The sequence below is a fragment of the Cervus elaphus genome, chromosome X (assembly GCF_910594005.1).
Source record: "Cervus elaphus chromosome X, mCerEla1.1, whole genome shotgun sequence".
In the NCBI taxonomy this organism is placed as follows: Eukaryota; Metazoa; Chordata; class Mammalia; order Artiodactyla; family Cervidae; genus Cervus; species Cervus elaphus.
The window spans coordinates 2317817-2388654 of NC_057848.1; positions in this window are offsets into that span (position 1 = coordinate 2317817).

The window sequence follows — 70838 nt, forward strand, 5'->3', positions numbered from 1 at the left end:
GAACCTGGGGTATATTCTCGAGTTACGACGGGGATGGCCCTTCCACCCACGTGTGTGTTCAGCCATGTCAGGACTCTTGCCTAGTTGCGAGACACAACTCGGGATTCTCCTCGAGGCTTGGCAGGGCAATTGGGACGCCTCTCCAGCTGAGGCGGGAGACCAAGGGTCCCTTTCCACGTGCCACAGGAATCCTGGGACTCCTATAAAGTTTCACGAGGAGTCAGGCATCGTCTCCTTTGGAGGCACTGATCTCCGCATACCTCTGGAGTTTTCAAAGGATGTGAGGCCTCCGGTCGCGATGAGGTGGGGAACTAGGTCTTTCTCTGTGGTCTCCACAGGGGATTCAGACATCCTTTCATCTTGGGAGATGAAAGACGAGCCTGCATTCAAGTCACTGCAGGGATATCCAGCCTTATTTCGCGTCAGGGCATCGCGGTGTCCATTCCACTTGAGGCCGCAAACTCAGGGTCCCTCTCACATACCTAGAGCTGAGAGAAGCCTCCTCTTGAGGTGCTTGTGGTAAGGTGGTATTCCTCTGGAGTCGAAACCAGGGACTAACCTCTCATCTCGAGTTGATTTTTGGTCCACGGAGCTCTTTCGTGTTGCTACAGTGACCTCAGGATCCCTCTAGCCTTGAAACAGTGTTCTTGGGGTTTCTCTGGAGTGCCATCAAGGAAATCAAGGCTCCTTTCATGTGTGATGTGCAACACGGAATTGCTCTGCACGCAGTGCAGGGGAATCGGGCCTCATCTCGCGGCGAGGGGGAAGTCTCATGGTTTTTCTCGAGTTGCGGCGGAACCTGGGGTATATTCTCGAGTTACGACGGGGATGGCCCTTCCACCCACGTGTTTCTTCAGCGACGTCAAGATTCCTGCCTAGTTGCGAGGGACAACTCTGGATTCTCCTCGAGGCTTGGCAGGGCAATTGGGACGCCTCTCCAGCTGAGGCGGGAGACCAAGTGTCCCTTTCCAAGTGCCACAGGAATCCTGGGACTCCTATCAAGTTTCACGAGGAGTCAGGCATCGTCTCCTTTGGAGGCACTGATCTCCGCGTACCTCTGGAGTTTTCAAAGGATGTGAGGCTATCGGTCGCGATGAGGTGGGGAACTAAGTCTTTCTCTGTGCTTTCCACAGGGGATTCAGACATCCTTTCGTCCTGGGAGATGCAAGACGAGCCTGCATTGAAGTCACTGCAGGGATATCCGGCCTTATTTCGAGTCAGGGCATCGCGGTGTCCATTCCACTTGAGGCCGCAAACTCAGGGTCCCTCTCACATACCTAGAGCTGAGAGAAGCCTCCTCTTGAGGTGCTTGTGGTAAGGTGGTATTCCTCTGGAGACGAATCCAGGGACTAACCTCTCTTTTCGAGTTGATTTTTGGTCCACAGAGTTCTTTCGTTTTGCTACAGTGACCTCAGGATCCCTCTAGCCTTGAAACAGTGTTCTTGGGGTTTCTCTGGAGTGCCATCAAGGAAATCAAGGCTCCTTTCATGTGTGATGTGCAAGACGGAATTGCTCTGCACGCAGTACAGGGGAATCGGGCCTCATCTCGCATCGAGGGGGAAGTCTCATGGTTTTTCTCGAGTTGCGGCGGGAACCTGGGGTATATTCTCGAGTTACGACGGGGATGGCCCTTCCACCCACGTGTTTGTTCAGCCACGTCAGGACTCCTGCCTAGTTGCGAGGGACAACTCGGGATTCTCCTCGAGGCTTGGCAGGGCAATTGGAACGCCTCTCCAGCTGAGGCGGGAGACCAAGGGTCCCTTTCCACGTGCCACAGGAATCCTGGGACTCCTATCAAGTTTCACGAGGAGTCAGGCATCGTCTCCTTTGGAGGCACTGATCTCCGCGTACCTCTGGAGTTTTCAAAGGATGTGAGGCCTCCGGTCGCGATGAGGTGGGGAACTAGGTCTTTCTCTGTGGTCTCCACAGGGGATTCAGACATCCTTTCGTCTTGGGAGATGCAAGACGAGCCTGCATTCAAGTCACTGCAGGGATATCCGGCCTTATTTCGAGTCAGGGCATCGCGGTGTCCATTCCACTTGAGGCCGCAAACTCAGGATCCCTCTCACATACCTAGAGCTGAGAGAAGCCTCCTCTTGAGGTGCTTGTGGTAAGGTGGTATTCCTCAGGAGTCGAAGCCAGGGACTAACCTCTCATCTCGTGTTGATTCTTGGTCCACGGAGCTCTTTCGTGTTGCTACAGTGACCTCAGGATCCCTCTAGCCTTGAAACAGTGTTCTTGGGGTTTCTCTGGAGTGCCATGAAGGAAATCAAGGCTCCTTTCATGTGTGATGTGCAACACGGAATTGCTCTGCACGCAGTGCAGGGGAATCGTTCCTCATCTCGCGGCGAGGGGGAAGTCTCATGGTTTTTCTCGAGTTGCGGCGGGAACCTGGGGTATATTCTCGAGTTACGACGGGGATGGCCCTTCCACCCACGTGTTTGTTCAGCCACGTCAGGACTCCTGCCTAGTTGCGAAGGACAACTCGGGATTCTCCTCGAGGCTTGGCAGGGCAATTGGAACGCCTCTCCAGCTGAGGCGGGAGACCAAGGGTCCCTTTCCACGTGCCACAAGAATCCTGGGACTCCTATCAAGTTTCTCGAGGAGTCAGGCATCGTCTCCTTTGGAGGCACTGATCTCCGCGTACCTCTGGAGTTTTCAAAGGATGTGAGGCCTGCGGTCGCGATGAGGTGGGGAATTAGGTGTTTCTCTGTGGTCTCCACAGGGGATTCAGACATCCTTTCTTCTTGGGAGATGCAAGACGAGCCTGCATTCCAGTCACTGCAGGGATATCCGGCCTTATTTCGAGTCAGGGCATCGCAGTGTCCATTCCACTTGAGGCAGCAAACTCAGGATCCCTCTCACATACCTAGAGCTGAGAGAAGCCTCCTCTTGAGGTGCTTGTGGTAAGGTGGTATTCCTCAGGAGTCGAAGCCAGGGACTAACCTCTCATCTCGTGTTGATTCTTGGTCAACGGAGGTCTTTCGTGTTGCTACAGTGACCTCAGGATCCCTCTAGCCTTGAAACAGTGTTCTTGGTGTTTCTCTGGAGTGCCATCAAGGAAATCAAGGCTCCTTTCATGTGTGATGTGCAACACGGAATTGCTCTGCACGCAGTGCAGGGGAATCGGGCCTCATCTCACGGCGAGGGGGAAGTCTCATGGTTTTTCTCGAGTTGCGGCGGGAACCTGGGGTATATTCTCGAGTTACGACGGGAATGGCCCTTCCACCCACGTGTTTCTTCAGCGACGTCAGGACTCCTGCCTACTTGCGAGGGACAACTCGGGATTCTCCTCGAGGCTTTGCAGGGCAATTGGGACGCCTCTCCAGCTGAGACGGGAGACCAAGGTTCCCTTTCCACGTGCCACAGGAATCCTGGGTCTCCTATCAAGTTTCACGAGGAGTCAGGCATCGTCTCCTTTGGAGGCACTGATCTCCGCATACCTCTGGAATTTTCAAAGGATTTGAGGCCTCCTGTCGCGATGAGGTGGGGAACTAGGTCTTTCTCTGTGGTCTCCACAGGGGATTCAGACACCCTTTCGTCTTGGGAGATGCAAGACGAGCCTGCATTCCAGTCACTGCAGGGATATCCGGCCTTATTTCGAGTCAGGGCATCGCGGTGTCCATTCCACTTGAGGCCGCAAACTCAGGGTCCCTCTCACATACCTAGAGCTGAGAGAAGCCTCCTCTTGAGGTGCTTGTGGTAAGGTGGTATTCCTCTGGAGTCGAAGCCAGGGACTAACCTCTCATCTCGAGTTGATTTTTGGTCCACGGAGCTCTTTCATGTTGCTACAGTGACCTCAGGATCCCTCTAGCCTTGAAACAGTGTTCTTGGGGTTTCTCTGGAGTGCCATGAAGGAAATCAAGGCTCCTTTCATGTGTGATGTGCAACACAGAATTGCTCTGCACGCAGTGCAGGGGAATCGGGCCTCATCTCGCGGCGAGGGGGAAGTCTCATGGTTTTTCTCGAGTTGCGGCGGGAACCTGGGGTATATTCTCGAGTTACGATGGGGATGGCCCTTAGACACACGTGATTGTTCAGCCACGTCAGGACTCTTGCCTAGGTGCGAGACACAACTGGGGATTCTCCTCGAGGCTTGGCAAGGCAATTGGGACACCTCTCCAGCTGAGGCGGGAGACCAAGGGTCCCTTTCCACGTGCCACAGGAATCCTGGGACTCCTATCAAGTTTCACTAGGAGTCAGGCATCGTCTCCTTTGGAGGCACTGATCTCTGCGTACCTCTGGAGTTTTCAAAGGATGTGAGGCCTCCGGTCGCGATGAGGTGGGGAACTAGGTCTTTCTCTGTGGTCTCCACAGGGGATTCAGACATCCTTTCTTCTTGGGAGATGCAAGACGAGCCTGCATTCAAGTCACTGCAGGGATAACCAGCCTTATTTCGGATCAGGGCATCGCGGTGTCCATTCCACTTGAGGCTGCAAACTCAGAGTCCCTCTCACATACCTAGAGCTGAGAGAAGCCTCCTCTTGAGGTGCTTGTGGTAAGGTGGTATTCCTCAGGAGTCGAAGCCAGGGACTAACCTCTCATCTCGAGTTGATTTTTGGTCCACGGAGCTCTTTCGTGTTGCTACAGTGACCTCAGGATCCCTCTAGCCTTGAAACAGTGTTCTTGGGGTTTCTCTGGAGTGCCATGAAGGAAATCAAGGCTCCTTTCATGTGTGATGTGCAACACAGAATTGCTCTGCACGCAGTGCAGGGGAATCGGGCCTCATCTCGCGGCGAGGGGGAAGTCTCATGGTTTTTCTCGAGTTGCGGCGGGAACCTGGGGTATATTCTCGAGTTACGACGGGGATGGCCCTTCCACACACGTGTTTGTTCAGCCACGTCAGGACTCTTGCCTAGTTGCGAGACACAACTGGGGATTCTCCTCGAGGCTTGGCAAGGCAATTGGGACGCCTCTCGAGCTGAGGCGGGAGACCAAGGGTCCCTGTCCACGTGCCACAGGAATCCTGGGACTCCTATCAAGTTTCACGAGGAGTCAGGCATCGTCTCCTTTGGAGGCACTGATCTCCGCGTACCTCTGGAGTTTTCAAAGGATGTGAGGCCTCCGGTCGCGATGAGGTGGGGAACTAGGTGTTTCTCTGTGGTCTCCACAGGGGATTCAGACATCCTTTCTTCTTGGGAGATGCAAGACGAGCCTGCATTCAAGTCACTGCAGGGATATCCGGCCTTATTTCGAGTCAGGGCATCGCGGTGTCCATTCCACTTGAGGCTGCAAACTCAGGATCCCTCTCACATACCTAGAGCTGAGAGAAGCCTCCTCTTGAGGTGCTTGTGGTAAGGTGGTATTCCTCAGGAGTCGAAGCCAGGGACTAACCTCTCATCTCGTGTTGATTCTTGGTCCACGGAGCTCTTTCGTGTGGCTACAGTGACCTCAGGATCCCTCTAGCCTTGAAACAGTGTTCTTGGGGTTTCTCTGGAGTGCCATCAAGGAAATCAAGGCTCCTTTCATGTGTGATGTGCAACACGGAATTGCTCTGCACGCAGTGCAGGGGAATCGGGCCTCATCTCGCGGCGAGGGGGAAGTCTCATGGTTTTTCTCGAGCTGCGGCGGGAACCTGGGGTATATTCTCGAGTTACGACGGGGATGGCCCTTCCACCCACGTGTGTGTTCAGCCATGTCAGGACTCTTGCCTAGTTGCGAGACACAACTCGGGATTCTCCTCGAGGCTTGGCAAGGCAATTGGGACGCCTCTCCAGCTGAGGCGGGAGACCAAGGGTCCCTTTCCACGTGCCACAGGAATCCTGGGACTCCTATCAAGTTTCACGAGGAGTCAGGCATCGTCTCCTTTGGAGGCACTGATCTCCGCATACCTCTGGAGTTTTCAAAGGATGTGAGGCCTCCGGTCGCGATGAGGTGGGGAACTAGGTCTTTCTCTGTGGTCTCCACAGGGGATTCAGACATCCTTTCATCTTGGGAGATGAAAGACGAGCCTGCATTCAAGTCACTGCAGGGATATCCAGCCTTATTTCGCGTCAGGGCATCGCGGTGTCCATTCCACTTGAGGCCGCAAACTCAGGGTCCCTCTCACATACCTAGAGCTGAGAGAAGCCTCCTCTTGAGGTGCTTGTGGTAAGGTGGTATTCCTCTGGAGTCGAAACCAGGGACTAACCTCTCATCTCGAGTTGATTTTTGGTCCATGGAGCTCTTTCGTGTTGCTACAGTGACCTCAGGATCCCTCTAGCCTTGAAACAGTGTTCTTGAGGTTTCTCTGGAGTGCCATCAAGGAAATCAAGGCTCCTTTCATGTGTGATGTGCAACACGGAATTGCTCTGCACGCAGTGCAGGGGAATTGAGCCTCATCTCGCGGCGAGGGGGAAGTCTCATGGTTTTTCTCGAGTTGCGGCGGGAACCTGGGGTATATTCTCGAGTTACGACGGGGATGGCCCTTCCACCCACGTGTTTCTTCAGCGACGTCAGGATTCCTGCCTAGTTGCGAGGGACAACTCTGGATTCTCCTCGAGGCTTGGCAGGGCAATTGGGACGCCTCTCCAGCTGAGGCGGGAGACCAAGTGTCCCTTTCCAAGTGCCACAGGAATCCTGGAACTCCTATCAAGTTTCACGAGGAGTCAGGCATCGTCTCCTTTGGAGGCACTGATCTCCGCGTACCTCTGGAGTTTTCAAAGGATGTGAGGCTATCGGTCGCGATGAGGTGGGGAACTAAGTCTTTCTCTGTGCTTTCCACAGGGGATTCAGACATCCTTTCGTCCTGGGAGATGCAAGACGAGCCTGCATTGAAGTCACTGCAGGGATATCCGGCCTTATTTCGAGTCAGGGCATCGCGGTGTCCATTCCACTTGAGGCCGCAAACTCAGGGTCCCTCTCACATACCTAGAGCTGAGAGAAGCCTCCTCTTGAGGTGCTTGTGGTAAGGTGGTATTCCTCTGGAGACGAATCCAGGGACTAACCTCTCTTTTCGAGTTGATTTTTGGTCCACAGAGTTCTTTCGTTTTGCTACAGTGACCTCAGGATCCCTCTAGCCTTGAAACAGTGTTCTTGGTGTTTCTCTGGAGTGCCATCAAGGAAATCAAGGCTCCTTTCATGTGTGATGTGCAAGACGGAATTGCTCTGCACGCAGTACAGGGGAATCGGGCCTCATCTCGCATCGAGGGGGAAGTCTCATGGTTTTTCTCGAGTTGCGGCGGGAACCTGGGGTATATTCTCGAGTTACGACGGGGATGGCCCTTCCACCCACGTGTTTGTTCAGCCACGTCAGGACTCCTGCCTAGTTGCGAGGGACAACTCGGGATTCTCCTCGAGGCTTGGCAGGGCAATTGGAACGCCTCTCCAGCTGAGGCGGGAGACCAAGGGTCCCTTTCCACGTGCCACAAGAATCCTGGGACTCCTATCAAGTTTCACGAGGAGTCAGGCATCGTCTCCTTTGGAGGCACTGATCTCCGCGTACCTCTGGAGTTTTCAAAGGATGTGAGGCCTCCGGTCGCGATGAGGTGGGGAACTAGGTCTTTCTCTGTGGTCTCCACAGGGGATTCAGACATCCTTTCGTCTTGGGAGATGCAAGACGAGCCTGCATTCCAGGCACTGCAGGGATATCCGGCCTTATTTCGAGTCAGGGCATCGCGGTGTCCATTCCACTTGAGGCCGCAAACTCAGGGTCCCTCTCACATACCTAGAGCTGAGAGAAGCCTCCTCTTGAGGTGCTTGTGGTAAGGTGGTATTCCTCTGGAGTCGAAGCCAGGGACTAACCTCTCATCTCGAGTTGATTTTTGGTCCATGGACCTCTTTCGTGTTGCTACAGTGACCTCAGGATCCCTCTAGCCTTGAAACAGTGTTCTTGGGGTTTCTCTGGAGTGCCATCAAGGAAATCAAGGCTCCTTTCATGTGTGATGTGCAACACAGAATTGCTCTGCACGCAGTGCAGGGGAATCGGGCCTCATCTCGCGGCGAGGGGGAAGTCTCATGGTTTTTCTCGAGTTGCGGCGGGAACCTGGGGTATATTCTCGAGATACGACGGTGATGGCCCTTCCACACACGTGTTTGTTCAGCCACGTCAGGACTCCTGCCTAGTTGCGAGACAAAACTCGGGATTCTCCTCGAGGCTTTGCAGGGCAATTGGGACGCCTCTCCAGCTGAGACGGGAGACCAAGGGTCCCTTTCCACGTGCCACAGGAATCCTGGGTCTCCTATCAAGTTTCACGAGGAGTCAGGCATCGTCTCCTTTGGAGGCACTGATCTCCGCATACCTCTGGAGTTTTCAAAGGATTTGAGGCCTCCTGTCGCGATGAGGTGGGGAACTAGGTCTTTCTCTGTGGTCTCCACAGGGGATTCAGACACCCTTTCGTCTTGGGAGATGCAAGACGAGCCTGCATTCCAGTCACTGCAGGGATATCCGGCCTTATTTCGAGTCAGGGCATCGCGGTGTCCATTCCACTTGAGGCCGCAAACTCAGGGTCCCTCTCACATACCTAGAGCTGAGAGAAGCCTCCTCTTGAGGTGCTTGTGGTAAGGTGGTATTCCTCTGGAGACGAATCCAGGGACTAACCTCTCTTTTCGAGTTGATTTTTGGTCCACAGAGTTCTTTCGTGTTGCTACAGTGACCTCAGGATCCCTCTAGCCTTTAAACAGTGTTCTTGGGGTTTCTCTGGAGTGCCATCAAGGAAATCAAGGCTCCTTTCATGTGTGATGTGCAAGACGGAATTGCTCTGCACGCAGTACAGGGGAATCGGGCCTCATCTCGCATCGAGGGGGAAGTCTCATGGTTTTTCTCGAGTTGCGGCGGGAACCTGGGGTATATTCTCGAGTTACGACGGGGATGGCCCTTCCACCCACGTGTGTGTTGAGCCACGTCAGGACTCTTGCCTAGTTGCGAGACACAACTCGGGATTCTCCTCGAGGCTTGGCAAGGCAATTGGGACGCCTTTCCAGCTGAGGCGGGAGACCAAGGGTCCCTTTCCACGTGCCACAGGAATCCTGGGACTCCTATCAAGTTTCACGAGGAGTCAGGCATCGTCTCCTTTGGAGGCACTGATCTCCGCGTACCTCTGGAGTTTTCAAAGGATGTGAGGCCTCCGGTCGCGATGAGGTGGGGAACTAGGTCTTTCTCTGTGGTCTCCACAGGGGATTCAGACATCCTTTCATCTTGGGAGATGCAAGACGAGCCTGCATTCAAGTCACTGCAGTGATATCCAGCCTTATTTCGCGTCAGGGCATCGTGGTGTCCATTCCACTTGAGGCCGCAAACTCAGGGTCCCTCTCACATACCTAGAGCTGAGAGAAGCCTCCTCTTGAGGTGCTTGTGGTAAGGTGGTATTCCTCTGGAGTCGAAGCCAGGGACTAACCTCTCATCTCGAGTTGATTTTTGGCCCACGGAGCTCTTTCGTGTTGCTACAGTGACCTCAGGATCCCTCTAGCCTTGAAACAGTGTTCTTGGGGTTTCTCTGGAGTGCCATCAAGGAAATCAAGGCTCCTTTCATGTGTGATGTGCAACACAGAATTGCTCTGCACGCAGTGCAGGGGAATCGGGCCTCATCTCGCGGCGAGGGGGAAGTCTCATGGTTTTTCTCGAGTTGCGGCGGGAACCTGGGGTATATTCTCGAGATACGACGGTGATGGCCCTTCCACACACGTGTTTGTTCAGCCACGTCAGGACTCCTGCCTAGTTGCGAGACAAAACTCGGGATTCTCCTCGAGGCTTTGCAGGGCAATTGGGACGCCTCTCCAGCTGAGACGGGAGACCAAGGGTCCCTTTCCACGTGCCACAGGAATCCTGGGTCTCCTATCAAGTTTCACGAGGAGTCAGGCATCGTCTCCTTTGGAGGCACTGATCTCCGCATACCTCTGGAGTTTTCAAAGGATTTGAGGCCTCCTGTCGCGATGAGGTGGGGAACTAGGTCTTTCTCTGTGGTCTCCACAGGGGATTCAGACAGCCTTTCGTCTTGGGAGATGCAAGACGAGCCTGCATTCCAGTCACTGCAGGGATATCCGGCCTTATTTCGAGTCAGGGCATCGCGGTGTCCATTCCACTTGAGGCCGCAAACTCAGGGTCCCTCTCACATACCTAGAGCTGAGAGAAGCCTCCTCTTGAGGTGCTTGTGGTAAGGTGGTATTCCTCTGGAGTCGAAGCCAGGGACTAACCTCTCATCTCGAGTTGATTTTTGGTCCACGGAGCTCTTTCGTGTTGCTACAGTGACCTCAGGATCCCTCTAGCCTTGAAACAGTGTTCTTGGGGTTTCTCTGGAGTGCCATGAAGGAAATCAAGGCTCCTTTCATGTGTGATGTGCAACACGGAATTGCTCTGCACGCAGTGCAGGGGAATCGGGCCTCATCTCGCGGCGAGGGGGAAGTCTCATGGTTTTTCTCGAGTTGCGGCGGGAACCTGGGGTATATTCTCAAGTTACGACGGGGATGGCCCTTCCACACAGGTGTTTGTTCAGCCATGTCAGGACTCTTGCCTAGTTGCGAGACACAACTCGGGATTCTCCTCGAGGCATGGCAAGGCAATTGGGACGCCTCTCCAGCTGAGGCGGGAGACCAAGGGTCCCTTTCCACGTGCCACAGGAATCCTGGGACTCCTATCAAGTTTCACGAGGAGTCAGGCATCGTCTCCTTTGGAGGCACTGATCTCAGCGTACCTCTGGAGTTTTCAAAGGATGTGAGGCCTCCGGTCGCGATGAGGTGGGGAACTAAGTCTTTCTCTTTGCTTTTCACAGGGGATTCAGACCTCCTTTCGTCCTGGGAGATGCATGACGAGCCTGCATTGAAGTCACTGCAGGGATATCCGGCCTTATTTCGAGTCAGGGCATCGCGGTGTCCATTCCACTTGAGGCCGCAAACTCAGGGTCCCTCTCACATACCTAGAGCTGAGAGAAGCCTCCTCTTGAGGTGCTTGTGGTAAGGTGGTATTCCTCTGGAGAAGAATCCAGGGACTAACCTCTCTTTTCGAGTTGATTTTTGGTCCACAGAGTTCTTTCGTGTTGCTACAGTGACTTCAGGATCCCTCTATTCTTGAAACAGTGTTCTTGGGGTTTCTCTGGAGTGCCATCAAGGAAATCAAGGCTCCTTTCATGTGTGATGTGCAACACGGAATTGCTCTGCAAGCAGTACAGTGGAATCGGGCCTCATCTCGCATCGAGGGGGAAGTCTCATGGTTTTTCTCGAGTTGCGGCGGGAACCTGGGGTATATTCTCGAGTTACGACGGGGATGGCCCTTCCACCCACGTGTTTGTTCAGCCACGTCAGGACTCCTGCCTAGTTGCGAGGGACAACTCGGGATTCTCCTCGAGGCTTGGCAAGGCAATTGGAACGCCTCTCCAGCTGAGGGGGGAGACCAAGGGTCCCTTTCCACGTGCCACAAGAATCCTGGGACTCCTATCAAGTTTCACGAGGAGTCAGGCATCGTCTCCTTTGGAGGCACTGATCTCCGCGTACCTCTGGAGTTTTCAAAGGATGTGAGGCCTCCGGTCGCGATGAGGTGGGGAACTAGGTGTTTCTCTGTGGTCTCCACAGGGGATTCAGACATCCTTTCTTCTTGGGAGATGCAAGACGAGCCTGAATTCAAGTCACTGCAGGGATATCCGGCCTTATTTCGAGTCAGGGCATCGCGGTGTCCATTCCACTTGAGGCCGCAAACTTAGGGTCCCTCTCACATACCTAGAGCTGAGAGAAGCCTCCTCTTGAGGTGCTTGTGGTAAGGTGGTATTCCTCTGGATTCGAAGCCAGGGACTAACCTCTCATCTCGAGTTGATTTTTGGCCCACGGAGCTCTTTCGTGTTGCTACAGTGACCTCAGGATCCCTCTAGCCTTGAAACAGTGTTCTTGGGGTTTCTCTGGAGTGCCATCAAGGAAATCAAGGCTCCTTTCATGTGTGATGTGCAACACGGAATTGCTCTGCACGCAGTGCAGGGGAATCGGGCCTCATCTCGCGGCGAGGGGGAAGTCTCATGTTTTTTCTCGAGTTGCGGCGGGAACGTTCGGTATATTCTCGAGTTACGACGGGGATGGCCTTTCCAACCACGTGTTTCTTCAGCGACGTCAGGACTCCTGCCTAGTTGCGAGGGACAACTCGGGATTCTCCTCGAGGCTTTGCAGGGCAATTGGGACGCCTCTCCAGCTGAGACGGGAGACCAAGGGTCCCTTTCCACATGCCACAGGAATCCTGGGTCTCCTATGAAGTTTCACGAGGAGTCAGGCATCGTCTCCTTTGGAGGCACTGATCTCCGCGTACCTCTGGAGTTTTCACAGGATGTGAGGCATCCGGTCGCGATGAGGTGGGGAACTAGGTCTTTCTCTGTGGTCTCCACAGGGGATTCAGACATCCTTTCGTCTTGGGACATGCAAGACGAGCCTGCATTCCAGGCACTGCAGGGATATCCGGCCTTATTTCGAGTCAGGGCATCGCGGTGTCCATTCCACTTGAGGCCGCAAACTCAGGGTCCCTCTCACATACCTAGAGCTGAGAGAAGCCTCCTCTTGAGGAGCTTGTGGTAAGGTGGTATTCCTCTGGAGTCGAAGCCAGGGACTAACCTCTCATCTCGAGTTGATTTTTGGTCCATGGACCTCTTTCGTGTTGCTACAGTGACCTCAGGATCCCTCTAGCATTGAAACAGTGTTCTTGGGGTTTCTCTGGAGTGCCATGAAGGAAATCAAGGCTCCTTTCATGTGTGATGTACAACACAGAATTGCTCTGCACGCAGTGCAGGGGAATCGGGCCTCATCTCGCGGCGAGGGGGAAGTCTCATGGTTTTTCTCGAGTTGCGGCGGGAACCTGGGGTATATTCTCAAGTTACGACGGGGATGGCCCTTCCACACACGTGTTTCTTCAGCGACGTCAGGACTCCTGCCTAGTTGCGAGGGACAACTCTGGATTCTCCTCGAGGCTTGGCAGGGCAATTGGGACGCCTCTCCAGCTGAGGCGGGAGACCAAGTGTCCCTTTCCAAGTGCCACAGGAATCCTGGGACTCCTATCAAGTTTCACGAGGAGTCAGGCATCGTCTCCTTTGGAGGCACTGATCTCCGCGTACCTCTGGAGTTTTCAAAGGATGTGAGGCTATCGGTCGCGATGAGGTGGGGAACTAAGTCTTTCTCTGTGCTTTCCACAGGGGATTCAGACATCCTTTCGTCCTGGGAAATGCATGACGAGCATGCATTGAAGTCACTGCAGGGATATCCGGCCTTATTTCGAGTCAGGGCATCGCGGTGTCCATTCCACTTGAGGCCGCAAACTCAGGGTCCCTCTCACATACCTAGAGCTGAGAGAAGCCTCCTCTTGAGGTGCTTGTGGTAAGGTGGTATTCCTCTGGAGACGAATCCAGGGACTAACCTCTCTTTTCGAGTTGATTTTTGGTCCACAGAGTTCTTTCGTGTTGCTACAGTGACCTCAGGATCCCTCTATCCTTGAAACAGTGTTCTTGGGGTTTCTCTGGAGTGCCATCAAGGAAATCAAGGCTCCTTTCATGTGTGATGTGCAAGACGGAATTGCTCTGCACGCAGTACAGGGGAATCGGGCCTCATCTCGCATCGAGGGGGAAGTCTCATGGTTTTTCTCGAGTTGCGGCGGGAACCTGGGGTATATTCTCGAGTTACGACGGGGATGGCCCTTCCACCCACGTGTGTGTTCAGCCACGTCAGGACTCTTGCCTAGTTGCGAGACACAACTCGGGATTCTACTCGAGGCTTGGCAAGGCAATTGGGACGCCTCTCCAGCTGAGGCGGGAGACCAAGGGTCCCTTTCCACGTGCCACAGGAATCCTGGGACTCCTATCAAGTTTCACGAGGAGTCAGGCATCGTCTCCTTCGGAGGCACTGATCTCCGCGTACCTCTGGAGTTTTCAAAGGATGTGAGGCCTCCGGTCGCGATGAGGTGGGGAACTAGGTCTTTCTCTGTGGTCTCCACAGGGGATTCAGACATCCTTTCATCTTGGGAGATGCAAGACGAGCCTGCATTCAATTCACTGCAGGGATATCCAGCCTTATTTCGCGTCAGGGCATCGCGGTGTCCATTCCACTTGAGGCCGCAAACTCAGGGTCCCTCTCACATACCTAGAGCTGAGAGAAGCCTCCTCTTGAGGTGCTTGTGGTAAGGTGGTATTCCTCTGGAGTCGAAGCCAGGGACTAACCTCTCATCTCGAGTTGATTTTTGGCCCACGGAGCTCTTTCGTGTTGCTACAGTGACCTCAGGATCCCTCTAGCCTTGAAACAGTGTTCTTGGGGTTTCTCTGGAGTGCCATCAAGGAAATCAAGGCTCCTTTCATGTGTGATGTGCAACACAGAATTGCTGTGCACGCACTGCAGGGGAATCGGGCCTCATCTCGCGGCGAGGGGGAAGTCTCATGGTTTTTCTCGAGTTGCGGCGGGAACCTGGGGTATATTCTCGAGATACGACGGGGATGGCCCTTCCACACACGTGTTTGTTCAGCCACGTCAGGACTCCTGCCTAGTTTCGAGGGACAACTCGGGATTCTCCTCGAGGCTTTGCAGGGCAATTGGGACGCCTCTCCAGCTGAGACGGGAGACCAAGGGTCCCTTTCCACGTGCCACAGGAATCCTGGGTCTCCTATCAAGTTTCACGAGGAGTCAGGCATCGTCTCCTTTGGAGGCACTGATCTCCGCATACCTCTGGAGTTTTCAAAGGATTTGAGGCCTCCTGTCGCCATGAGGTGGGGAACTAGGTCTTTCTCTGTGGTCTCCACAGGGGATTCAGACACCCTTTCGTCTTGGGAGATGCAAGACGAGCCTGCATTCCAGTCACTGCAGGGATATCCGGCCTTATTTCGAGTCAGGGCATCGCGGTGTCCATTCCACTTGAGGCCGCAAACTCAGGGTCCCTCTCACATACTTAGAGCTGAGAGAAGCCTCCTCTTGAGGTGCTTGTGGTAAGGTGGTATTCCTCTGGAGTGGAAGCCAGGGACTAACCTCTCATCTCGAGTTGATTTTTGGTCCACGGAGCTCTTTCGTGTTGGTACAGGGACCTCAGGATCCCTCTAGCCTTGAAACAGTGTTCTTGGGGTTTCTCTGGAGTGCCATGAAGGAAATCAAGGCTCCTTTCATGTGTGATGTGCAACACAGAATTGCTCTGCACGCAGTGCAGGGGAATCGGGCCTCATCTCACGGCGAGGGGGAAGTCTCATGGTTTTTCTCGAGTTGCGGCGGGAACCTGGGGTATATTCTCAAGTTACGACGGGGATGGCCCTTCCACACACGTGTTTGTTCAGCCATGTCAGGACTCTTGCCTAGTTGCGAGACACAACTCGGGATTCTCCTCGAGGCATGGCAAGGCAATTGGGACGCCTCTCCAGCTGAGGCGGGAGACCAAGGGTCCCTTTCCACGTGCCACAGGAATCCTGGGACTCCTATCAAGTTTCACGAGGAGTCAGGCATCGTCTCCTTTGGAGGCACTGATCTCAGCGTACCTCTGGAGTTTTCAAAGGATGTGAGGCCTCCGGTCGCGATGAGGTGGGGAACTAAGTCTTTCTCTTTGCTTTCCACAGGGGATTCAGACATCCTTTCGTCCTGGGAGATGCAAGACGAGCCTGCATTGAAGTCACTGCAGGGATATCCGGCCTTATTTCGAGTCAGGGCATCGCGGTGTCCATTCCACTTGAGGCCGCAAACTCAGGGTCCCTCTCACATACCTAGAGCTGAGAGAAGCCTCCTCTTGAGGTGCTTGTGGTAAGGTGGTATTCCTCTGGAGACGAATCCAGGGACTAACCTCTCTTTTCGAGTTGATTTGTGGTCCACAGAGTTCTTTCGTGTTGCTACAGTGACCTCAGGATCCCTCTAGCCTTGAAACAGTGTTTTTGAGGTTTCTCTGGAGTGCCTTCAAGGAAATCAAGGCTCCTTTCATGTGTGATGTGCAAGACGGAATTGCTCTGCACGCAGTACAGGGGAATCGGGCCTCATCTCGCATCGAGGGGGAAGTCTCATGGTTTTTCTCGAGTTGTGGCGGGAACCTGGGGTATATTCTCGAGTTACGACGGGGATGGCCCTTCCACCCACGTGTTTGTTCAGCCACGTCAGGACTCCTGCCTAGTTGCGAGGGACAACTCGGGATTCTCCTCGAGGCTTGGCAGGGCAATTGGAACGCCTCTCCAGCTGAGGCGGGAGACCATGGGTCCCTTTCCACGTGCCACAAGAATCCTGGGACTCCTATCAAGTTTCACGAGGAGTTAGGCATCGTCTCCTTTGGAGGCACTGATCTCCGCAAACCTCTGGAGTTTTCAAAGGATGTGAGGCCTCCGGTCGCGATGAGGTGGGGAACTAGGTCTTTCTCTGTGGTCTCCACAGGGGATTCAGACATCCTTTCATCTTGGGAGATGCAAGACGAGCCTGCATTCAATTCACTGCAGGGATATCCAGCCTTATTTCGCGTCAGGGCATTGCGGTGTCCATTCCACTTGAGGCCGCAAACTCAGGGTCCCTCTCACATACCTAGAGCTGAGAGAAGCCTCCTCTTGAGGTGCTTGTGGTAAGGTGGTATTCCTCTGGAGTCGAAGCCAGGGACTAACCTCTCATCTCGAGTTGATTTTTGGTCCACGGAGCTCTTTCGTGTTGCTACAGTGACCTCAGGATCCCTCTAGCCTTGAAACAGTGTTCTTGGGGTTTCTCTGGAGTGCCATGAAGGAAATCAAGGCTCCTTTCATGTGTGATGTGCAACACGGAATTGCTCTGCACGCAGTGCAGGGGAATCGGGCCTCATCTCGCGGCGAGGGGGAAGTCTCATGGTTTTTCTCGAGTTGCGGCGGGAACCTGGGGTATATTCTCGAGTTACGACGGGGATGACCCTTCCACACACGTGTTTTTTCAGCCACGTCAGGACTCTTGCCTAGTTGCGAGACACAACTCGGGATTCTCCTCGAGGCTTGGCAAGGCAATTGGGACGCCTCTCCAGCTGAGACGGGAGACCAAGGGTCCCTTTCCACGTGCCACAGGAATCCTGGGACTCCTATCAAGTTTCTCGAGGAGTCAGGCATCGTCTCCTTTGGAGGCACTGATCTACGCGTACCTCTGGAGTTTTCAAAGGATGTGAGGCCTCCGGTCGCGATGAGGTGGGGAACTAGGTCTTTCTCTGTGGTCTCCACAGGGGATTCAGACACCCTTTCATCTTGAGAGATGCAAGACGAGCCTGCATTCAAGTCACTGCAGGGATATCCAGCCTTATTTCGCGTCAGGGCATCGCGGTGTCCATTCCACTTGAGGCCGCAAACTCAGGGTCCCTCTCACATACCTAGAGCTGAGAGAAGCCTCCTCTTGAGGTGCTTGTGGTAAGGTGGTATTCCTCTGGAGTCGAAGCCAGGGACTAACCTCTCATCTTGAGTTGATTTTTCGCCCACGGAGCTCTTTCGTGTTGCTACAGTGACCTCAGGATCCCTCTAGCCTTGAAACAGTGTTCTTGGGGTTTCTCTGGAGTGCCATCAAGGAAATCAAGGCTCCTTTCATGTGTGATGTGCAACACGGAATTGCTCTGCACGCAGTGCAGGGGAATCGGGCCTCATCTCGCGGCGAGGGGGAAATCTCATGGTTTTTCTCGAGTTGCGGCGGGAACCTGGGGTATATTCTCGAGTTCCGACGGGGATGGCCCTTCCACCCACGTGTTTCTTCAGCGACGTCAGGACTCCTGCCTAGTTGCGAGGGACAACTCTGGATTCTCCTTGAGGCTTGGCAGGGCAATTGGGACTCCTCTCCAGCTGAGGCGGGAGACCAAGTGTCCCTTTCCAAGTGCCACAGGAATCCTGGGACTCCTATCAAGTTTCACGAGGAGTCAGGCATCGTCTCCTTTGGAGGCACTGATCTCCGTGTACCTCTGGAGTTTTCAAAGGATGTGAGGCCTCCGGTCGCGATGAGGTGGGGAACTAGGTCTTTCTCTGTGGTCTCCACAGGGGATTCAGACATCCTTTCGTCCTGGGAGATGCAAGACGAGCCTGCATTGAAGTCACTGCAGGGATATCCGGCCTTATTTCGAGTCAGGGCATCGCGGTGTCCATTCCACTTGAGGCCGCAAACTCAGGATCCCTCTCACATACCTAGAGCTGAGAGAAGCCTCCTCTTGAGGTGCTTGTGGTAAGGTGGTATTCCTCAGGAGTCAAAGCCAGGGACTAGCCTCTCATCTCGTGTTGATTCTTGGTCCACGGAGCTCTTTTGTGTTGCTACAGTGACCTCAGGATCCCTCTATCCTTGAAACAGTGTTCTTGGGGTTTCTCTGGAGTGCCATCAAGGAAATCAAGGCTCCTTTCATGTGTGATGTGCAACACGGAATTGCTCTGCACGCAGTGCAGGGGAATCGGGCCTCATCTCGCGGCGAGGGGGAAGTCTCATGGTTTTTCTCGAGTTGCGGCGGGAACCTGGGGTATATTCTCGAGTTACGACGGGGATGGCCCTTCCACACACGTGTGTGTTCAGCCATGTCAGGACTCCTGCCTAGTTGCGAGGGACAATTCGGGATTCTCCTCGAGGCTTTGCAGGGCAATTGGGACGCCTCTCCAGCTGAGACGGGAGACCAAGGGTCCCTTTCCACGTGCGACAGGAATCCTGGGTCTCCTATCAAGTTTCACGAGGAGTCAGGCATCGTCTCCTTTGGAGGCACTGATCTCCGCATACCTCTGGAGTTTTCAAAGGATTTGAGACCTCCTGTCGCGATGAGGTGGGGAACTAGGTCTTTCTCTGTGGTCTCCACAGGGGATTCAGACACCCTTTCGTCTTGGGAGATGCAAGACGAGCCTGCATTCCAGTCACTGCAGGGATATCCGGCCTTATTTCGAGTCAGGGCATCGCTGTGTCCATTCCACTTGAGGCCGCAAACTCAGGGTCCCTCTCACATACCTAGAGCTGAGAGAAGCCTCCTCTTGAGGTGCTTGTGGTAAGGTGGTATTCCTCTGGAGTCGAAGCCAGGGACTAACCTCTCATCTCGAGTTGATTTTTGGTCCACGGAGCTCTTTCGTGTTGCTACAGTGACCTCAGGATCCCTCTAGCCTTGAAACAGTGTTCTTGGGGTTTCTCTGGAGTGCCATGAAGGAAATCAAGGCTCCTTTCATGTGTGATGTGCAACACGGAATTGCTCTGCACGCAGTGCAGGGGAATCGGGCCTCATCTCGCGGCGAGGGGGAAGTCTCATGGTTTTTCTCGAGTTGCGGCGGGAACCTGGGGTATATTCTCAAGTTACGACGGGATGGCCCTTCCACACAGGTGTTTGTTCAGCCATGTCAGGACTCTTGTCTAGTTGCGAGACACAACTCGGGATTCTCCTCGAGGCATGGCAAGGCAATTGGGACGCCTCTCCAGCTGAGGCGGGAGACCAAGGGTCCCTTTCCACGTGCCACAGGAATCCTGGGACTCCTATCAAGTTTCACGAGGAGTCAGGCATCGTCTCCTTTGGAGGCACTGATCTCAGCGTACCTCTGGAGTTTTCAAAGGATGTGAGGCCTCCGGTCGCGATGAGGTGGGGAACTAAGTCTTTCTCTTTGCTTTCCACAGGGGATTCAGACCTCCTTTCGTCCTGGGAGATGCATGACGAGCCTGCATTGAAGTCACTGCAGGGATATCCGGCCTTATTTCGAGTCAGGGCATCGCGGTGTCCATTCCACTTGAGGCCGCAAACTCAGGGTCCCTCTCACATACCTAGAGCTGAGAGAAGCCTCCTCTTGAGGTGCTTGTGGTAAGGTGGTATTCCTCTGGAGACGAATCCAGGGACTAACCTCTCTTTTCGAGTTGATTTTTGGTCCACAGAGTTCTTTCGTGTTGCTACAGTGACCTCAGGATCCCTCTAGCCTTGAAACAGTGTTCTTGAGGTTTCTCTGGAGTGCCATCAAGGAAATCAAGGCTCCTTTCATGTGTGATGTGCAAGACGGAATTGCTCTGCACGCAGTACAGGGGAATCGGGCCTCATCTCGCATCGAGGGGGAAGTCTCATGGTTTTTCTCGAGTTGTGGCGGGAACCTGGGGTATATTCTCGAGTTACGACGGGGATGGCCCTTCCACCCACGTGTTTGTTCAGCCACGTCAGGACTCCTGCCTAGTTGCGAGGGACAACTCGGGATTCTCCTCGAGGCTTGGCAGGGCAATTGGAACACCTCTCCAGCTGAGGCGGGAGACCAAGGGTCCCTTTCCACGTGCCACAAGAATCCTGGGACTCCTATCAAGTTTCACGAGGAGTTAGGCATCGTCTCCTTTGGAGGCACTGATCTCTGCGTACCTCTGGAGTTTTCAAAGGATGTGAGGCCTCCGGTCGCGATGAGGTGGGGAACTAGGTGTTTCTCTGTGGTCTCCACAGGGGATTCAGACATCCTTTCTTCTTGGGAGATGCAAGACGAGCCTGCATTCAAGTCACTGCAGGGATATCCGGCCTTATTTCGAGTCAGGGCATCGCGGTGTCCATTCCACTTGAGGCCGCAAACTCAGGGTCCCTCTCACATACCTAGAGCTGAGAGAAGCCTCCTCTTGAGGTGCTTGTGGTAAGGTGGTATTCCTCTGGAGTCGAAGCCAGGGACCAACCTCTCATCTCGAGTTGATTTTTGGCCCACGGAGCTCTTTCGTGTTGCTACAGTGACCTCAGGATCCCTCTAGCCTTGAAACAGTGTTCTTGGGGTTTCTCTGGAGTGCCATGAAGGAAATCAAGGCTCCTTTCATGTGTGATGTTCAAGACGGAATTGCTCTGCACGCAGTGCAGGGGAATCGGGCCTCATCTCGCATCGAGGGGGAAGTCTCATGGTTTTTCTCGAGTTGCTGCGGGAACCTGGGGTATATTCTCGAGTTACGACGGGGATGGCCCTTCCACCCACGTGTTTCTTCAGCGACGTCAGGACTCCTGCCTAGTTGCGAGGGACAACTCGGGATTCTCCTCGAGGCTTTGCAGGGCAATTGGGACGCCTCTCCAGCTGAGACGCGAGACCAAGGGTCCCTTTCCACGTGCCACAGGAATCCTGGGTCTCCTATCAAGTTTCACGAGGAGTCAGGCATCGTCTCCTTTGGAGGCACTGATCTCCGCGTACCTCTGGAGTTTTCAAAGGATGTGAGGCTATCGGTCGCGATGAGGTGGGGAACTAAGTCTTTCTCTGTGCTATCCACAGGGGATTCAGACATCCTTTCGTCCTGGGAAATGCAAGACGAGCCTGCATTGAAGTCACTGCAGGGATATCCAGCCTTATTTCGAGGCAGGGCATCGCGGTGTCCTTTCCACTTGAGGCGGCAAATTCAGGGTCCCTCTCACATACCTAGAGCTGAGAGAAGCCTCCTCTTGAGGTGCTTGTGGTAAGGTGGTATTCCTCTGGAGAAGAATCCAGGGACTAACCTCTCTTTTCGAGTTGATTTTTGGTCCACAGAGTTCTTTCGTGTTGCTACAGTGACTTCAGGATCCCTCTATCCTTGAAACAGTGTTCTTGGGGTTTCTCTGGAGTGCCATCAAGGAAATCAAGGCTCCTTTCATGTGTGATGTGCAACACGGAATTGCTCTGCAAGCAGTACAGTGGAATCGGGCCTCATCTCGCATCGAGGGGGAAGTCTCATGGTTTTTCTCGAGTTGCGGCGGGAACCTGGGGTATATTCTCGAGTTACGACGGGGATGGCCCTTCCACCCACGTGTTTGTTCAGCCACGTCAGGACTCCTGCCTAGTTGCGAGGGACAACTCGGGATTCTCCTCGAGGCTTGGCAAGGCAATTGGAACGCCTCTCCAGCTGAGGGGGGAGACCAAGGGTCCCTTTCCACGTGCCACAAGAATCCTGGGACTCCTATCAAGTTTCACGAGGAGTCAGGCATCGTCTCCTTTGGAGGCACTGATCTCCGCGTACCTCTGGAGTTTTCAAAGGATGTGAGGCCTCCGGTCGCGATGAGGTGGGGAACTAGGTGTTTCTCTGTGGTCTCCACAGGGGATTCAGACATCCTTTCTTCTTGGGAGATGCAAGACGAGCCTGAATTCAAGTCACTGCAGGGATATCCGGCCTTATTTCGAGTCAGGGCATCGCGGTGTCCATTCCACTTGAGGCCGCAAACTTAGGGTCCCTCTCACATACCTAGAGCTGAGAGAAGCCTCCTCTTGAGGTGCTTGTGGTAAGGTGGTATTCCTCTGGATTCGAAGCCAGGGACTAACCTCTCATCTCGAGTTGATTTTTGGCCCACGGAGCTCTTTCGTGTTGCTACAGTGACCTCAGGATCCCTCTAGCCTTGAAACAGTGTTCTTGGGGTTTCTCTGGAGTGGCATCAAGGAAATCAAGGCTCCTTTCATGTGTGATGTGCAACACGGAATTGCTCTGCACGCAGTGCAGGGGAATCGGGCCTCATCTCGCGGCGAGGGGGAAGTCTCATGTTTTTTCTCGAGTTGCGGCGGGAACGTGGGGTATATTCTCGAGTTACGACGGGGATGGCCTTTCCAACCACGTGTTTCTTCAGCGACGTCAGGACTCCTGCCTAGTTGCGAGGAACAACTCGGGATTCTCCTCGAGGCTTTGCAGGGCAATTGGGACGCCTCTCCAGCTGAGACGGGAGACCAAGGGTCCCTTTCCACATGCCACAGGAATCCTGGGTCTCCTATGAAGTTTCACGAGGAGTCAGGCATCGTCTCCTTTGGAGGCACTGATCTCCGCGTACCTCTGGAGTTTTCACAGGATGTGAGGCATCCGGTCGCGATGAGGTGGGGAACTAGGTCTTTCTCTGTGGTCTCCACAGGGGATTCAGACATCCTTTCGTCTTGGGACATGCAAGACGAGCCTGCATTCCAGGCACTGCAGGGATATCCGGCCTTATTTCGAGTCAGGGCATCGCGGTGTCCATTCCACTTGAGGCCGCAAACTCAGGGTCCCTCTCACATACCTAGAGCTGAGAGAAGCCTCCTCTTGAGGAGCTTGTGGTAAGGTGGTATTCCTCTGGAGTCGAAGCCAGGGACTAACCTCTCATCTCGAGTTGATTTTTGGTCCATGGACCTCTTTCGTGTTGCTACAGTGACCTCAGGATCCCTCTAGCATTGAAACAGTGTTCTTGGGGTTTCTCTGGAGTGCCATGAAGGAAATCAAGGCTCCTTTCATGTGTGATGTACAACACAGAATTGCTCTGCACGCAGTGCAGGGGAATCGGGCCTCATCTCGCGGCGAGGGGGAAGTCTCATGGTTTTTCTCGAGTTGCGGCGGGAACCTGGGGTATATTCTCAAGTTACGACGGGGATGGCCCTTCCACACACGTGTTTCTTCAGCGACGTCAGGACTCCTGCCTAGTTGCGAGGGACAACTCTGGATTCTCCTCGAGGCTTGGCAGGGCAATTGGGACGCCTCTCCAGCTGAGGCGGGAGACCAAGTGTCCCTTTCCAAGTGCCACAGGAATCCTGGGACTCCTATCAAGTTTCACGAGGAGTCAGGCATCGTCTCCTTTGGAGGCACTGATCTCCGCGTACCTCTGGAGTTTTCAAAGGATGTGAGGCTATCGGTCGCGATGAGGTGGGGAACTAAGTCTTTCTCTGTGCTTTCCACCGGGGATTCAGACATCCTTTCGTCCTGGGAAATGCATGACGAGCATGCATTGAAGTCACTGCAGGGATATCCGGCCTTATTTCGAGTCAGGGCATCGCGGTGTCCATTCCACTTGAGGCCGCAAACTCAGGGTCCCTCTCACATACCTAGAGCTGAGAGAAGCCTCCTCTTGAGGTGCTTGTGGTAAGGTGGTATTCCTCTGGAGACGAATCCAGGGACTAACCTCTCTTTTCGAGTTGATTTTTGGTCCACAGAGTTCTTTCGTGTTGCTACAGTGACCTCAGGATCCCTCTATCCTTGAAACAGTGTTCTTGGGGTTTCTCTGGAGTGCCATGAAGGAAATCAAGGCTCCTTTCATGTGTGATGTGCAAGACGGAATTGCTCTGCACGCAGTACAGGGGAATCGGGCCTCATCTCGCATCGAGGGGGAAGTCTCATGGTTTTTCTCGAGTTGCGGCGGGAACCTGGGGTATATTCTCGAGTTACGACGGGGATGGCCCTTCCACCCACGTGTGTGTTCAGCCACGTCAGGACTCTTGCCTAGTTGCGAGACACAACTCGGGATTCTACTCGAGGCTTGGCAAGGCAATTGGGACGCCTCTCCAGCTGAGGCGGGAGACCAAGGGTCCCTTTCCACGTGCCACAGGAATCCTGGGACTCCTATCAAGTTTCACGAGGAGTCAGGCATCGTCTCCTTCGGAGGCACTGATCTCCGCGTACCTCTGGAGTTTTCAAAGGATGTGAGGCCTCCGGTCGCGATGAGGTGGGGAACTAGGTCTTTCTCTGTGGTCTCCACAGGGGATTCAGACATCCTTTCATCTTGGGAGATGCAAGACGAGCCTGCATTCAATTCACTGCAGGGATATCCAGCCTTATTTCGCGTCAGGGCATCGCGGTGTCCATTCCACTTGAGGCCGCAAACTCAGGGTCCCTCTCACATACCTAGAGCTGAGAGAAGCCTCCTCTTGAGGTGCTTGTGGTAAGGTGGTATTCCTCTGGAGTCGAAGCCAGGGACTAACCTCTCATCTCGAGTTGATTTTTGGCCCACGGAGCTCTTTCGTGTTGCTACAGTGACCTCAGGATCCCTCTAGCCTTGAAACAGTGTTCTTGGGGTTTCTCTGGAGTGCCATCAAGGAAATCAAGGCTCCTTTCATGTGTGATGTGCAAGACGGAATTGCTCTGCACGCAGTGCAGGGGAATCGGGACTCATCTCGCGGCGAGGGGGAAGTCTCATGGTTTTTCTCGAGTTGCGGTGGGAACCTGGGGTATATTCTCGAGTTCCGACGGGGATGGCCCTTCCACACACGTGTTTCTTCAGCGACGTCAGGACTCCTGCCTAGTTGCGAGGGACAACTCTGGATTCTCCTTGAGGCTTGGCAGGGCAATTGGGACTCCTCTCCAGCTGAGGCGGGAGACCAAGTGTCCCTTTCCAAGTGCCACAGGAATCCTGGGACTCCTATCAAGTTTCACGAGGAGTCAGGCATCGTCTCCTTTGGAGGCACTGATCTCCGTGTACCTCTGGAGTTTTCAAAGGATGTGAGGCCTCCGGTCGCGATGAGGTGGGGAACTAGGTCTTTCTCTGTGGTCTCCACAGGGGATTCAGACATCCTTTCTTCTTGGGAGATGCAAGACGAGCCTGCATTCAAGTCACTGCAGGGATATCCGGCCTTATTTCGAGTCAGGGCATCGCGGTGTCCATTCCACTTGAGGCCGCAAACTCAGGATCCCTCTCACATACCTAGAGCTGAGAGAAGCCTCCTCTTGAGGTGCTTGTGGTAAGGTGGTATTCCTCAGGAGTCGAAGCCAGGGACTAACCTCTCATCTCGTGTTGATTCTTGGTCCACGGAGCTCTTTCGTGTTGCTACAGTGACCTCAGGATCCCTCTAGCCTTGAAACAGTGTTCTTGGGGTTTCTCTGGAGTGCCATCAAGGAAATCAAGGCTCCTTTCATGTGTGATGTGCAACACGGAATTGCTCTGCACGCAGTGCAGTGGAATCGGGCGTCATCACGCGGCGAGGGGGAAGTCTCATGGTTTTTCTCGAGTTGCGGCGGGAACCTGGGGTATATTCTCGAGTTACGACGGGGATGGCCCTTCCACACACGTGTTTCTTCAGCGACGTCAGGACTCCTGCCTAGTTGTGAGGGACAACTCGGGATTCTCCTCGAGGCTTTGCAGGGCAATTGGGACGCCTCTCCAGCTGAGACGGGAGACCAAGGGTCCCTTTCCACGTGCCACAGGAATCCTGGGTCTCCTATCAAGTTTCACGAGGAGTCAGGCATCGTCTCCTTTGGAGGCACTGATCTCCGCATACCTCTGGAGTTTTCAAAGGATTTGAGGCCTCCTGTCGCGATGAGGTGGGGAACTAGGTCTTTCTCTGTGGTCTCCACAGGGGATTCAGACACCCTTTCGTCTTGGGAGATGCAAGACGAGCCTGCATTCCAGTCACTGCAGGGATATCCGGCCTTATTTCGAGTCAGGGCATCGCGGTGTCCATTCCACTTGAGGCCGCAAACTCAGGGTCCCTCTCACATACCTAGAGCTGAGAGAAGCCTCCTCTTGAGGTGCTTGTGGTAAGGTGGTATTCCTCTGGAGTCGAAGCCAGGGACTAACCTCTCATCTCGAGGTGATTTTTGGTCCACAGAGCTCTTTCGTGTTGCTACAGTGACCTCAGGATCCCTCTAGCCTTGAAACAGTGTTCTTGGGGTTTCTCTGGAGTGCCATGAAGGAAATAAAGGCTCCTTTCATGTTTGATGTGCAACACAGAATTGCTCTGCACGCAGTGCAGGGGAATCGGGCCTCATCTCGCGGCGAGGGGGAAGTCTCATGGTTTTTCTCGATTTGCGGCGGGAACCTGGGGTATATTCTCGAGTTACGACGGGGATGGCCCTTCCACACACGTGTTTGTTCAGCCATGTCAGGACTCTTGCCTAGTTGCGAGACACAACTCGCGATTCTCCTCGAGGCTTGGAAAGGCAATTGGGACGCCTCTCCAGCTGAGGCGGGAGACCAAGTGTCCCTTTCCACGTGCCACAGGAATCCTGGGACTCCTATCAAGTTTCACGAGGAGTCAGGCATCGTCTCCTTTGGAGGCACTGATCTCCGCGTACCTCTGGAGTTTTCAAAGGATGTGAGGCCTCCGGTCGCGATGAGGTGGGGAACTAGGTCTTTCTCTGTGGTCTCCACAGGGGATTCAGACATCCTTTCATCTTGGGAGATGCAAGACGAGCCTGCATTGAAGTCACTGCAGGGATATCCAGCCTTATTTCGCGTCAGGGCATCGCGGTGTCCATTCCACTTGAGGCCGCAAACTCAGGGTCCCTCTCACATACCTAGAGCTGAGAGAAGCCTCCTCTTGAGGTGCTTGTGGTAAGGTGGTATTCCTCTGGAGTCGAAGCCAGGGACTAACCTCTCATCTCGAGTTGATTTTTGGCCCACGGAGCTCTTTTGTGTTGCTACAGTGACCTCAGGATCCCTCTAGCCTTGAAACAGTGTTCTTGGGGTTTCTCTGGAGTGCCATCAAGGAAATCAAGGCTCCTTTCATGTGTGATGTGCAACACGGAATTGCTCTGCACGCAGTACAGGGGAATCGGGCCTCATCTCGCGGCGAGGGGGAAGTCTCATGGTTTTTCTCGAGTTGCGGCGGGAACCTGGGGTATATTCTCGAGTTACGACGGGGATGGCCCTTCAACCCACGTGTTTCTTCAGCGACGTCAGGACTCCTGCCTAGTTGCGAGGGACAACTCTGGATTCTCCTTGAGGCTTGGCAGGGCAATTGGGACGCCTCTCCAGCTGAGGCGGGAGACCAAGTGTCCCTTTCCAAGTGCCACAGGTATCCTGGGACTCCTATCAAGTTTCACGAGGAGTCAGGCATCGTCTCCTTTGGAGGCACTGATCTCCACGTACCTCTGGAGTTTTCAAAGGATGTGAGGCTATCGGTCGCGATGAGGTGGGGAACTAAGTCTTTCTCTGTGCTTTCCACAGGGGATTCAGACATCCTTTCGTCCTGGGAGATGCAGGACGAGCCTGCATTGAAGTCACTGCAGGGATATCCGGCCTTATTTCGAGTCAGGGCATCGCGGTGTCCATTCCACTTGAGGCCGCAAACTCAGGGTCCCTCTCACATACCTAGAGCTGAGAGAAGCCTCCTCTTGAGGTGCTTGTGGTAAGGTGGTATTCCTCTGGAGACGAATCCAGGGACTAACCTCTCTTTTCGAGTTGATTTTTGGTCCACAGAGTTCTTTCGTGTTGCTACAGTGACCTCAGGATCCCTCTATCCTTGAAACAGTGTTCTTGGGGTTTCTCTGGAGTGCCATCAAGGAAATCAAGGCTCCTTTCATGTGTGATGTGCAAGACGGAATTGCTCTGCACGCAGTACAGGGGAATCTGGCCTCATCTCGCATCGAGGGCGAAGTCTCATGGTTTTTCTCGTGTTGCGGCGGGAACCTGGGGTATATTCTCGAGTTACGACGGGGATGGCCCTTCCACCCACGTGTTTGTTCAGCCACGTCAGGACTCCTGCCTAGTTGCGAGGGACAACTCGGGATTCTCCTCGAGGCTTGGCAGGGCAATTGGAACGCCTCTCCAGCTGAGGCGGGAGACCAAGGGTCCCTTTCCACGTGCCACAAGAATCCTGGGACTCCTATCAAGTTTCACGAGGAGTCAGGCATCATCTCCTTTGGAGGCACTGATCTCCGCGTACCTCTGCAGTTTTCAAAGGATGTGAGGCCTCCGGTCGCGATGAGGTGGGGAACTAGGTCTTTCTCTGTGGTCTCCACAGGGGATTCAGACATCCTTTCTTCTTGGGAGATGCAAGACGAGCCTGCATTCAAGTCACTGCAGGGATATACGGCCTTATTTCGAGTCAGGGCATCGCGGTGTCCATTCCACTTGAGGCCGCAAACTCAGGATCCCTCTCACATACCTAGAGCTGAGAGAAGCCTCCTCTTGAGGTGCTTGTGGTAAGGTGGTATTCCTCAGGAGTCGAAGCCAGTGACTAACCTCTCATCTCGTGTTGATTCTTGGTCCACGGAGCTCTTTCGTGTTGCTACAGTGACCTCAGGATCCCTCTAGCCTTGAAACAGTGTTCTTGGGGTTTCTCTGGAGTGCCATCAAGGAAATCAAGGCTCCTTTCATGTGTGATGTGCAACACAGAATTGCTCTGCACGCAGTGCAGGGGAATCGGGCCTCATCTCGCGGCGAGGGGGTAGTCTCATGGTTTTTCTCGAGTTGCGGCGGGAACCTGGGGTATATTCTCGAGTTACGACGGGGATGGCCCTTCCACACACGTGTTTGTTCAGCCACGTCAGGACTCTTGCCTAGTTGCGAGACACAACTCGGGATTCTCCTCGAGGCTTGGCAAGGCAATTGGGACGCCTCTCCAGATGAGGCGGGAGACCAAGTGTCCCTTTCCACGTGCCACAGGAATCCTGGGACTCCTATCAAGTTTCACGAGGAGTCAGGCATCGTCTCCTTTGGAGGCACTGATCTCTGCGTACCTCTGGAGATTTCAAAGGATGTGAGGCCTCCGGTCGCGATGAGGTGGGGAACTAGGTCTTTCTCTGTGGTCTCCACAGGTGATTCTGACATCCTTTCATCTTGGGAGATGCAAGACGAGCCTGCATTCAAGTCACTGCAGGGATATCCAGCCTTATTTCGCGTCAGGGCATCGCGGTGTCCATTCCACTTGAGGCCGCAAACTCAGGGTCCCTCTCACATACCTAGAGCTGAGAGAAGCCTCCTCTTGAGGTGCTTGTGGTAAGGTGGTATTCCTCTGGAGTCGAAGCCAGGGAGTAACCTCTCATCTCAAGTTGATTTTTGGCCCACGGAGCTCTTTCGTGTTGCTACAGTGACCTCAGGATCCCTCTAGCCTTGAAACAGTGTTCTTGGGGTTTCTCTGGAGTGCCATCAAGGAAATCAAGGCTCCTTTCATGTGTGATGTGCAACACGGAATTACTCTGCACGCAGTGCAGGGGAATCGGGCCTCATCTCGCGGCGAGGGGGAAGTCTCATGGTTTTTCTCGAGTTGCGGCGGGAACCTGCGGTATATTCTCGAGTTACGACGGGGATGGCCATTCCACACACGTGTGTATTCAGCCATGTCAGGACTCCTGCCTAGTTGCGAGACACAATTCGGGATTCTCCTCGAGGCTTTGCAGGGCAATTGGGACGCCTCTCCAGCTGAGACGGGAGACCAAGGGTCCCTTTCCACGTGCCACAGGAATCCTGGGTCTCCTATCAAGTTTCACGAGGAGTCAGGCATCGTCTCCTTTGTAGGCACTGATCTCCGCATACCTCTGGAGTTTTCAAAGGATTTGAGGCCTCCTGTCGCGATGAGGTGGGGAACTAGGTCTTTCTCTGTGGTCTCCACAGGGGATTCAGACACCCTTTCGTCTTGGGAGATGCAAGACGAGCCTGCATTCCAGTCACTGCAGGGATATCCGGCCTTATTTCGAGTCAGGGCATCGCTGTGTCCATTCCACTTGAGGCCGCAAACTCAGGATCCCTCTCACATACCTAGAGCTGAGAGAAGCCTCCTCTTGAGGTGCTTGTGGTAAGGTGGTATTCCTCAGGAGTCGAAGCCAGGGACTAACCTCTGATCTCGTGTTGATTCTTGGTCCACGGAGCTCTTTCGTGTTGCTACAGTGACCTCAGGATCCCTCTAGCCTTGAAACAGTGTTCTTGGGGTTTCTCTGGAGTGCCATGAAGGAAATCAAGGCTCCTTTCATGTGAGATGTGCAACACGGGATTGCTCTGCACGCAGTGAAGGGGAATCGGGCCTCATCTCGCGGCGAGGGGGAAGTCTCATGGTTTTTCTCGAGTTGCGGCGGGAACCTGGGGTATATTCTCGAGTTACGACGGGCATGGCCCTTCCACCCACGTGTTTCTTCAGCGACGTCAGGACTCCTGCCTAGTTGCGAGGGACAACTCTGGATTCTCCTCGAGGCTTGGCAAGGCAATTGGGACGCCTCTCCAGCTGAGGCGGGAGACCAAGTGTCCCTTTCCAAGTGCCACAGGAATCCTGGGACTCCTATCAAGTTTCACGAGGAGTCAGGCATCGTCTCCTTTGGAGGCACTGATCTCCGCGTACCTCTGGAGTTTTCAAAGGATGTGAGGCTATCGGTCGCGATGAGGTGGGGAACTAAGTCTTTCTCTGTGCTTTCCACAGTGGATTCAGACATCCTTTCGTCCTGGGAGATGCAAGACGAGCCTGCATTGAAGTCACTGCAGGGATATCCGGCCTTATTTCGAGTCAGGGCATCGCGGTGTCCATTCCACTTGAGGCCGCAAACTCAGGATCCCTCTCACATACCTAGAGCTGAGAGAAGCCTCCTCTTGAGGTGCTTGTGGTAAGGTGGTATTCCTCAGGAGTCAAAGCCAGGGACTAACCTCTCATCTCGTGTTGATTCTTGGTCCACGGAGCTCTTTTGTGTTGCTACAGTGACCTCAGGATCCCTCTATCCTTGAAACAGTGTTCTTGGGGTTTCTCTGGAGTGCCATCAAGGAAATCAAGGCTCCTTTCATGTGTGATGTGCAACACGGAATTGCTCTGCACGCAGTGCAGGGGAATCGGGCCTCATCTCGCGGCGAGGGGGAAGTCTCATGGTTTTTCTCGAGTTGCGGCGGGAACCTGGGGTATATTCTCGAGTTACGACGGGGATGGCCCTTCCACACACGTGTGTGTTCAGCCATGTCAGGACTCCTGCCTAGTTGCGAGGGACAATTCGGGATTCTCCTCGAGGCTTTGCAGGGCAATTGGGACGCCTCTCCAGCTGAGACGGGAGACCAAGGGTCCCTTTCCACGTGCGACAGGAATCCTGGGTCTCCTATCAAGTTTCACGAGGAGTCAGGCATCGTCTCCTTTGGAGGCACTGATCTCCGCATACCTCTGGAGTTTTCAAAGGATTTGAGACCTCCTGTCGCGATGAGGTGGGGAACTAGGTCTTTCTCTGTGGTCTCCACAGGGGATTCAGACACCCTTTCGTCTTGGGAGATGCAAGACGAGCCTGCATTCCAGTCACTGCAGGGATATCCAGCCTTATTTTGCGTCAGGGCATCGCGGTGTCCATTCCACTTGAGGCCGCAAACTCAGGGTCCCTCTCACATACCTAGAGCTGAGAGAAGCCTCCTCTTGAGGTGCTTGTGGTAAGGTGGTATTCCTCTGGAGTCGAAGCCAGGGACTAACCTCTCATCTCGTGTTGATTTTTGGTCCACGGAGCTCTTTCGTGTTGCTACAGTGACCTCAGGATTCCTCTAGCCTTGAAACAGTGTTCTTGGGGTTTCTCTGGAGTGCCATGAAGGAAATCAAGGCTCCTTTCATGTGTGATGTGCAACACAGAATTGCTCTGCACGCAGTGCAGGGGAATCGGGCCTCATCTCGCGGCGAGGGGGAAGTCTCATGGTTTTTCTCGAGTTGCGGCGGGAACCTGGGGTATATTCTCGAGTTACGACGGGGATGGCCCTTCCACACACGTGTTTTTTCAGCCACGTCAGGACTCTTGCCTAGTTGCGAGACACAACTCGGGATTCTCCTCGAGGCTTGGCAAGGCAATTGGGACGCCTCTCCAGCTGAGGCGGGAGACCAAGGGTCCCTTTCCACGTGCCACAGGAATCCTGGGACTCCTATCACGTTTCACGAGGAGTCAGGCATCGTCTCCTTTGGAAGCACTGATCTCCGCGTACCTCTGGAGTTTTCAAAGGATGTGAGGCCTCCGGTCGCGATGAGGTGGGGAACTAGGTCTTTCTCTGTGGTCTCCACAGGGGATTCAGACACCCTTTCGTCTTGGGAGATGCAAGAGGAGCCTGCATTCCAGTCACAGCAGGGATATCCGGCCTTAATTCGAGTCAGGGCTTCGCGGTGTCCATTCCACTTGAGGCCGCAAACTCAGGGTCCCTCTCACATACCTAGAGCTGAGAGAAGCCTCCTCTTGAGGTGCTTGTGGTAAGGTGGTATTCCTCTGGAGTCGAAGCCAGGGACTAACCTCTCATCGCGAGTTGATTTTTGGTCCACAGAGCTCTTTCCTGTTGCTACAGTGACCTCAGGATCCCTCTAGCCTTGAAACAGTGTTCTTGGGGTTTCTCTGGAGTGCCATGAAGGAAATCAAGGCTCCTTTCATATGTGATGTGCAACACAGAATTGCTCTGCACGCAGTGCAGGGGAATCGGGCCTCATCTCACGGCGAGGGGGAAGTCTCATGGTTTTTCTCGAGTTGCGGCGGGAACCTGGGGTATATTCTCGAGTTACGACGGGGATGGCCCTTCCACACACGTGTTTGTTCAGCCACGTCAGGACTCTTGCCTAGTTGCGAGACACAACTCGGGATTCTCCTCGAGGCTTGGCAAGGGAATTGGGACGTCTCTGCAGCTGAGGCGGCAGACCAAGGGTCCCTTTCCACGTGCCACAAGAATCCTGGGACTCCTATCAAGTTTCACGAGGAGTCAGGCATCGTCTCCTTTGGAGGCACTGATCTCAGCGTACCTCTGGAGTTTTCAAAGGATGTGAGGCCTCCGGTCGCGATGAGGTGGGGAACTAGGTCTTTCTCTGTGGTCTCCACAGGGGATTCAGACATCCTTTCATCTTGGGAGATGCAAGACGAGCCTGCATTCAAGTCACTGCAAGGATATCCAGCCTTATTTCGCGTCAGGGCATCGCGGTGTCCATTCCACTTGAGGCCGCAAACTCAGGGTCCCTCTCACATACCTAGAGCTGAGAGAAGCCTCCTCTTGAGGTGCTTGTGGTAAGGTGGTATTCCTCTGGAGTCGAAGCCAGGGACTAACCTCTCATCTCGAGTTGATTTTTGGTCCACGGAGCTCTTTCGTGTTGCTACAGTGACCTCAGGATCCCTCTATCCTTGAAACAGTGTTCTTGGGGTTTCTCTGGAGTGCCATGAAGGAAATCAAGGCTCCTTTCATGTGTGATGTGCAACACGGAATTGCTCTGCACGCAGTGCAGGGGAATCGGGCCTCATCTCGCGGCGAGGGGGAAGTCTCATGGTTTTTCTCGAGTTGCGGCGGGAACCTGGGGTATATTCTCGAGTTACGACGGGGATGGCCCTTCCACCCATGTGTTTCTTCAGCGACGTCAGGACTCCTGCCTAGTTGCGAGGGACAACTCTGGATTCTCCTCGAGGCTTGGCAGGGCAATTGGGACGCCTCTCCAGCTGAGGCGGGAGACCAAGTGTCCCTTTCCAAGTGCCACAGGAATCCTGGGACTCCTATCAAGTTTCACGAGGAGTCAGGCATCGTCTCCTTTGGAGGCACTGATCTCCGCGTACCTCTGGAGTTTTCAAAGGATGTGAGGCTATCGGTCGCGATGAGGTGGGGAACTAAGTCTTTCTCTGTGCTTTCCACAGGGGATTCAGACATCCTTTCGTCCTGGGAGATGCAAGACGAGCCTGCATTGAAGTCACTGCAGGGATATCCGGCCCTATTTCGAGTCAGGGCATCGCGGTGTCCATTCCACTTGAGGCCGCAAACTCAGGGTCCCTCTCACATACCTAGAGCTGAGAGAAGCCTCCTCTTGAGGTGCTTGTGGTAAGGTGGTATTCCTCTGGAGACGAATCCAGGGACTAACCTCTCTTTTCGAGTTGATTTTTGGTCCACAGAGTTCTTTCGTGTTGCTACAGTGACCTCAGGATCCCTCTAGCCTTGAAATAGTGTTCTTGGGGTTTCTCTGGAGTGCCATCAAGGAAATCAAGGCTCCTTTCATGTGTGATGTGCAAGACGGAATTGCTCTGCACGCAGTACAGGGGAATCGGGCCTCATCTCGCATCGAGGGGCAAGTCTCATGGTTTTTCTCGAGTTGCGGCGGGAACCTGGGGTATATTCTCGAGTTACGACGGGGATGGCCCTTCCACCCACGTGTTTGTTCAGCCACGTCAGGACTCCTCCCTAGTTGCGAGGGACAACTCGGGATCCTCCTCGAGGCTTGGCAGGGCAATTGGAACGCCTCTCCAGCTGAGGCGGGAGACCAAGGGTCCCTTTCCACGTGCCACAGGAATCCTGGGACTCCTATCAAGTTTCACGAGGAGTCAGGCATCGTCTCCTTTGGAGGCAATGATCTCCTCGTACCTCTGGAGTTTTCAAAGGATGTGAGGCCTCCGGTCGCGATGAGGTGGGGAACTAGGTCTTTCTTTGTGGTCTCCACAGGGGATTCAGACATCCTTTCTTCTTGGGAGATGCAAGACGAGCCTGCATTCAAGTCACTGCAGGGATATCCGGCCTTATTTCGAGTCAGGGCATCGCGGTGTCCATTCCACTTGAGGCCGCAAACTCAGGATCCCTCTCACATACCTAGAGCTGAGAGAAGCCTCCTCTTGAGGTGCTTGTGGTAAGGTGGTATTCCTCAGGAGTCGAAGCCAGGGACTAACTTCTCATCTCGAGTTGATTTTTGGCCCACGGAGCTCTTTCGTGTTGCTACAGTGACCTCAGGATCCCTCTAGCCTTGAAACAGTGTTCTTGGGGTTTCTCTGGAGTGCCATCAAGGAAATCAAGGCTCCTTTCATGTGTGATGTGCAAGACGGAATTGCTCTGCACGCAGTACAGGGGAATCGGGCCTCATCTCGCATCGAGGGGGAAGTCTCATGGTTTTTCTCGAGTTGCGGCGGGAACCTGGGGTATATTCTCGAGTTACGACGGGGATGGCCCTTCCACCCATGTGTTTGTCCAGCCACGTCAGGACTCCTGCCTAGTTGCGAGGGACAACTCTGGATTCTCCTCGAGGCTTGGCAGGGCAATTGGGACGCCTCTCCAGCTGAGGCGAGAGACCAAGGGTCCCTTTCCACGTGCCACAAGAATCCTGGGACTCCTATCAAGTTTCACGAGGAGTCAGGCATCGTCTCCTTAGGAGGCACTGATTTCCGCGTACCTCTGGAGTTTTCAAAGGATGTGAGGCCTCCGGTCGCGATGAGGTTGGGAACTAGGTCTTTCTTTGTGGTCTCCACAGGGGATTCAGACATCCTTTCTTCTTGGGAGATGCAAGACGAGCCTGCATTCAAGTCACTGCAGGGATATCCGGCCTTATTTCGAGTCAGGGCATCGCGGTGTCCATTCCACTTGAGGCCGCAAACTCAGGATCCCTCTCACATACCTAGAGCTGAGAGAAGCCTCCTCTTGAGGTGCTTGTGGTAAGGTGGTATTCCTCAGGAGTCGAAGCCAGGGACTAACCTCTCATCTCGTGTTGATTCTTGGTCCACGGAGCTCTTTCGTGTTGCTACAGTGACCTCAGGATCCCTCTAGCCTTGAAACAGTGTTCTTGGGGTTTCTCTGGAGTGCCATGAAGGAAATCAAGGCTCCTTTCATGTGTGATGTGCAACACAGAATTGCTCTGCACGCAGTGCAGAGGAATCGGGCCTCATCTCGCGGCGAGGGGGAAGTCTCATGGTTTTTCTCGAGTTGCGGCGGGAACCTGGGGTATATTCTCGAGTTACGACGGGGATGGCCCTTCCACACACGTGTGTGTTCAGCCATGTCAGGACTCCTGCCTAGTTGCGAGACAAAACTCGGGATTCTCCTCGAGGCTTTGCAGGGCAATTGGGACGCCTCTCCAGCTGAGACGGGAGACCAAGGGTCCCTTTCCACGTGCCACAGGAATCCTGGGTCTCCTATCAAGTTTCACGAGGAGTCAGGCATTGTCTCCTTTGGAGGCACTGATCTCCGCATACCTCTGGAGTTTTCATAGGATTTGAGGCCTCCTGTCGCGATGAGGTGGGGAACTAGGTCTTTCTCTGTGGTCTCCACAGGGGATTCAGACACCCTTTCGTCTTGGGAGATGCAAGACGAGCCTGCATTCCAGTCACTGCAGGGATATCCGGCCTTATTTCGAGTCAGGGCATCGCGGTGTCCATTCAAATTGAGGCCGCAAACTCAGGGTCCCTCTCACATACCTAGAGCTGAGAGAAGCCTCCTCTTGAGGTGCTTGTGGTAAGGTGGTATTCCTCTGGAGTCGAAGCCAGGGACTAACCTCTCATCTCGAGTTGATTTTTGGCCCACGGAGCTCTTTCGTGTTGCTTCAGTGACCTCAGGATTCCTCTAGCCTTGAAACAGTGTTCTTGGGGTTTCTCTGGAGTGCCATCAAGGAAATCAAGGCTCCTTTCATGTGTGATGTGCAACACGGAATTGCTCTGCACGCAGTGCAGGGGAATCGGGCCTCATCTCGCGGCGAGGGGGAAGTCTCATGGTTTTTCTCGAGTTGCGGCGGGAACCTGGGGTATATTCTCGAGTTACGACGGGGATGGCCCTTCCACCCACGTGTTTCTTCAGCGACGTCAGGACTCCTGCCTAGTTGCGAGGGACAACTCTGGATTCTCCTCGAGGCTTGGCAGGGCAATTGGGACGCCTCTCCAGCTGAGGCGGGAGACCAAGTGTCCCTTTCCAAGTGCCACAGGAATCCTGGGACTCCTATCAAGTTTCACGAGGAGTCAGGCATCGTCTCCTTTGGAGGCACTGATCTCCGCGTACCTCTGGAGTTTTCAAAGGATGTGAGGCTATCGGTCGCGATGAGGTGGGGAACTAAGTCTTTCTCTGTGCTTTCCACAGGGGATTCAGACATCCTTTCGTCCTGGGAGATGCAAGACGAGCCTGCATTGAAGTCACTGCAGGGATATCCGGCCTTATTTCGAGTCAGGGCATCGCGGTGTCCATTCCACTTGAGGCCGCAAACTCAGGGTCCCTCTCACATACCTAGAGCTGAGAGAAGCCTCCTCTTGAGGTGCTTGTGGTAAGGTGGTATTCCTCTGGAGTCGAAGCCAGGGACTAACTTCTCATCTCGAGTTGATTTTTGGCCCACGGAGCTCTTTCGTGTTGCTACAGTGACCTCAGGATCCCTCTAGCCTTGAAACAGTGTTCTTGGGGTTTCTCTGGAGTGCCATCAAGGAAATCAAGGCTCCTTTCATGTGTGATGTGCAAGACGGAATTGCTCTGCACGCAGTACAGGGGAATCGGGCCTCATCTCGCATCGAGGGGGAAGTCTCATGGTTTTTCTCGAGTTGCGGCGGGAACCTGGGGTATATTCTCGAGTTACGACGGGGATGGCCCTTCCACCCATGTGTTTGTCCAGCCACGTCAGGACTCCTGCCTAGTTGCGAGGGACAACTCGGGATTCTCCTCGAGGCTTGGCAGGGCAATTGGGACGCCTCTCCAGCTGAGGCGGGAGACCAAGTGTCCCTTTCCACGTGCCACAAGAATCCTGGGACTCCTATCAAGTTTCACGAGGAGTCAGGCATCGTCTCCTTAGGAGGCACTGATCTCCGCGTACCTCTGGAGTTTTCAAAGGATGTGAGGCCTCCGATCGCGATGACGTCGGGAACTAGGTCTTTCTTTGTGGTCTCCACAGGGGATTCAGACATCCTTTCTTCTTGGGAGATGCAAGACGAGCCTGCATTCAAGTCACTGCAGGGATATCCAGCCTTATTTCGAGTCAGGGCATCGCGGTGTCCATTCCACTTGAGGCCGCAAACTCAGGATCCCTCTCACATACCTAGAGCTGAGAGAAGCCTCCTCTTGAGGTGCTTGTGGTAAGGTGGTATTCCTCAGGAGTCGAAGCCAGGGACTAACCTCTCATCTCGTGTTGATTCTAGGTCCACGGAGCTCTTTCGTGTTGCTACAGTGACCTCAGGATCCCTCTAGCCTTGAAACAGTGTTCTTGGGGTTTCTCTGGAGTGCCATCAAGGAAATCAAGGCTCCTTTCATGTGTGATGTGCAACACGGAATTGCTCTGCACGCAGTGCAGGGGAATCGGGCCTCATCTCGCGGCGAGGGGGAAGTCTCATGGTTTTTCTCGAGTTGCGGCGGGAACCTGGGGTATATTCTCGAGTTGCGACGGGGATGGCCCTTCCACACACGTGTGTGTTCAGCCATGTCAGGACTCCTGCCTAGTTGCGAGACAAAACTCGGGATTCTCCTCGAGGCTTTGCAGGGCAATTGGGACGCCTCTCCAGCTGAGACGGGAGACCAAGGGTCCCTTTCCACGTGCCACAGGAATCCTGGGTCTCCTATCAAGTTTCACGAGGAGTCAGGCATTGTCTCCTTTGGAGGCACTGATCTCCGCATACCTCTGGAGTTTTCAAAGGATTTGAGGCCTCCTGTCGCGATGAGGTGGGGAACTAGGTCTTTCTCTGTGGTCTCCACAGGGGATTCAGACACCCTTTCGTCTTGGGAGATGCAAGACGAGCCTGCATTCCAGTCACTGCACGGATATCCGGCCTTATTTCGAGTCAGGGCATCGCGGTGTCCATTCCACTTGAGGCCGCAAACTCAGGGTCCCTCTCACATACCTAGAGCTGAGAGAAGCCTCCTCTTGAGGTGCTTGTGGTAAGGTGGTATTCCTCTGGAGTCGAAGCCAGGGACTAACCTCTCATCTCGAGTTGATTTTTGGCCCACGGAGCTCTTTCGTGTTGCTACAGTGACCTCAGGATTCCTCTAGCCTTGAAACAGTGTTCTTGGGGTTTCTCTGGAGTGCCATCAAGGAAATCAAGGCTCCTTTCATGTGTGATGTGCAACACGGAATTGCTCTGCACGCAGTGCAGGGGAATCGGGCCTCATCTCGCGGCGAGGGGGAAGTCTCATGGTTTTTCTCGAGTTGCGGCGGGAACCTGGGGTATATTCTCGAGTTACGACGGGGATGGCCCTTCCACCCACGTGTTTCTTCAGCGACGTCAGGACTCCTGCCTAGTTGCGAGGGACAACTCTGGATTCTCCTCGAGGCTTGGCAGGGCAATTGGGACGCCTCTCCAGCTGAGGCGGGAGACCAAGTGTCCCTTTCCAAGTGCCACAGGAATCCTGGGACTCCTATCAAGTTTCACGAGCAGTCAGGCATCGTCTCCTTTGGAGGCACTGATCTCCGCATACCTCTGGAGTTTTTAAAGGATTTGAGACATCCTGTCGCGATGAGGTGGGGAACTAGGTCTTTCTTCGTGGTCTCCACAGGGGATTCAGACATCCTTTCGTCTTGGGAGATGCAAGACGAGCCTGCATTGAAGTCACTGCAGGGATATCCGGCCTTATTTCGAGTCAGGGCATCGCGGTGTCCATTCCACTTGAGGCCGCAAACTCAGGGTCCCTCTCACATACCTAGAGCTGAGAGAAGCCTCCTCTTGAGGTGCTTGTGGTAAAGTGGTATTCCTCTGGAGACGAATCCAGGGACTAACCTCTCTTTTCGAGTTGATTTTTGGTCCACAGAGTTCTTTCGTGTTGCTACAGTGACCTCAGGATCCCTCTATCCTTGAAACAGTGTTCTTGGGGTTTCTCTGGAGTGCCATGAAGGAAATCAAGGCTCCTTTCATGTGTGATGTGCAACACAGAATTGCTCTGCACGCAGTGCAGGGGAATCGGGCCTCATCTCGCGGCGAGGGGGAAGTCTCATGGTTTTTCTCGAGTTGCGGCGGGAACCTGGGGTATATTCTCGAGTTACGACGGGGATGGCCCTTCCACACACGTGTGTGTTCAGCCATGTCAGGACTCCTGCCTAGTTGCGAGACAAAACTCGGGATTCTCCTCGAGGCTTTGCAGGGCAATTGGGACGCCTCTCCAGCTGAGACGGGAGACCAAGGGTCCCTTTCCACGTGCCACAGGAATCCTGGGTCTCCTATCAAGTTTCACGAGGAGTCAGGCATTGTCTCCTTTGGAGGCACTGATCTCCGCATACCTCTGGAGTTTTCAAAGGATTTGAGGCCTCCTGTCGCGATGAGGTGGGTAACTAGGTCTTTCTCTGTGGTCTCCACAGGGGATTCAGACATCCTTTCGTCTTGGGAGATGCAAGACGAGCCTGCTTTCAAGTCACTGCAGGGATATCCGGCCTTATTTCGAGTCAGGGCATCGCGGTGTCCATTCCACTTGAGGCCGCAAACTCAGGATCCCTCTAACATACCTAGAGCTGAGAGAAGCCTCCTCTTGAGGTGCTTGTGGTAAGGTGGTATTCCTCAGGAGTCGAAGCCAGGGACTAACCTCTCATCTCGAGTTGATTCTTGGTCCACGGAGCTCTTTCGTGTTGCTACAGTGACCTCAGGATCCCTCTAGCCTTGAAACAGTGTTCTTGGGGTTTCTCTGGAGTGCCATGAAGGAAATCAAGGCTCCTTTCCTGTGTGATGTGCAACACAGAATTGCTCTGCACGCACTGCAGGGGAATCGGGCCTCATCTCGCGGCGAGGGGGAAGTCTCATGGTTTTTCTCGAGTTGCGGCGGGAACCTGGGGTATATTCTCGAGTTACGACGGGGATGGCCCTTCCACACACGTGTTTGTTCAGCCACGTCAGGACTCTTGCCTAGTTGCGAGACACAACTCGGGATTCTCCTCGAGGCTTGGCAGGGCAATTGGGACGCCTCTCCAGATGAGGCGGGAGACCAAGTGTCCCATTCCACGTGCCACAGGAATCCTGGGACTCCTATCAAGTTTCACGAGGAGTCAGGCATCGTCTCCTTTGGAGGCACTGATCTCCGCGTACCTCTGGAGTTTTCAAAGGATGTGAGGCCTCCGGTCGCGATGAGGTGGGGAACTAGGTCTTTCTCTGTGGTCTCCACAGGGGATTCAGACATCCTTTCATCTTGGGAGATGCAAGACGAGCCTGCATTCAAGTCACTGCAGGGATATCCGGCCTTATTTCGAGTCAGGGCATCGCGGTGTCCATTCCACTTGAGGCCGCAAACTCAGGGTCCCTCTCACATACCTAGAGCTGAGAGAAGCCTCCTCTTGAGGTGCTTGTGGTAAGGTGGTATTCCTCTGGAGTCGAAGCCAGGGACTAACCTCTCATCTCGAGTTGATTTTTGGCCCACGGAGCTCTTTCGTGTTGCTACAGTGACCTCAGGATCCCTCTAGCCTTGAAACAGTGTTCTTGGGGTTTTTCTGGAGTGCCATCAAGGAAATCAAGGCTCCTTTCATGTGTGATGTGCAACACGGAATTGCTCTGCACGCAGTGCAGGGGAATCGGGCCTCATCTCGCGGCGAGGGGGAAGTCTCATGGTTTTTCTCGAGTTGCGGCGGGAACCTGGGGTATATATTCGAGTTACGACGGGGATGGCCATTCCACACACGTGTGTATTCAGCCATGTCAGGACTCCTGCCTAGTTGCGAGACACAACTCGGGATTCTCCTCGAGGCTTTGCAGGGCAATTGGGACGCCTCTCCAGCTGAGGCGGGAGACCAAGGGTCCCTTTCCACGTGCCACAGGAATCCTGGGTCTCCTATCAAGTTTCACGAGGAGTCAGGCATCGTCTCCTTTGGAGGCACTGATCTCCGCATACCTCTGGAGTTTTTAAAGGATTTGAGACCTCCTGTCGCGATGAGGTGGGGAACTAGGTCTTTCTCCGTGGTCTCCACAGGGGATTCAGACATCCTTTCGTCTTGGGAGATGCAAGACGAGCCTGCATTCCAGGCACTGCAGGGATATCCGGCCTTATTTCGAGTCAGGGCATCGCGGTGTCCATTCCACTTGAGGCCGCAAACTCAGGGTCCCTCTCACATACCTAGAGCTGAGAGAAGCCTCCTCTTGAGGTGCTTTTGGTAAGGTGGTATTCCTCTGGAGTCGAAGCCAGGGACTAACCTCTCATCTCGAGTTGATTTTTGGTCCACAGAGTTCTTTCCTGTTGCTACAGTGACCTCAGGATCCCTCTAGCCTTGAACCAGTGTTCTTGGGGTTTCTCTGGAGTGCCATGAAGGAAATCAAGGCTCCTTTCATGTGTGATGTGCAACACAGAATTGCTCTGCACGCAGTGCAGGGGAATCGGGCCTCATCTCGCGGCGAGGGGGAAGTCTCATGGTTTTTCTCGAGTTGCGGCGGGAACCTGGGGTATATTCTCGAGTTACGACGGGGATGGCCCTTTCACACACGTGTGTGTTCAGCCACGTCAGGACTCTTGCCTAGTTGCGAGACACAACTCGGGATTCTCCTCGAGGCTTGGCAAGGCAATTGGGACGCCTCTCCAGATGAGGCGGGAGACCAAGTGTCCCTTTCCACGTGCCACAGGAATCCTGGGACTCCTATCAAGTTTCACGAGGAGTCAGGCATCGTCTCCTTTGGAGGCACTGATCTCCGCGTACCTCTGGAGTTCTCAAAGGATGTGAGGCCTCCGGTCGCGATGAGGTGGGAAACTAGGTCTTTCTCTGTGGTCTCCACAGGGGATTCAGACATCCTTTCATCTTGGGAGATGCAAGACGAGCCTGCATTCAAGTCACTGCAGGGATATCCAGCCTTATTTCGAGTCAGGGCATCGCGGTGTCCATTCCACTTGAGGCCGCAAACTCAGGGTCCCTCTCACATACCTAGAGCTGAGAGAAGCCTCCTCTTGAGGTGCTTGTGGTAAGGTGGTATTCCTCTGGAGACGAATCCAGGGACTAACCTCTCTTTTCGAGTTGATTTTTGGTCCATGGAGCTCTTTCGTGTTGCTACAGTGACCTCAGGATCCCTCTATCCTTGAAACAGTGTTCTTGGGGTTTCTCTGGAGTGCCATCAAGGAAATCAAGGCTCCTTTCATGTGTGATGTGCAACACGGAATTGCTCTGCACGCAGTGCAGGGGAATCGGGCCTCATCTCGCGGCGAGGGGGAAGTCTCATGGTTTTTCTCGAGTTGCGGCGGGAACCTGGGGTATATTCTCGAGTTCCGACGGGGATGGCCCTTCCACACACGTGTGTGTTCAGCCATTTCAGGACTCCTGCCTAGTTGCGAGATACAACTCGGGATTCTCCTCGAGGCTTTGCAGGGCAATTGGGACGCCTCTCCAGCTGAGGCGGGAGACCAAGGGTCCCTTTCCACGTGCCACAGGAATCCTGGGTCTCCTATCAAGTTTCACGAGGAGTCAGGAATCGTCTCCTTTGGAGGCACTGATCTCCGCATACCTCTGGAGTTTTCAAAGGATTTGAGGCCTCCTGTCGCGATGAGGTGGGGAACTACGTCTTTCTCTGTGGTCTCCACAGGGGATGCAGACACCCTTTCGACTTGGGAGATGCAAGACGAGCCTGCATTCCAGTCACTGCAGGAATATCCGGCCTTATTTCGAGTCAGGGCATCGCGGTGTCCATTCCACTTGAGGCCACAAACTCAGGGTCCCTCTCACATACCTAGAGCTGAGAGAAGCCTCCTCTTGAGGTGCTTGTGGTAAGGTGGTATTCCTCTGGAGTCGAAGCCAGGGACTAACCTCTCATCGCGAGTTGATTTTTGGTCCACAGAGCTCTTTCCTGTTGCTACAGTGACCTCAGAATCCCTCTAGCCTTGAAACAGTGTTCTTGGGGTTTCTCTGGAGTGCCATGAAGGAAATCAAGGCTCCTTTCATGTGTGATGTGCAACACAGAATTGCTCTGCACGCAGTGCAGGGGAATCGGGCCTCATCTCGCGGCGAGGGGGAAGTCTCATGGTTTTTCTCGAGTTGCGGCGGGAACCTGGGGTATATTCTCGAGTTACGACGGGGATGGCCCTTCCAAACACGTGTTTGTTCAGCCACGTCAGGACTCTTGCCTAGTTGCGAGACACAACTCGGGATTCTCCTCGAGGCTTGGCAAGGCAATTGGGACGTCTCTCCAGCTGAGGCGGGAGACCAAGGGTCCCTTTCCACTTGCCACAGGAATCCTGGGACTCCTATCAAGTTTCACGAGGAGTCAGGAATCGTCTCCTTTGGAGGCACTGATCTCAGCGTACCTCTGGAGTTTTCAAAGGATGTGAGACCTCCGGTCGCGATGAGGTGGGGAACTAGGTCTTTCTCTGTGGTCTCCACAGGGGATTCAGACATCCTTTAATCTTGGGAGATGCAAGACGAGCCTGCATTCAAGTCACTGCAGGGATATCCAGCCTTATTTCGCGTCAGGGCATCGCGGTGTCCATTCCACTTGAGGCCGCAAACTCAGGGTCCCTCTCACATACCTAGAGCTGAGAGAAGCCTCCTCTTGAGGTGCTTGTGGTAAGGTGGTATTCCTCTGGAGTCGAAGCCAGGGTCTAACCTCTCATCTCGAGTTGATTTTTGGCCCACGGAGCTCTTTCGTGTTGCTACAGTGACCTCAGGATCCCTCTAGCCTTGAAACAGTGTTCTTGGGGTTTCTCTGGAGTGCCATCAAGGAAATCAAGGCTCCTTTCATGTGTGATGTGCAACACGGAATTGCTCTGCATGCAGTGCAGGGGAATCGGGCCTCATCTCGCGGCGAGGGGGAAGTCTCATGGTTTTTCTCGAGTTGCGGCGGGAACCTGGGGTATATTCTCGAGTTACGACGGGGATGGCCCTTCCACCCACGTGTTTCTTCAGCGACGTCAGGACTCCTGCCTAGTTGCGAAGGACAACTCTGGATTCTCCTCGAGGCTTGGCAGGGCAATTGGGACGCCTCTCCAGCTGAGGCGGGAGACCAAGTGTCCCTTTCCAAGTGCCACAGGAATCCTGGGACTCCTATCAAGTTTCACGAGGAGTCAGGCATCGTCTCCTTTGGAGGCACTGATCTCCGCGTACCTCTGGAGTTTTCAAAGGATGTGAGGCTATCGGTCGCGATGAGGTGGGGAACTAAGTCTTTCTCTGTGCTTTCCACAGGGGATTCAGACATCCTTTCGTCCTGGGAGATGCAAGACGAGCCTGCATTGAAGTCACTGCAGAGATATCCGGCCTTATTTCGCGTCAGGGCATCGCGGTGTCCATTCCACTTGAGGCCGCAAACTCAGGGTCCCTCTCACATACCTAGAGCTGAGAGAAGCCTCCTCTTGAGGTGCTTGTGGTAAGGTGGTATTCCTCTGGAGACGAATCCAGGGACTAACCTCTCTTTTCGAGTTGATTTTTGGTCCACAGAGTTCTTTCGTGTTGCTACAGTGACCTCAGGATCCCTCTATCCTTGAAACAGTGTTCTTAGGGTTTCTCTGGAGTGCCATTAAGGAAATCAAGGCTCCTTTCATGTGTGATGTGCAAGACGGAATTGCTCTGCACGCAGTACAGGGGAATCGGGCCTCATCTCGCATCGAGGGTCAAGTCTCATGGTTTTTCTCGAGTTGCGGCGGGAACCTGGGGTATATTCTCGAGTTACGACGGGGATGGCCCTTCCACCCACGTGTTTGTTCAGCCACGTCAGGACTCCTGCCTAGTTGCGAGGGACAACTCGGGATTCTCCTCGAGGCTTGGCAGGGCAATTGGAACGCCTCTCCAGCTGAGGCGGGAGACCAAGGGTCCCTTTCCACGTGCCACAAGAATCCTGGGACTCCTATCAAGTTTCACGAGGAGTCAGGCATCGTCTCCTTTGGAGGCACTGATCTCCGCGTACCTCTGGAGTTTTCAAAGGATGTGAGGCCTCCGGTCGCCATGAGGTGGGGAACTAGGTGTTTCTCTGTGGTCTCCACAGGGGATTCAGACATCCTTTCTTCTTGGGAGATGCAAGACGAGCCTGCATTCAAGTCACTGCAGGGATATTCGGCCTTATTTCGAGTCAGGGCATCGCGGTGTCCATTCCACTTGAGGCCGCAAACTCAGGATCCCTCTCACATACCTAGAGCTGAGAGAAGCCTCCTCTTGAGGTGCTTGTGGTAAGGTGGTATTCCTCAGGAGTCAAAGCCAGGGACTAACCTCTCATCTCGTGTTGATTCTTGGTCCACGGAGCTCTTTCGTGTGGCTACAGTGACCTCAGGATCCCTCTAGCCTTGAAACAGTGTTCTTGGGGTTTCTCTGGAGTGCCATCAAGGAAATCAAGGCTCCTTTCATGTGTGATGTGCAACACGGAATTGCTCTGCACGCAGTGCAGGGGAATCGGGCCTCATCTCGCGGCGAGGGGGAAGTCTCATGGTTTTTCTCGAGTTGCGGCGGGAACCTGGGGTATATTCTCGAGTTACGACGGGGATGGCCCTTCCACCCACGTGTTTGTTCAGCGACGTCAGGACTCTTGCCTAGTTGCGAGACACAACTCGGGATTCTCCTCGAGGCTTGGCAAGGCAATTGGGACACCTCTCCAGCTGAGGCGGGAGACCAAGGGTCCCTTTCCACGTGCCACAGGAATCCTGGGACTCCTATCAAGTTTCACGAGGAGTCAGACATCGTCTCCTTTGGAGGCACTGATCTCCGCGTACCTCTGGAGTTTTCAAAGGATGTGAGGCCTCCGGTCGCGATGAGGTGGGGAACTAGGTCTTTCTCTGTGGTCTCCACAGGGGATTCAGACATCCTTTCATCTTGGGAGATGCAAGACGAGCCTGCATTCAAGTCACTGCAGGGATATCCAGCCTTATTTCGCGTCAGGGCATCGCGGTGTCCATTCCACTTGAGGCCGCAAACTCAGGGTCCCTCTCACATACCTAGAGCTGAGAGAAGCCTCCTCTTGAGGTGCTTGTGGTAAGGTGGTATTCCTCTGGAGTCGAAGCCAGGGACTCACCTCTCATCTCGAGTTGATTTTTGGCCCACGGAGCTCTTTCTTGTTGCTACAGTGACCTCAGGATCCCTCTAGCCTTGAAACAGTGTTCTTGGGTTTCTCTGGAGTGCCATCAAGGAAATCAAGGCTCCTTTCATGTGTGATGTGCAACACGGAATTGCTCTGCACGCAGTGCAGGGGAATCGGGCCTGATCTCGCGGCGAGGGGGAAGTCTCATGGTTTTTCTCGAGTTGCGGCGGGAACCTGGGGTATATTCTCGAGTTACGACGGGGATGGCCCTTCCACCCACGTGTTTCTTCAGCGACGTCAGGACTCCTGCCTAGTTGCGAGGGACAACTCTGGATTCTCCTCGAGGCTTGGCAGGGCAATTGGGACGCCTCTCCAGCTGAGGCGGGAGACCAAGTGTCCCTTTCCAAGTGCCACAGGAATCCTGGGACTCCTATCAAGTTTCACGAGGAGTCAGGCATCGTCTCCTTTGGAGGCACTGATCTCCGCGTACCTCTGGAGTTTTCAAAGGATGTGAGGCTATCGGTCGCGATGAGGTGGGGAACTAAGTCTTTCTCTGTGCTTTCCACAGGGGATTCAGACATCCTTTCGTCCTGGGAGATGCAAGACGAGCCTGCATTGAAGTCACTGCAGGGATATCCGGCCTTATTTCGAGTCAGGGCATCGCGGTGTCCATTCCACTTGAGGCCGCAAACTCAGGGTCCCTCTCACATACCTAGAGCTGAGAGAAGCCTCCTCTTGAGGTGCTTGTGGTAAGGTGGTATTCCTCTGGAGACGAATCCAGGGACTAACCTCTCTTTTCGAGTTGATTTTTGGTCCACAGAGTTCTTTCGTGTTGCTACAGTGACCTCAGGATCCCTCTATCCTTGAAACAGTGTTCTTGGGGTTTCTCTGGAGTGCCATCAAGGAAATCAAGGCTCCTTTCATGTGTGATGTGCAAGACGGAATTGCTCTGCACGCAGTACAGGGGAATCGGGCCTCATCTCGCATCGAGGGGGAAATCTCATGGTTTTTCTCGAGTTGCGGCGGGAACCTGGGGTATATTCTCGAGTTACGACGGGGATGGCCCTTCCACCCACGTGTTTGTTCAGCCACGTCAGGACTCCTGCCTAGTTGCGAGGGACAACTCGGGATTCTCCTCGAGGCTTGGCAGGGCAATTGGAACGCCTCTCCAGCTGAGGCGGGAGACCAAGGGTCCCTTTCCACGTGCCACAAGAATCCTGGGACTCCTATCAAGTTTCACGAGGAGTCAGGCATCGTCTCCTTTGGAGGCACTGATCTCCGCGTACCTCTGGAGTTTTCAAAGGATGTTAGGCCTCCGGTCGCCATGACGTGGGGAACTAGGTGTTTCTCTATGGTCTCCACAGGGGATTCAGACATCCTTTCATCTTGGGAGATGCAAGACGAGCCTGCATTCAAGTCACTGCAGGGATATTCGGCCTTATTTCGAGTCAGGGCATCGCGGTGTCCATTCCACTTGAGGCCGCAAACTCAGGATCCCTCTCACATACCTAGAGCTGAGAGAAGCCTCCTCTTGAGGTGCTTGTGGTAAGGTGGTATTCCTCAGGAGTCAAAGCCAGGGACTAACCTCTCATCTCGTGTTGATTCTTGGTCCACGGAGCTCTTTCGTGTTGCTACAGTGACTTCAAGATCCCTCTAGCCTTGAAACAGTGTTCTTGGGGTTTCTCTGGAGTGCCATCAAGGAAATCAAGGCTCCTTTCATGTGTGATGTGCAACACGGAATTGCTCTGCACGCAGTGCAGGGGAATCGGGCCTCATCTCGCGGCGAGGGGGAAGTCTCATGGTTTTTCTCGAGTTGCGGCGGGAACCTGGGGTATATTCTCGAGTTACGACGGGGATGGCCCTTCCACCCACGTGTTTGTTCAGCGACGTCAGGACTCTTGCCTAGTTGCGAGACACAACTCGGGATTCTCCTCGAGGCTTGGCAAGGCAATTGGGACGCCTCACCAGCTGAGGCGGGAGACCAAGGGTCCCTTTCCACGTGCCACAGGAATCCTGGGACTCCTATCAAGTTTCACGAGGAGTCAGGCATCGTCTCCTTTGGAGGCACTGATCTCCGCGTACCTCTGGAGTTTTCAAAGGATGTGAGGCCTCCGGTCGCCATGAGGTGGGGAACTAGGTCTTTCTCTGTGGTCTCCACAGGGGATTCAGACATCCTTTCATCTTGGGAGATGCAAGACGAGCCTGCATTCAAGTCACTGCAGGGATATCCAGCCTTATTTCGCGTCAGGGCATCGCGGTGTCCATTCCACTTGAGGCCGCAAACTCAGGGTCCCTCTCACATACCTAGAGCTGAGAGAAGCCTCCTCTTGAGGTGCTTGTGGTAAGGTGGTATTCCTCTGGAGTCGAAGCCAGGGACTAACCTCTCATCTCGAGTTGATTTTTTGCCCACGGAGCTCTTTATTGTTGCTACAGTGACCTCAGGATCCCTCTAGCCTTGAAACAGTGTTCTTGGGTTTCTCTGGAGTGCCATCAAGGAAATCAAGGCTCCTTTCATGTGTGATGTGCAACACGGAATTGCTCTGCACGCAGTGCAGGGGAATCGGGCCTCATCTCGCGGCGAGGGGGAAGTCTCATGGTTTTTCTCGAGTTGCGGCGGGAACCTGGGGTATATTCTCGAGTTACGACGGGGATGGCCCTTCCACCCACGTGTTTCTTCAGCGACGTCAGGACTCCTGCCTAGTTGCGAGGGACAACTCTGGATTCTCCTCGAGGCTTGGCAGGGCAATTGGGACGCCTCTCCAGCTGAGGCGGGAGACCAAGTGTCCCTTTCCAAGTGCCACAGGAATCCTGGGACTCCTATCAAGTTTCACGAGGAGTCAGGCATCGTCTCCTTTGGAGGCACTGATCTCCGCGTACCTCTGGAGTTTTCAAAGGATGTGAGGCTATCGGTCGCGATGAGGTGGGGAACTAAGTCTTTCTCTGTGCTTTCCACAGGGGATTCAGACATCCTTTCGTCCTGGGAGATGCAAGACGAGCCTGCATTGAAGTCACTGCAGGGATATCCGGCCTTATTTCGAGTCAGGGCATCGCGGTGTCCATTCCACTTGAGGCCGCAAACTCAGGGTCCCTCTCACATACCTAGAGCTGAGAGAAGCCTCCTCTTGAGGTGCTTGTGGTAAGGTGGTATTCCTCTGGAGACGAATCCAGGGACTAACCTCTCTTTTCGAGTTGATTTTTGGTCCACAGAGTTCTTTCGTGTTGCTACAGTGACATCAGGATCCCTCTATCCTTGAAACAGTGTTCTTGGGGTTTCTCTGGAGTGCCATCAAGGAAATCAAGGCTCCTTTCATGTGTGATGTGCAAGACGGAATTGCTCTGCACGCAGTACAGGGGAATCGGGCCTCATCTCGCATCGAGGGGCAAGTCTCATGGTTTTTCTCGAGTTGCGGCGGGAACCTGGGGTATATTCTCGAGTTACGACGGGGATGGCCCTTCCACCCACGTGTTTGTTCAGCCACGTCAGGACTCCTGCCTAGTTGCGAGGGACAACTCGGGATTCTCCTCGAGGCTTGGCAGGGCAATTGGAACGCCTCTCCAGCTGAGGCGGGAGACCAAGGGTCCCTTTCCACGTGCCACAAGAATCCTGGGACTCCTATCAAGTTTCACAAGGAGTCAGGCATCGTCTCCTTTGGAGGCACTGATCTCCGCGTACCTCTGGAGTTTTCAAAGGATGTGAGGCCTCCGGTCGCGATGAGGTGGGGAACTAGGTGTTTCTCTGTGGTCTCCACAGGGGATTCAGACATCCTTTCTTCTTGGGAGATGCAAGACGAGCCTGCATTCAAGTCACTGCAGGGATATTCGGCCTTATTTCGAGTCAGGGCATCGCGGTGTCCATTCCACTTGAGGCCGCAAACTCAGGATCCCTCTCACATACCTAGAGCTGAGAGAAGTCTCCTCTTGAGGTGCTTGTGGTAAGGTGGTATTCCTCAGGAGTCAAAGCCAGGGACTAACCTCTCATCTCGTGTTGATTCTTGGTCCACGGAGCTCTTTCGTGTGGCTACAGTGACCTCAGGATCCCTCTAGCCTTGAAACAGTGTTCTTGGGGTTTCTCTGGAGTGCCATCAAGGAAATCAAGGCTCCTTTCATGTGTGATGTGCAACACGGAATTGCTCTGCACGCAGTGCAGGGGAATCGGGCCTCATCTCGCGGCGAGGGGGAAGTCTCATGGTTTTTCTCGAGTTGCGGCGGGAACCTGGGGTATATTCTCGAGTTACGACGGGGATGGCCCTTCCACACACGTGTGTGTTCAGCCATGTCAGGACTCCTGCCTAGTTGCGAGGGACAACTCGGGATTCTCCTCGAGGCTTTGCAGGGCAATTCGGACGCCTCTCCAGCTGAGACGGGAGACCACGGGTCCCTTTCCACGTGCCACAGGAATCCTGGGTCTCCTATCAAGTTTCACGAGGAGTCAGGCATCGTCTCCTTTGGAGGCACTGATCTCCGCATACCTCTGGAGTTTTCAAAGGATTTGAGGCCTCCGGTCGCGATGAGGTGGGGAACTAGGTCTTTCTCTGTGGTCTCCACAGGGGATTCAGACACCCTTTCGTCTTGGGAGATGCAACACGAGCCTGCATTCCAGTCACTGCAGGGATATCCGGCCTTATTTCGAGTCAGGGCATCGCGGTGTCCATTCCACTTGAGGCCGCAAACTCAGGGTCCCTCTCACATACCTAGAGCTGAGAGAAGCCTCCTCTTGAGGTGCTTGTGGTAAGGTGGTATTCCTCTGGAGTCGAAGCCAGGGACTAACCTTTCATCTCGAGTTGATTTTTGGTCCACGGAGCTCTTTCGTGTTGCTACAGTGACCTCAGGATCCCTCTAGCCTTGAAACAGTGTTCTTGGGGTTTCTCTGGAGTGCCATCAAGGAAATCAAGGCTCCTTTCATATGTGATGTGCAACACGGAATTGCTCTGCACGCAGTGCAGGGGAATCGGGCCTCATCTCGCGGCGAGGGGGAAGTCTCATGGTTTTTCTCGAGTTGCGGCGGGAACCTGGGGTATATTCTCGAGTTACGACGGGGATGGCCCTTCCACCCACGTGTTTGTTCAGCCACGTCAGGACTCCTGCCTAGTTGCGAGGGACAACTCGGGATTCTCCTCGAGGCTTTGCAGGGCAATTGGGACGCCTCTCCAGCTGAGGCGGGAGACCAAGGGTCCCTTTCCACGTGCCACAAGAATCCTGGGACTCCTATCAGTTTCAGGAGGAGTCAGGCATCGTCTCCTTTGGAGGCACTCATCTCCGCGTACCTCTGGAGTTTTCAAAGGATGTGAGGCCTCCGGTCGCGATGAGGTGGGGAACTAGGTCTTTCTCTGTGGTCTCCACAGGGGATTCAGACATCCTTTCTTCTTGGGAGATGGAAGACGACCCTGCATTCAAGTCACTGCAGGGATATCCGGCCTTATTTCGCGTCAGGGCATCGCGGTGTCCATTCCACTTGAGGCCGCAAACTCAGGGTCCCTCTCACATACCTAGAGCTGAGAGAAGCCTCCTCTTGAGGTGCTTGTGGTAAGGTGGTATTCCTCTGGAGACGAATCCAGGGACTAACCTCTCTTTTCGAGTTGATTTTTGGTCCACAGAGTTCTTTCGTGTTGCTACAGTGACCTCAGGATCCCTCTATCCTTGAAACAGTGTTCTTGGGGTTTCTCTGGAGTGCCATCAAGGAAATCAAGGCTCCTTTCATGTGTGATGTGCAAGACGGAATTGCTCTGCACGCAGTACAGGGGAATCGGGCCTCATCTCGCATCGAGGGGGAAGTCTCATAGTTTTTCTCGAGTTGCGGTGGGAACCTGGGGTATATTCTCGAGTTACGACGTGGATGGCCCTTCCACCCACGTGTTTGTTCAGCCACGTCAGGACTCCTGCCTAGTTGCGAGGGACAACTCGGGATTCTCCTCGAGGCTTGGCAGGGCAATTGGAACGCCTCTCCAGCTGAGGCGGGAGACCAAGGGTCCCTTTCCACGTGCCACAAGAATCCTGGGACTCCTATCAAGTTTCACGAGGAGTCAGGCATCGTCTCCTTTGGAGGCACTGATCTCCGCGTACCTCTGGAGTTTTCAAAGGATGTGAGGCCTGCGGTCGCGATGAGGTGGGGAACGAGGTGTTTCTCTGTGGTCTCCACAGGGGATTGAGACATCCTTTCTTCTTGGGAGATGCAAGACGAGCCTGCATTCAGGTCACTGCAGGGATATCCGGCCTTATTTCGAGTCAGGGCATCGCGGTGTCCATTCCACTTGAGGCCGCAAACTCAGGATCCCTCTCACATACCTAGAGCTGAGAGAAGCCTCCTCTTGAGGTGCTTGTGGTAAGGTGGTATTCCTCAGGAGTCGAAGCCAGGGACTAACCTGTCATCTCGTGTTGATTCTTGGTCCACGGAGCTCTTTCGTGTTGCTACAGTGACCTCAGGATCCCTCTAGCCTTGAAACAGTGTTCTTGGGGTTTCTCTGGAGTGCCATCAAGGAAATCAAGGCTCCTTTCATGTGTGATGTGCAACACGGAATTGCTCTGCACGCAGTGCAGGGGAATCGGGCCTCATCTCGCGGCGAGGGGGAAGTCTCATGGTTTTTCTCGAGTTGCGGCGGGAACCTGGGGTATATTCTCGAGTTACGACGGGGATGGCCCTTCCACACACGTGTGTGTTCAGCCATTTCAGGACTCCTGCCTAGTTGCGAGGGACAACTCGGGATTCTCCTCGAGGCTTTACAGGGCAATTGGGACGCCTCTCCAGCTGAGACGGGAGACCAAGGGTCCCTTTCCACGTGCCACAGGAATCCTGGGTCTCCTATCAAGTTTCACGAGGAGTCAGGCATCGTCTCCTTTGGAGGCACTGATCTCCGCATACCTCTGGAGTTTTCAAAGGATTTGAGGCCTCCTGTCGCGATGAGGTGGGGAACTAGGTCTTTCTCTGTGGTCTCCACAGGGGATTCAGACACCCTTTCGTCTTGGGAGATGCAAGACGAGCCTGCATTCCAGTCACTGCAGGGATATCCGGCCTTATTTCGAGTCAGGGCATCGCGGTGTCCATTCCACTTGAGGCCGCAAACTCAGGGTCCCTCTCACATACCTAGAGCTGAGAGAAGCCTCCTCTTGAGGTGCTTGTGGTAAGGTGGTATTCCTCTGGAGTCGAAGCCAGGGACTAACCTCTCATCTCGAGTTGATTTTTGGCCCACGGAGCTCTTTCGTGTTGCTACAGTGACCTCAGGATCCCTCTAGCCTTGAAACATTGTTCTTGGGGTTTCTCTGGAGTGCCATGAAGGAAATCAAGGCTCCTTTCATGTGTGATGTGCAACACAGAATTGCTCTGCACGCAGTGCATCGGAATCGGGCCTCATCTCGCGGCGAGGGGGAAGTCTCATGGTTTTTCTCGAGTTGCGGCGGGAACCTGGGGTATATTCTCGAGTTACGACGGGGATGGCCCTTCCACACACGTGTTTGTTCAGCCACGTCAGGACTCTTGCCTAGTTGCGAGACACAACTCGGGATTCTCCTCGAGGCTTGGCAAGGCAATTGGGACGCCTCTCCAGCTGAGGCGGGAGACCAAGGGTCCCTTTCCACGTGCCACAGGAATCCTGGGACTCCTATCAAGTTTCACGAGGAGTCAGGCATCGTCTACTTTGGAGGCACTGATCTCTGCGTACCTCTGGAGTTTTCAAAGGATGTGAGGCAATCGGTCGCGATGAGGTGGGGAACTAAGTCTTTCTCTGTGATTTCCACAGGGGATTCAGACATCCTTTCGTCCTGGGAGATGCAAGACGAGCCTGCATTGAAGTCACTGCACGGATATCCGGCCTTATTTCGAGTCAGGGCATCGCGGTGTCCATTCCACTTGAGGCCGCAAACTCAGGGTCCCTCTCACATACCTAGAGCTGAGAGAAGCCTCCTCTTGAGGTGCTTGTGGTAAGGTGGTATTCCTCAGGAGTCGAAGCCAGGGACTAACCTCTCATCTCGTGTTGATTCTTGGTCCACGGAGCTCTTTCGTGTTGCTACAGTGACCTCAGGATCCCTCTAGCCTTGAAACAGTGTTCTTGGGGTTTCTCTGGAGTGCCATCAAGGAAATCAAGGCTCCTTTCATGTGTGATGTGCAACACGGAATTGCTCTGCACGCAGTGCAGGGGAATCGGGCCTCATCTCGCGGCGAGGGGGAAGTCTCATGGTTTTTCTCGAGTTGCGGCGGGAACCTGGGGTATATTCTCGAGTTACGACGGGGATGGCCCTTCCACCCACGTGTGTGTTCAGCCATTTCAGGACGCCTGCCTAGTTGCGAGGGACAACTCGGGATTCTCCTCGAGGCTTGGCAGGGCAATTGGGAAGCCTCTCCAGCTGAGACGGGAGACCAAGGGTCCCTTTCCACGTGCCACAGGAATCCTGGGTCTCCTATCAAGTTTCACGAGGAGTCAGGCATCGTCTCCTTTGGAGGCACTGATCTCCGCATACCTCTGGAGTTTTCAAAGGATTTGAGGCCTCCTGTCGCGATGAGGTGGGGAACTAGGTCTTTCTCTGTGGTCTCCACAGGGGATTCAGACACCCTTTCGTCTTGGGAGATGCAAGACGAGCCTGCATTCCAGTCACTGCAGGGATATCCGGCCTTATTTCGAGTCAGGGCATCGCGGTGTCCATTCCACTTGAGGCCGCAAACTCAGGGTCCCTCTCACATACCTAGAGCTGAGAGAAGCCTCCTCTTGAGGTGCTTGTGGTAAGGTGGTATTCCTCTGGAGTCGAAGCCAGGGACTAACCTCTCATCTCGAGTTGATTTTTGGTCCACGGAGCTCTTTCGTGTTGCTACAGTGACCTCAGGATCCCTCTAGCCTTGAAACAGTGTTCTTGGGGTTTCTCTGGAGTGCCATGAAGGAAATCAAGGCTCCTTTCATGTGTGATGTGCAACACAGAATTGCTCTGCACGCAGTGCAGGGGAATCGGGCCTCATCTCGCGGCGAGGGGGAAGTCTCATGGTTTTTCTCGAGTTGCGGCGGGAACCTGGGGTATATTCTCGAGTTGCGACGGGGATGGCCCTTCCACACACGTGTTTGTTCAGCCACGTCAGGACTCTTGCCTAGTTGCGAGACACAACTCGGGATTCTCCTCGAGGCTTGGCAAGGCAATTGGGACGCCTCTCCAGCTGAGGCGGGAGACCAAGGGTCCCTTTCCACGTGCCACAGGAATCCTGGGACTCCTATCAAGTTTCACGAGGAGTCAGGCATCGTCTCCTTTGGAGGCACTGATCTCCGCGTACCTCTGGAGTTTTCAAAGGATGTGAGGCAATCGGTCGCGATGAGGTGGGGAACTAAGTCTTTCTCTGTGCTTTCCACAGGGGATTCAGACATCCTTTCGTCCTGGGAGATGCAAGACGAGCCTGCATTGAAGTCACTGCAGGGATATCCGGCCTTATTTCGAGTCAGGGCATCGCGGTGTCCATTCCACTTGAGGCCGCAAACTCAGGGTCCCTCTCACATACCTAGAGCTGAGAGAAGCCTCCTCTTGAGGTGCTTGTGGTAAGGTGGTATTCCTCTGGAGTCGAAGCCAGGGACTAACCTCTCATCTCGAGTTGATTTTTGGTCCACGGAGCTCTTTCGTGTTGCTACAGTGACCTCAGGATCCCTCTAGCCTTGAAACATTGTTCTTGGGGTTTCTCTGGAGTGCCATGAAGGAAATCAAGGCTCCTTTCATGTGTGATGTGCAACACGGAATTGCTCTGCACGCAGTGCATCGGAATCGGGCCTCATCTCGCGGCGAGGGGGAAGTCTCATGGTTTTTCTCGAGTTGCGGCGGGAACCTGGGGTATATTCTCGAGTTACGACGGGGATGGCCCTTCCACACACGTGTTTGTTCAGCCACGTCAGGACTCTTGCCTAGTTGCGAGACACAACTCGGGATTCTCCTCGAGGCTTGGCAAGGCAATTGGGACGCCTCTCCAGCTGAGGCGGGAGACCAAGTGTCCCTTTCCACGTGCCACAGGAATCCTGGGACTCCTATCAAGTTTCACGAGGAGTCAGGCATCGTCTCCTTTGGAGGCACTGATCTCCGCGTACCTCTGGAGTTTTCAAAGGATGTGAGGCTATCGGTCGCGATGAGGTGGGGAACTAAGTCTTTCTCTGTGCTTTCCACAGGGGATTCAGACCTCCTTTCGTCCTGGGAGATGCAAGACGAGCCTGCATTGAAGTCACTGCACGAATATCCGGCCTTATTTCGAGTCAGGGCATCGTGGTGTCCATTCCACTTGACGCCGCAAACTCAGGGTCCCTCTCACATACCTAGAGCTGAGAGAAGCCTCCTCTTGAGGTGCTTGTGGTAAGGTGGTATTCCTCAGGAGTCAAAGCCAGGGACTAACCTCTCATCTCGTGTTGATTCTTGGTCCACGGAGCTCTTTCGTGTTGCTACAGTGACCTCAGGATCCCTCTAGCCTTGAAACAGTGTTCTTGGGGTATCTCTGGAGTGCCATCAAGGAAATCAAGGCTCCTTTCATGTGTGATGTGCAACACGGAATTGCTCTGCACGCAGTGCAGGGGAATCGGGCCTCATCTCGCGGCGAGGGGGAAGTCTCATGGTTTTTCTCGAGTTGCGGCGGGAACCTGGGGTATATTCTCGAGTTACGACGGGGATGGCCCTTCCACCCACGTGTGTGTTCAGCCATTTCAGGACTCCTGCCTAGTTGCGAGGGACAACTCGGGATTCTCCTCGAGGCTTGGCAGGGCAATTGGGAAGCCTCTCCAGCTGAGACGGGAGACCAAGGGTCCCTTTCCACGTGCCACAGGAATCCTGGGTCTCCTATCAAGTTTCACGAGGAGTCAGGCATCGTCTCCTTTGGAGGCACTGATCTCCGCATACCTCTGGAGTTTTCAAAGGATTTGAGGCCTCCTGTCGCGATGAGGTGGGGAACTAGGTCTTTCTCTGTGGTCTCCACAGGGGATTCAGACACCCTTTCGTCTTGGGAGATGCAAGACGAGCCTGCATTCCAGTCACTGCAGGGATATCCGGCCTTATTTCGAGTCAGGGCATCGCGGTGTCCATTCCACTTGAGGCCGCAAACTCAGGGTCCCTCTCACATACCTAGAGCTGAGAGAAGCCTCCTCTTGAGGTGCTTGTGGTAAGGTGGTATTCCTCTGGAGTCGAAGCCAGGGACTAACCTCTCATCTCGAGTTGATTTTTGGTCCACGGAGCTCTTTCGTGTTGCTACAGTGACCTCAGGATCCCTCTAGCCTTGAAACAGTGTTCTTGGGGTTTCTCTGGAGTGCCATGAAGGAAATCAAGGCTCCTTTCATGTGTGATGTGCAACACAGAATTGCTCTGCACGCAGTGCAGGGGAATCGGGCCTCATCTCGCGGCGAGGGGGAAGTCTCATGGTTTTTCTCGAGTTGCGGCGGGAACCTGGGGTATATTCTCGAGTTACAACGGGGATGGCCCTTCCACACACGTGTTTGTTCAGCCACGTCAGGACTCTTGCCTAGTTGCGAGACACAACTCGGGATTCTCCTCGAGGCTTGGCAAGGCAATTGGGACGCCTCTCCAGCTGAGGCGGGAGACCAAGGGTCCCTTTCCACGTGCCACAGGAATCCTGGGACTCCTATCAAGTTTCACGAAGAGTCAGGCATCGTCTCCTTTGGAGGCACTGATCTCCGCGTACCTCTGGAGTTTTCAAAGGATGTGAGGCAATCGGTCGCGATGAGGTGGGGAACTAAGTCTTTCTCTGTGCTTTCCACAGGGGATTCAGACATCCTTTCGTCCTGGGAGATGCAAGACGAGCCTGCATTGAAGTCACTGCAGGGATATCCGGCCTTATTTCAAGTCAGGGCATCGCGGTGTCCATTCCACTTGAGGCCGCAAACTCAGGGTCCCTCTCACATACCTAGAGCTGAGAGAAGCCTCCTCTTGAGGTGCTTGTGGTAAGGTGGTATTCCTCTGGAGACGAATCCAGGGACTAACCTCTCTTTTCGAGTTGATTTTTGGTCCACAGAGTTCTTTCGTGTTGCTACAGTGACCTCAGGATCCCTCTAGCCTTGAAACAGTGTTCTTGGGGTTTCTCTGGAGTGCCATCAAGGAAATCAAGGCTCCTTTCATGTGTGATGTGCAAGACGGAATTGCTCTGCACGCAGTACAGGGGAATCGGGCCTCATCTCGCATCGAGGGGGAAGTCTCATGGTTTTTCTCGAGTTGCGGCGGGAACCTGGGGTATATTCTCGAGTTACGACGGGGATGGCCCTTCCACCCACGTGTTTGTTCAGCCACGTCAGGACTCCTGCCTAGTTGCGAGGGACAACTCTGGATTCTCCTCGAGGCTTGGCACGGCAATTGGAACGCCTCTCCAGCTGAGGCGGGAGACCAAGGGTCCCTTTCCACGTGCCACAAGAATCCTGGGACTCCTATCAAGTTTCACGAGGAGTCAGGCATCGTCTCCTTTGGAGGCACTGATCTCCGCGTACCTCTGGAGTTTTCAAAGGATGTGAGGCCTCCGGTCGCGATGAGGTGGGGAACTAGGTGTTTCTCTGTGGTCTCCACAGGGGATTCATGCATCCTTTCTTCTTGGGAGCTGCAAGACGAGCCTGCATTCAAGTCACTGCAGGGATATCCGGCCTTATTTCGAGTCAGGGCATCGCGGTGTCCATTCCACTTGAGGCCGCAAACTCAGGGTCCCTCTCACATACCTAGAGCTGAGAGAAGCCTCCTCTTGAGGGGCTTGTGGTAAGGTGGTATTCCTCTGGAGTCGAAGCCAGGGACTAACCTCTCATCTCGAGTTGATTTTTGGCCCACGGAGCTCTTTCGTGTTGCTACAGTGACCTCAGGATCCCTCTAGCCTTGAAACTGTTCTTGGGGTTTCTCTGGAGTGCCATCAAGGAAATCAAGGCTCCTTTCATGTGTGATGTGCAACACGGAATTGCTCTGCACGCAGTGCAGGGGAATCGGGCCTCATCTCGCGGCGAGGGGGAAGTCTCATGGTTTTTCTCGAGTTGCGGCGGGAACCTGGGGTATATTCTCGAGTTACGACTGGGATGGCCCTTCCACCCACGTGTTTCTTCAGCGACGTCAGGACTCCTGCCTAGTTGCGAGGGACAACTCTGGATTCTCCTCGAGGCTTAGCAGGGCAATTGGGACGCCTCTCCAGCTGAGGCAGGAGACCAAGTGTCCCTTTCCAAGTGCCACAGGAATCCTGGGACTCCTATCAAGTTTCACGAGGAGTCAGGCATCGTCTCCTTTGGAGGCACTGATCTCCGCGTACCTCTGGAGTTTTCAAAGGATGTGAGGCTATCGGTCGCGATGAGGTGGGGAACTAAGTCTTTCTCTGTGCTTTCCACAGGGGATTCAGACATCCTTTCGTCCTGGGAGATGCAAGACGAGCCTGCATTGAAGTCACTGCAGGGATATCCGGCCTTATTTCGAGTCAGGGCATCGCGGTGTCCATTCCACTTGAGGCCGCAAACTCAGGGTCCCTCTCACATACCTAGAGCTGAGAGAAGCCTCCTCTTGAGGTGCTTGTGGTAAGGTGGTATTCCTCTGGAGTCGAAGCCAGGGACTAACCTCTCATCTCGAGTTGATTTTTGGTCCACGGAGCTCTTTCGTGTTGCTACAGTGACCTCAGGATCCCTCTAGCCTTGAAACATTGTTCTTGGGGTTTCTCTGGAGTGCCATGAAGGAAATCAAGGCTCCTTTCATGTGTGATGTGCAACACAGAATTGCTCTGCACGCAGTGCATCGGAATCGGGCCTCATCTCGCGGCGAGGGGGAAGTCTCATGGTTTTTCTCGAGTTGCGGCGGGAACCTGGGGTATATTCTCGAGTTACGACGGGGATGGCCCTTCCACACACGTGTTTGTTCAGCCACGTCAGGACTCTTGCCTAGTTGCGAGACACAACTCGGGATTCTCCTCGAGGCTTGGCAAGGCAATTGGGACGCCTCTCCAGCTGAGGCGGGAGACCAAGGGTCCCTTTCCACGTGCCACAGGAATCCTGGGACTCCTATCAAGTTTCACGAGGAGTCAGGCATCGTCTCCTTTGGAGGCACTGATCTCCGCGTACCTCTGGAGTTTTCAAAGGATGTGAGGCTATCGGTCGCGATGAGGTGGGGAACTAAGTCTTTCTCTGTGCTTTCCACAGGGGATTCAGACATCCTTTCGTCCTGGGAGATGCAAGACGAGCCTGCATTCAAGTCACTGCACGGATATCCGGCCTTATTTCGAGTCAGGGCATCGTGGTGTCCATTCCACTTGAGGCCGCAAACTCAGGGTCCCTCTCACATACCTAGAGCTGAGAGAAGCCTCCTCTTGAGGTGCTTGTGGTAAGGTGGTATTCCTCAGGAGTCGAAGCCAGGGACTAACCTCTCATCTCGTGTTGATTCTTGGTCCACGGAGCTCTTTCGTGTTGCTACAGTGACCTCAGGATCCCTCTAGCCTTGAAACAGTGTTCTTGGGGTTTCTCTGGAGTGCCATCAAGGAAATCAAGGCTCCTTTCATGTGTGATGTGCAACACGGAATTGCTCTGCACGCAGTGCAGGGGAATCGGGCCTCATCTCGCGGCGAGGGGGAAGTCTCATGGTTTTTCTCGAGTTGCGGCGGGAACCTGGGTTATATTCTCGAGTTACGACGGGGATGGCCCTTCCACCCACGTGTGTGTTCAGCCATTTCAGGACTCCTGCCTAGTTGCGAGGGACAACTCGGGATTCTCCTCGAGGCTTGGCAGGGCAATTGGGAAGCCTCTCCAGCTGAGACGGGAGACCAAGGGTCCCTTTCCATGTGCCACAGGAATCCTGGGTCTCCTATCAAGTTTCACGAGGAGTCAGGCATCGTCTCCTTTGGAGGCACTGATCTCCGCATACCTCTGGAGTTTTCAAAGGATTTGAGGCCTCCTGTCGCGATGAGGTGGGGAACTAGGTCTTTCTCTGTGGTCTCCACAGGGGATTCAGACACCCTTTCGTCTTGGGAGATGCAAGACGAGCCTGCATTCCAGTCACTGCAGGGATATCCGGCCTTATTTCGAGTCAGGGCATCGCGGTGTCCATTCCACTTGAGGCCGCAAACTCACGGTCCCTCTCACATACCTAGAGCTGAGAGAAGCCTCCTCTTGAGGTGCTTGTGGTAAGGTGGTATTCCTCTGGAGTCGAAGCCAGGGACTAACCTCTCATCTCGAGTTGATTTTTGGTCCACGGAGCTCTTTCGTGTTGCTACAGTGACCTCAGGATCCCTCTAGCCTTGAAACAGTGTTCTTGGGGTTTCTCTGGAGTGCCATGAAGGAAATCAAGGCTCCTTTCATGTGTGATGTGCAACACAGAATTGCTCTGCACGCAGTGCAGGGGAATCGGGCCTCATCTCGCGGCGAGGGGGAAGTCTCATGGTTTTTCTCGAGTTGCGGCGGGAACCTGGGGTATATTCTCGAGTTACGACGGGGATGGCCCTTCCACACACGTGTTTGTTCAGCCACGTCAGGACTCTTGCCTAGTTGCGAGACACAACTCGGGATTCTCCTCGAGGCTTGGCAAGGCAATTGGGACGCCTCTCCAGCTGAGGCGGGAGACCAAGGGTCCCTTTCCACGTGCCACAGGAATCCTGGGACTCCTATCAAGTTTCACGAGGAGTCAGGCATCGTCTCCTTTGGAGGCACTGATCTCCGCGTACCTCTGGAGTTTTCAAAGGATGTGAGGCAATCGGTCGCGATGAGGTGGGGAACTAAGTCTTTCTCTGTGCTTTCCACAGGGGATTCAGACATCCTTTCGTCCTGGGAGATGCAAGACGAGCCTGCATTGAAGTCACTGCAGGGATATCCGGCCTTATTTCGAGTCAGGGCATCGCGGTGTCCATTCCACTTGAGGCCGCAAACTCAGGGTCCCTCTCACATACCTAGAGCTGAGAGAAGCCTCCTCTTGAGGTGCTTGTGGTAAGGTGGTATTCCTCTGGAGACGAATCCAGGGACTAACCTCTCTTTTCGAGTTGATTTTTGGTCCACAGAGTTCTTTCGTGTTGCTACAGTGACCTCAGGATCCCTCTATCCTTGAAACAGTGTTCTTGGGGTTTCTCTGGAGTGCCATCAAGGAAATCAAGGCTCCTTTCATGTGTGATGTGCAAGACGGAATTGCTCTGCACGCAGTACAGGGGAATCGGGCCTCATCTCGCGGCGAGGGGGAAGTCTCATGGTTTTTCTCGAGTTGCGGCGGGAACCTGGGGTATATTCTCGAGTTACGACGGGGATGGCCCTTCCACCCACGTGTTTGTTCAGCCACGTCAGGACTCCTGCCTAGTTACGAGGGACAACTCGGGATTCTCCTCGAGGCTTGGCACGGCAATTGGAACGCCTCTCCAGCTGAGGCGGGAGACCAAGGGTCCCTTTCCACGTGCCACAAGAATCCTGGGACTCCTATCAAGTTTCTCGAGGAGTCAGGCATCGTCTCCTTTGGAGGCACTGATCTCCGCGTACCTCTGGAGTTTTCAAAGGATGTGAGGCCTCCGGTCGCGATGAGGTGGGGAACTAGGTGTTTCTCTGTGGTCTCCACAGGGGATTCAGGCATCCTTTCTTCTTGGGAGATGCAAGACGAGCCTGCATTCAAGTCACTGCAGGGATATCCGGCCTTATTTCGAGTCAGGGCATCGCGGTGTCCATTCCACTTGAGGCCGCAAACTCAGGGTCCCTCTCACATACCTAGAGCTGAGAGAAGCCTCCTCTTGAGGTGCTTGTGGTAAGCTGGTATTCCTCTGGAGTCGAAGCCAGGGACCTACCTCTCATCTCGAGTTGATTTTTGGCCCACGGAGTTCTTTCGTGTTGCTACAGTGACCTCAGGATCCCTCTATCCTTGAAACAGTGTTCTTGGGGTTTCTCTGGAGTGCCATCAAGGAAATCAAGGCTCCTTTCATGTGTGATGTGCAACACGGAATTGCTCTGCATGCAGTGCAGGGGAATCGGGCCTCATCTCGCGGCGAGGGGGAAGTCTCATGGTTTTTCTCGAGTTGCGGCGGGAACCTGGGGTATATTCTCGAGTTACGACGGGGATGGCCCTTCCACCCACGTGTTTCTTCAGCGACGTCAGGACTCCTGCCTAGTTGCGAGGGACACCTCGGGATTCTCCTCGAGGCTTTGCAGGGCAATTGGGACGCCTCTCCAGCTGAGACGGGAGACCAAGGGTCCCTTTCCACGTGCCACAGGAATCCTGGGTCTCCTAACAAGTTTCACGAGGAGTCAGGCATCGTCTCCTTTGGAGGCACTGATCTCCGCGTACCTCTGGAGTTTTCAAAGGATGTGAGGCCTCCGGTCGCGATGAGGTGGGGAACTAGGTCTTTCTCTGTGGTCTCCACAAGGGATTCAGACATCCTTTCGTCTTGGGAGATGCAAGACGAGCCTGCATTCCAGTCACTGCAGGGATATCCGGCCTTATTTCGAGTCAGGGCATCGCGGTGTCCATTCCACTTGAGGCCGCAAACTCAGGGTCCCTCTCACATACCTAGAGCTGAGAGAAGCCTCCTCTTGAGGTGCTTGTGGTAAGGTGGTATTCCTCTGGAGTCGAAGCCAGGGACTAACCTCTCATCTCGAGTTGATTTTTGGCCCACGGAGCTCTTTCGTGTTGCTACAGTGACCTCAGGATCCCTCTAGCCTTGAAACAGTGTTCTTGGGGTTTCTCTGGAGTGCCATCAAGGAAATCAAGGCTCCTTTCATGTGTGATGTGCAACACGGAATTGCTCTGCACGCAGTGCAGGGGAATCGGACCTCATCTGGCGGCGAGGGGGAAGTCTCATGGTTTTTCTCGAGTTGCGGCGGGAACCTGGGGTATATTCTCGAGTTACGACTGGGATGGCCCTTCCACCCACGTGTTTCTTCAGCGACGTCAGGACTCCTGCCTAGTTGCGAGGGACAACTCTGGATTCTCCTCGAGGCTTGGCAGGGCAATTGGGACGCCTCTCCAGCTGAGGCGGGAGACCAAGTGTCCCTTTCCAAATGCCACAGGAATCCTGGGACTCCTATCAAGTTTCACGAGGAGTCAGGCATCGTCTCCTTTGGAGGCACTGATCTCCGCGTACCTCTGGAGTTTTCAAAGGATGTGAGGCTATCGGTCGCGATGAGGTGGGGAACTAAGTCTTTCTCTGTGCTTTCCACAGGGGATTCAGACATCCTTTCGTCCTGGGAGATGCAAGACGAGCCTGCATTGAAGTCACTGCAGGGATATCCGGCCTTATTTCGAGTCAGGGCATCGCGGTGTCCATTCCACTTGAAGCTGCAAACTCAGGGTCCCTCTCACATACCTAGAGCTGAGAGAAGCCTCCTCTTGAGGTGCTTGTGGTAAGGTGGTATTCCTCTGGAGACGAATCCAGGGACTAACCTCTCTTTTCGAGTTGATTTTTGGCCCATGGAGCTCTTTCGTGTTGCTACAGTGACCTCAGGATCCCTCTATCCTTGAAACAGTGTTCTTGGGGTTTCTCTGGAGTGCCATCAAGGAAATCAAGGCTCCTTTCATGTGTGATGTGCAACACGGAATTGCTCTGCACGCAGTGCAGGGGAATCGGGCCTCATCTCGCGGCGAGGGGGAAGTCTCATGGTTTTTCTCGAGTTGCGGCGGGAACCTGGGGTATATTCTCGAGTTACGACGGGGATGGCCCTTCCACCCACGTGTTTGTTCAGCCACGTCATGACTCCTGCCTAGTTGCGAGGGACAACTCGGGATTCTCCTCGAGGCTTGGCACGGCAATTGGGACGCCTCTCCATCTGAGGCGGGAGACCAAGGGTCCCTTTCCACGTGCCACAAGAATCCTGGGACTCCTATCAAGTTTCACGAGGAGTCAGGCATCGTCTCCTTTGGAGGCACTGATCTCCGCGTACCTCTGGAGTTTTCAAAGGATGTGAGGCCTCCGGTCGCGATGAGGTGGGGAACTAGGTCTTTCTCTGTGGTCTCCACAGGGGATTCAGACATCCTTTCTTCTTGGGAGATGCATGACGAGCCTGCATTCAAGTCACTGCAGGGATATCCGGCCTTATTTCGAGTCAGGGCATTGCGGGTCCATTCCACCTGAGGCGGCAAACTCAGGATCCCTCTCACATACTTAGAGCTGAGAGAAGCCTCCTCTTGAGGTGCTTGTGGTATGGTGGAATTCCTCAGGAGTCGAAGCCAGGGACTAACCTCTCATCTCGTGTTGATTCTTGGTCCACGGAGCTCTTTCGTGTTGCTACAGTGACCTCAGGATCCCTCTAGCCTTGAAACAGTGTTCTTGGGGTTTCTCTGGAGGGCCATCAAGGAAATCAAGGCTCCTTTCATGTGTGATGTGCAACACGGAATTGCTCTGCACGCAGTGCAGCGGAATCGGGCCTCATCTCGCGGCGAGGGGGAAGTCTCATGGTTTTTCTCGAGTTGCGGCGGGAACCTGGGGTATATTCTCGAGTTACGACGGGGATGGCCCTTCCACACACGTGTGTGTTCAGCCATGTCAGGACTCCTGCCTAGTTGCGAGGGACAACTCGGGATTCTCCTCGAGGCTTTGCAGGGCAATTGGGACGCCTCTCCAGCTGAGACGGGAGACCAAGGGTCCCTTTCCACGTGCCACAGGAATCCTGGGTCTCCTATCAAGTTTCACGAGGAGTCAGGCATCGTCTCCTTTGGAGGCACTGATCTCCGCATACCTCTGGAGTTTTCAAAGGATTTGAGGCCTCCTGTCGCGATGAGGTGGGGAACTAGGTCTTTCTCTGTGGTCTCCACAGGGGATTCAGACAACCTTTCGTCTTGGGAGATGCAAAACGAGCCTGCATTCCAGTCACTGCAGGGATATCCGGCCTTATTTCGAGTCAGGGCATCGCGGTGTCCATTCCACTTGAGGCCCCAAACTCAGGGTCCCTCTCACATATCTAGAGCTGAGAGAAGCCTCCTCTTGAGGTGCTTGTGGTAAGGTGGTATTCCTCTGGAGTCGAAGCCAGGGACTAACCTCTCATCTCGAGTTGATTTTGGGTCCACGGAGCTCTTTCGTGTTGCTACAGTGACCTCAGGATCCCTCTAGCCTTGAAACATTGTTCTTGGGGTTTCTCTGGAGTGCCATCAAGGAAATCAAGGCTCCTTTCATGTGTGATGTGCAACACAGAATTGCTCTGCACGCAGTGCAGGGGAATCGGGCCTCATCTCGCGGCGAGGGGGAAGTCTCATGGTTATTCTCGAGTTGCGGCGGGAACCTGGGGTATATTCTCGAGTTACGACGGGGATGGCCCTTCCACACATGTGTTTGTTCAGCCACGTCAGGACTCTTGCCTAGTTGCGAGACACAACTCGGGATTCTCCTCGAGGCTTGGCAAGGCAATTGGGACGCCTCTCCAGCTGAGGCGGGAGACTAAGGGTCCCTTTCCACGTGCCACAGCAATCCTGGGACTCCTATCAAGTTTCACGAGGAGACAGGCATCGTCTCCTTTGGAGGCACTGATCTCCGCGTACCTCTGGAGTTTTCAAAGGATGTGAGGCCTCCGGTCGCGATGAGGTGGGGAACTAGGTCTTTCTCTGTGGTCTCCACAGGGGATTCAGACATCCTTTCATCTTGGGAGATGCAAGACGAGCCTGCATTCAAGTCACTGCAGGGATATCCAGCCTTATTTCGCGTCAGGGCATCGCGGTGTCCATTCCACTTGAGGCCGCAAACTCAGGGTCCCTCTCACATACCTAGAGCTGAGAGAAGCCTCCTCTTGAGGTGCTTGTGGTAAGGTGGTATTCCTCTGGAGTCGAAGCCAGGGACTAACCTCTCATCTCGAGTTGATTTTTGGTCCACGGAGCTCTTTCGTGTTGCTACAGTGACCTCAGGATCCCTCTAGCCTTGAAACAGTGTTCTTGGGGTTTCTCTGGAGTGCCATCAAGGAAATCAAGGCTCCTTTCATGTGTGATGTGCAACACGCAATTGCTCTGCACGCAGTGCAGGGGAATCGGGCCTCATCTCGCGGCGAGGGGGAAGTCTCATGGTTTTTCTCGAGTTGCGGCGGGAACCTGGGGTATATTCTCGAGTTACGACGGGGATGGCCCTTCCACCCACGTGTTTGTTCAGCCACGTCAGGACTCCTGCCTAGTTGCGAGGGACAACTCGGGATTCTCCCCGAGGCTTGGCAGGGCAATTGGAACGCCTCTCCAGCTGAGGCGGGAGACCAAGGGTCCCTTTCCACGTGCCACAAGAATCCTGGGACTCCTATCAAGTTTCACGAGGAGTCAGGCATCGTCTCCTTTGGAGGCACTGATCTCCGCGTACCTCTGGAGTTTTCAAAGGATGTGAGGCCTGCGGTCGCTATGAAGTGGGGAATTAGGAGTTTCTCTGTGGTCTCCACAGGGGATTCAGACATCCTTTCTTCTTGGGAGATGCAAGACGAGCCTGCATTCAAGTCACTGCAGGGATATCCGGCCTTATTTCGAGTCAGGGCATCGCAGTGTCCATTCCACGTGAGGCCGCAAACTCAGGATCCCTCTCACATACCTAGAGCTGAGAGAAGCCTCCTCTTGAGGTGCTTGTGGTAAGGTGGTATTCCTCAGGAGTCGAAGCTAGGGACTATCCTCTCATCTCGTGTTGATTCTTGGTCCACGGAGCTCTTTCGTGTTGCTACAGTGACCTCAGGATCCCTCTATCCTTGAAACAGTGTTCTTGGGGTTTCTCTGGAGTGCCATCAAGGAAATCAAGGCTCCTTTCATGTGTGATGTGCAACACGGAATTGCTCTGCACGCAGTGCAGGGGAATCGGGCCTCATCTCGCGGCGAGGGGGAAGTCTCATGGTTTTTCTCGAGTTGCGGCGGGAACCTGGGGTATATTCTCGAGTTACGACGGGGATGGCCCTTCCACACACGTGTGTGTTCAGCCATGTCAGGACTCCTGCCTAGTTGCGAGGGACAACTCGGGATTCTCCTCGAGGCTTTGCAGGGCAATTGGGACGCCTCTCCAGGTGAGGCGGGAGACCAAGGGTCCCTTTCCACGTGCCACAGGAATCCTGGGTCTCCTATCAAGTTTCACGAGGAGTCAGGCATCGTCTCCTTTGGAGGCACTGATCTCCGCATACCTCTGGAGTTTTCAAAGATTTTGAGGCCTCCTGTCGCGATGAGGTTGGGGAACTAGGTCTTTCTCTGTGGTCTCCACAGGAGATTCAGACACCCTTTCGTCTTGGGAGATGCAAGACGAGCCTGCATTCCAGTCACTGCAGGGATATCCGGCCTTATTTCGAGTCAGGGCATCGCGGTGTCCATTCCACTTGAGGCCGCAAACTCAGGATCCCTCTCACATACCTAGAGCTGAGAGAAGCCTCCTCTTGAGGTGCTTCTGGTAAGGTGGTATTCCTCTGGAGTCGAAGCCAGGGACTAACCTCTCATCTCGAGTTGATTTTTGGTCCACAGAGTTCTTTCCTGTTGCTACAGTGACCTCAGGATCGCTCTAGCCTTGAAACAGTGTTCTTGGGGTTTCTCTGGAGTGCCATGAAGGAAATCAAGGCTCCTTTCATGTGTGATGTGCAACATAGAATTGCTCTGCACGCAGTGCACGGGAATCGGGCCTCATCTCACGGCGAGGGGGAAGTCTCATGGTTTTTCTCGAGTTGCGGTGGGAACCTGGGGTATATTCTCGAGTTACGACGGGGATGGCCCTTCCAAACACGTGTTTGTTCAGCCACGTCAGGACTCTTGCCTAGTTGCGAGACACAACTCGGGATTCTCCTCGAGGCTTGGCAAGGCAATTGGGACGCCTCTCCAGCTGAGGCGATAGACCAAGGGTCCCTTTCCACGTGCCACAGGAATCCTGGGACTCCTATCAAGTTTCACGAGGAGTCAGGCATCGTCTCCTTTGGAGGCACTGATCTCCGCGTACCTCTGGAGTTTTCAAAGGATGTGAGGCCTCCGGTCGCGATGAGGTGGGGAACTAGGTCTTTCTCTGTGGTCTCCCCAGGGGATTCAGACATCCTTTCTTCTTGGGAGATGCAAGACGAGCCTGCATTCAAGTCACTGCAGGGATATCCGGCCTTATTTCGAGTCAGGGCATCGCGGTGTCCATTCCACTTGAGGCCGCAAACTCAGGGTCCCTCTCACATACCTAGAGCTGAGAGAAGCCTCCTCTTGAGGTGCTTGTGGTAAGGTGGTATTCCTCTGGAGACGAATCCAGGGACTAACCTCTCTTTTCGAGTTGATTTTTGGTCCACAGAGTTCTTTCATGTTGCTACAGTGACCTCAGGATCCCTCTATCCTTGAAACAGTGTTCTTGGGGTTTCTCTGGAGTGCCATCAAGGAAATCAAGGCTCCTTTCATGTGTGATGTGCAAGACGGAATTGCTCTGCACGCAGTACAGGGGAATCGGGCCTCATCTCGCATCGAGGGGGAAGTCTCATGGTTTTTCTCGAGTTGCGGCGGGAACCTGTAGTATATTCTCGAGTTACGACGGGGATGGCCCTTCCACCCACGTGTTTGTTCAGCCACGTCAGGACTCCTGGCTAGTTGCGAGGGACAACTCGGGATTCTCCCCGAGGCTTGGCAGGGCAATTGGAACGCCACTCCAGCTGAGGCGTGAGACCAAGGGTCCCTTTCCACGTGCCACAAGAATCCTGGGACTCCTATCAAGTTTCACGAGGAGTCAGGCATCGTCTCCTTTGGAGGCACTGATCTCCGCGTACCTCTGGAGTTTTCAAAGGATGTGAGGCCTGCGGTCGCTATGAAGTGGGGAACTAGGAGTTTCTCTGTGGTCTCCACAGGGGATTCAGACATCCTTTCTTCTTGGGAGATGCAAGAAGAGCCTGCATTCAAGTCACTGCAGGGATATCCGGCCTTATTTCGAGTCAGGGCATCGCAGTGTCCATTCCACTTGAGGCCGCAAACTCAGGATCCCTCTCACATACCTAGAGCTGAGAGAAGCCTCCTCTTGAGGTGCTTGTGGTAAGGTGGTATTCCTCAGGAGTCGAAGCTAGGGACTAACCTCTCATCTCGTGTTGATTCTTGGTCCACGGAGCTCTTTCGTGTTGCTACAGTGACCTCAGGATCCCTCTAGCCTTGAAACAGTGTTCTTGGGGTTTCTCTGGAGTGCCATGAAGGAAATCAAGGCTCCTTTCATGTGTGATGTGCAACACGGAATTGCTCTGCACGCAGTGCAGGGGAATCGGGCCTCATCTGGCGGCGAGGGGGAAGTCTCATGGTTTTTCTCGAGTTGCGGCGGG